Source organism: Artemia franciscana, chromosome 19 (genome assembly GCF_032884065.1).
Source record: "Artemia franciscana chromosome 19, ASM3288406v1, whole genome shotgun sequence".
NCBI lineage: Eukaryota > Metazoa > Arthropoda > Branchiopoda > Anostraca > Artemiidae > Artemia > Artemia franciscana.
This window is the reverse complement of record NC_088881.1, coordinates 16,737,504-16,798,451: the sequence shown is the minus strand read 5'-3', so window position 1 is coordinate 16,798,451 and position 60,948 is coordinate 16,737,504. Positions and strand designations below refer to the sequence as shown.

General features: G+C 34.7%; 1 protein-coding gene across 3 annotated transcripts; it reads right to left on the bottom strand.

Moving 5' to 3' along the window:
* Positions 1 to 1,239: 1,239 nt before the first annotated feature.
* Positions 1,240 to 52,434, bottom strand: LOC136039347 (cleavage and polyadenylation specificity factor subunit 6-like). Of its 3 annotated transcripts, none has more exons than XM_065723001.1 (12): positions 52,333 to 52,434; positions 43,815 to 43,988; positions 39,609 to 39,836; positions 35,063 to 35,286; positions 29,857 to 30,010; positions 23,776 to 23,881; positions 19,277 to 19,398; positions 17,568 to 17,688; positions 13,019 to 13,171; positions 10,620 to 10,701; positions 7,031 to 7,135; positions 1,240 to 1,426 (listed from the first exon to the last, which is right to left on the bottom strand). In XM_065723001.1, exons 1-12 carry the CDS (start codon positions 52,399 to 52,401, stop codon positions 1,345 to 1,347), a joined length of 1,620 nt encoding a protein of 539 aa, XP_065579073.1. In that variant the 5' UTR covers positions 52,402 to 52,434; the 3' UTR covers positions 1,240 to 1,344. The 3 variants fall into 3 exon arrangements, with proteins under 3 accessions (XP_065579073.1, XP_065579074.1, XP_065579075.1); XM_065723002.1 differs by having other exon boundaries at positions 19,304 to 19,398; XM_065723003.1 differs by lacking the exon at positions 39,609 to 39,836.
* Positions 52,435 to 60,948: the final 8,514 nt, after the last annotated feature.

Here is a 60,948-nt window from a genome sequence, read left to right as displayed (position 1 = left end):
CAACACTATTTCACATTAGTTGAGATCCCGAGGGTGGTGATCGACCCAATACCCAAATATCGTTTAGATCATTCTGAAGTAAATTTATTGAAGGGACCCATATAAACTAATTACTGTAATCCTTGATTTAGGTCACACCCGTCACAATTGCCACATACCTGGATCCACGTTTTAAGAAAATATACAGGCCTATTAGCACTGACAATCTTCTCCAAGTTGAGAATAAATTAGAAACAGAGATGAACTTGGCCTTGCTGACTGCTAAATCCCTATAAGTAGATAGAAGTACCGTGACAGTCCCTGTGATTCAGCCACAGCAAAATCAAGCGAGTTTGTGGGGTTCACAAGCGAAGTTTTAGTAGTCAATGTCAAACTTGCTTTATCAGCAGTTGAATCGTATCACGGCTCTGCAGATTTTTATTAGTCTATGTTTCCAAGAAAACTGATCCACGTAAGTCTCCTAATATGGGATCTCAGAAATACCTAAATGATACATTCATAATAGGGTCATCCTCTATATTTCCGGTTTATAGATCTAATTGACCCCAACCCCACCTGAAATTATTAGAATCGTCTCCAGACTGAAATTATTAGAATCCTCTGCAAAGTCAAATTCTGGCCAAGCCGACGGGAATGCATGCTAGTTTGTTGCTCCTGCCTCGCCTCTGTAGTGTGTGTAAAACACATAAAATTCACCCTTTTGTTTTAGATATAGTGATATAATGTTTAAATGCGAGCAACGTCAGGTGTCAGAAGTGGCCATTATTTTAAGAACTATCCGAGTCCTGCCATGTATTTTTTTGGATTAGAGGTTGAGTGTGAAACTTTAATTTGGCTTGCATATTTCCCAAACGAGCTCCAGTTTCAACAACAACCAACATTTCGAGGTTTCTGAAATTTTCTTCCTCCCCTTCTCCCTGTCTGAAGTTTGAATCCCTATCTTTAATTGTAACAAGAAAAACAATTTTTACTTGAATTCATTTTAAACGTAAAAAATTAACTTTTATTTTTATTTTTAGTCAACTTTAGCCTTGTAGATTACCCTTAATCCGTATTTATTCCTTGTTGTTAATGCATGTTCATAAAATAAACAATTTAATATATATATATATATATATATATATAAGGTAAAATATTGTTTAGATAAATAGATTCATTCAAAATTAATTTATTTCAGCAAGGGTGGGTGACTAACCGAGGTCGACCTAACACGAAACCTCTGATTAAAAAGAAGAAATATAATTGAGAAACAAATTTATTGAAAATCATAATTACAGCCATTGTAATCGCTATACAAAAAAGAAGATAGGAAAAAGAAATGCATGATACACATCAGAAGCACCATTAATGTCTACGATGTTCACTGTCTTCATCTCGGTCTCTTGTCCTTCCCCGTTCTTTCTCACGGTAGCGTTCTTCCTGATATCTAAAGTACAATTACAAAAAATGTTAATTTAAAAAAAGCAACAATTTGGCACGATGCACATTTATTGGGATGATAGTTATGTGTAGATACCAAAAGGAATAATCTTTATGAAGGCCAGAAGAAAAGAAATTTTACCAAAAGGATTACGATTTCTGGACTAAGTTTTCACATATATATATATATATATATATATATATATATATATATATATATATATATATATATATATATATATATATATAGTTCAGTATTGATTCAGAGTTCATAGGGAACATACCAGTATTAAACTGGATATTTCACTATCAAACCAGCAAGCAGTCTTCTACACCGAACCCTTCTAGAAACTCCTAACTAAAACTGACAAAATTAGAATCTGATCTATATTCTTTCGCTTTCCCAAGTATCTGCTTCATCTGCCTCCGTGGTAGAGACATTCGCTCGCTATTGAAAAATTCAAGGTTGCCGTCGCCAGATGAATAGCGAAACATAACAGAAAAAAAAATGGGAATTTAATTTGATTCTTGTAAGATTGTTTAACGTTATTTTTCTACAGCATATATAGTATATTGCGTTGTTTTGATTTTTTTTTTGCACATAAATTATGTACATTATACTCGTCTGTCTTATAAGTTTTTTCTTTATTATTCTGGTTTCTTTCGTATATTAAATAAAAAAAAAGTTTTTTTTTAACTGAAAGTAAGGAGCGATATTAAAACTTAGAACGAACAGAAATTACTTCGTATATGAAAGGGACTGCTTCTTTACGCTAAAGTTTGAGTCTTTCTCTCAACTCTTCTTTTTAAAACAGTAAAAAACTTTAGCGTAAAGAGCGGGGCGTTGATGAGGAAGCATCCACTTTCATATACGAAGTAATTTCTGTCCGTTTTAAGTTTTAATGTCGCTCCTTACTTTCAGTTAAAAAAACTTGTTTTTCTATTTAATTTCTGAACGTTTTTGAATCAATGCATGTTTAGAATTTGGCTCTCCGCAGAGGAATAATTAAAACGAAATTTGCATATTTTTTTTTTTTTGGCTAAATGGCTTTCTCATAGTTTTGATCGAATGATTTTGAGAAAAAGGAGCGGAGAGGAAGCCTAGTTGCCCTCCGATATTTTGGTTACTTAAAAAGGCAACTAAAACTTTTAATTTTTTACGAATGTTTTTACTAGAAAAAAGCTATACGTAACTTATAAATTAGCCTACGTAACTAACTTTTGTATTCTCATGCTTTTATTACATATATGAGGGGGTTCACCCCCTCGTTAGTACCTCGCTCTTTACACTAAAGCTTAAATTTTGTTCCAATTCATTAAGAATGACCCCTGAATCACAAAAGCCGTAGAATATAATAGTTGAAATTACTAAAAATACTTTAGCGTGAAGAGCAAGGTATTAGGAGGAGGTGAGCCCCTCATACACGTAATAATTTCTGTTCGTTTTAAGTTTTAATGCTGCTCCTTACTTCCAGCTGAAAAACTTTTTCATAATTATTTTTTCATTTTTTTTTAAATAATGCTAGAATATCCTGCGCTCCCTTCATGGAAATTTTCTTCCCCATGACAAATTCCTCGATGGAAAGTTCCCTCAACATATCCCCCTCTTCTCAACCCCTCCCCAAACCAAAAATCCCCCTGAAAACGTCTGTACAATTCCCAATAACTATTACTATATGTAAGCACTGGTCAAAGTTTGTAACTTGCAGCCTCTCCCACGGCGACTGTTGGGGAGTAAGTCGTCTCCAAAGACATAGTTATAAGGTATTTAGACTACGTTGAATAAAATGGCTATCTCATAATTTTGATCCGTTGACTTTGGGAAAATAATTAGCGTGGGAGGGGGCCTAGGTGCCCTGCAATTTTTTTGGTCACTTAAAAAGGCCACTAGAACTTTTCTTTTCCGTTAGAAAGAGCCCTCTCGCAACATTCTAGGACCACCGGCTCGACACGGTTACCCCTTGAAAAAAAAAAACAACCCAAACAAATAAACACGCATCCGTGATCTGCCTTCTGGCAAAAAATACAAAATTCCACATTTTTGAAGATAGGAGCTTGAAACTCATACAAAAAGGGTTCTCTGAACGCTGAATCTGATGGTATGATTTTCGTTACGATTCTATGACTTTTGGGGGGTGTTCCCCCCTGTTTTCTAAAATAAGGCAAATTTTCTCAGGCTCGTAACTTTTGATGGGTAAGACTAAACTGGATGGAACTTATATATTTAAAATCAGCATTAAAATGTGATTCTTTTGATGTAGCTATTGGTATCAAAATTCAATTTTTTAGAGTTTTGGTTACTATTGAGCCGGGTCGCTCCTTATTACAGTTCGTTACCACGAAGTGTTTAATTGTTGTCTTTATTGTTTTATTAATTTGTTTTCTTTTACTGCTCCATCTTCTTGCTTTTGTACGATGAAATTTTCAAATAAATAAATAAATAAATAATATATATATATATATATATATATATATATATATATATATATATATATATATATATATATATATATATACTAGCTGTTGGGGTGGCGCTTCGCGCCACCCCAACACCTAGTTGGTGGGGCGCTTCGCGCCCCCCCAAGCCCCCCGCGCGCGTAAGTCGTTACGCGCCATATTAGTTACGCGCCATTGTAGTTGTGTCCCTGTGTCCCACCTGTGAATATAGATAGATTTATACATGTGTTTCAAACTACGTAAAAATTGCGAATATACAACATTCTTGGCTTTCCCACTACTGGGAGCTTTTCGTTTCCAATTGCCAGCAATTGATCTGAAAATGTTTGACCAGAGCCATCGTTACACAGACAGACAATATATAGAAAATATATATATAAAATATAAATATATATATATTTTCTTTTTAGTTTTTTTGTAGTTTTTACCTTTTTTAGTTTTTTTCTTCTTTTGTATTAATGCTAAAGCCAAGGTTCAAACCTGGAGCCCCTCGGACCTAGAACCTGAAACATAACGCTTTACCAACTCAGCTACTTCGGCTTGAATACATTCGTTTTGAGCAGCTTCCTCAGGTGTTGCCATTGTAGGTTCTTCAGTCATTTTAAAATTAGAAATTTCTCTTTCAACGGTCTTTTTATAATTAAAAATTTGTGTTTGAACGATATTCTTAAATATCTGTGTCCTGGTCGTCATTTATATTCCCTGTGTCCCGGTCGTCATTTGTGTCCCGGTATCCCAGTCTGTAATTTCTCTTTGAGTGTCCCGGTCTGTAATTTCTCTTTGAGTGTTTTTTCTTTTTAGTATTTTTTAGTTTTTTACATTTTTTCTTTTTTCAGTTTTCTTTTTCTTTTTTATTTTTCAGCGTGTCCTGGTCGTCATTTATATTCCCTGTGTCCCTGTCGTCATGTTTTTTACATTTTTTCTTTTTTCAGTTTTCTTTTTCTTTTTTATTTTTCAGCTTCACTATGAAATACATATCGCCGAACCTTTGTTTTTTTTTTAACTAAAATCTGGTAGGCATTGATGACCTTATCCAAGTCAAAATCCCAAACCCAATCATCATCGCTATCATTTTCAGTTTTGATATGTTTTGACTCTCGCCGTCCAGGTGGATCTTCATCTAACTGCGCGGTTTTTCCTTTTTTTTCTTTTTAGTTTTTAATTGGTTTTTACCTTTTTTTTTAGCTTTTTTAATTTTTTTTCGTTTTTTCTTCTTACTTTTTTTTAGTTTTTATCTTTTTTATTTTTTTTTTATTTTTATTCTTAATTTTATTAGTTTTCTTTTTCTCTTCTATTTTTCAGTTTTTTCCTTTTTTTTAAGTTTTTTTTTAGTTTTTAGTTTTTTTAGTTTTTTAGTTTTTTTAGTTTTTTAGCTTTTTTATTTTTTTTATTAGTTTTTAGTTTTTTTGTAGTTTTTGACGTCATGACGTCAACCTGATCCACAGATCCACAGACAGACAGACAACTTATTTTTATATATATAGATAGATAGAAGATATATTCCCTGTGTCCCGGTCGTCATTTGTGTCCCGGTATCCCAGTCTGTAATTTCTCTTTGAGTGTCCCGGTCTGTAATTTCTCTTTGAGTGTTTTTTCTTTTTAGTATTTTTTAGTTTTTTACATTTTTTCTTTTTTCAGTTTTCTTTTTTTAGTTTTTATCTTTTTTATTTTTTTTTATTTTTATTCTTAATTTTATTAGTTTTCTTTTTCTCTTCTATTTTTCAGTTTTTTCCTTTTTTTTAAGTTTTTTTTTTTAGTTTTTAGTTTTTTTAGTTTTTTAGTTTTTTTAGTTTTTTTAGTTTTTTAGTTTTTTTAGTTTTTTAGCTTTTTTATTTTTTTTATTAGTTTTTAGTTTTTTTGTAGTTTTTGACGTCATGACGTCAACCTGATCCACAGATCCACAGACAACTTATTTTTATATATATAGATCTATATATATATATATATATATATATATATACATATATATTACAATGGTTTTTTAAGCGTACACGTGTTAACAACAAACTGGCTTTTTTCACACAAAAACACAGCTTTTTCTTGAAAATTATACAAAACTCGTGGAACATGGAAACTCAAGGAAGAAATCTGGTTAGACAAGTCAATAATCTAAATAAGATTGGACGAACTTCAATCAGCATAACAACTGCTAAGGAGTTAGTTTATAGAGAATTGTTCCTCTCAATTAGAAAATTACAATTTTTTGTTAATATCTCTATTTGTTTATTGTTTAGTGGTGATGCTGATATTTTGAAAAATATTGTCAACTTCAAATCTTACGATGGTACTTGAGCATGTGTTTCAAGTTTAATTTTCCTTATTAATGAATAAATTCAATTTGGGTCCTAAAATGGTTTTTTTTTTACTAATTCTTTTCTTTCTCAAGCAAATAAACTTTCCCCATTTTCAAGCAATTGCGTAATTTCTGCCAAATGCCAGCGTAAATCTTAGAAAATTATAGTCACAAACAGTTATTATTGTAGGACACAGACAGTGGATATCTTCCAAATCTCATTGCTTAAAAATGTTATTCGTACATATTCTTGGCAACTTCAAGTAACAAAACTAATATTTTTCTGAAGTTGTGTAAGAACAGAAGGCACCGAAAGATCTTGAATATTTCAATGCTTAGACAGATTGTAAACCGTCATTCCAGTGAAAGAATTCATTAAAATGAAATAACATAAGGTTTATCTGATAAAAATTGGAAATCAGCAGGCTGGAAAAAGTAGCCATTTGTAAATACCAATCAAATCATGATGATCGAAAAAGAAAAAGTGATATAGCATAACACCTTATTAGGGTATAATTACGCTAGGTAAATGTATGAAAATATAATTCAGAAACGTTATATTACTTTGTTCACTACAATAACTCCAGCAGTTTGCAGATGCGAATCAAAATAGCCAAAAATTATATTATTTTAAAATCTTGAGGCTTTGGGGGGTAGAGACCCGGTTGAAAAATACCATCCAGTTTGCATATGCCCGATTAGCAGCATTTTACAATTCTGTTTTAAAACTAGCTTGTGTCTTGAAATTAAAACAATAACGCCTTAAAACTAAAAACTTTTTTTTTAAAATAACTAAATAGAAATGAAACGGAAGAGTGAAAGATATAAAAAAGGAGAAAAACAACAAAAACAAGCAATTACCTGTATCTGTCTTCACGATCCCTGTCACGAGTGCGATCATAGTCTCTCGATCTTTCTCTTTTCTCTCTCTCATAGCGGTCACGATCCCGATCTGGAGTCCTAGAACTACACACAACACAATTAAACAAAAATTACTTTTTAGACGGTAAATATAGCGCTAATAGCATAGTAAAGTTGCTCAACTTATGTCAAAACTCAAGAAAAACATTTCTTTTCAATTCACTAGACCAAATTAAAACATTTTTTTAGGTAAAATTTCTCGAACAACTCAATAAACATAATGCATTTTCCTCCTCTCTGTAACACGTATTGTTTTTAACAAAAAAAGGTTCCTATTCCAAAAGAAAAGAAACACTTTTTTGCTTCTTAATTAAAAGTTAAATACCAGTTTTAAAAAATGATAAAAATGATGAAATCTCAAAAGAAGATTCAGAGTGGAATATTGCTTTTCCGGAGACATAGAAGTGGAAAGAAGGAAAGTGTATTCTCTAATAATGGCAAAAATATATTTTTCGACAGGTTGAATACGTAAGAGAAACACTAGGCTTAAAAAGGTAACCCTCGGAAGCCTTCAGTTCAACCTTTAGTTATTCAATGTAGTTAAAGTGTACCCAAGATCACGGAAAAATTATCGCAACATCGCAGATAGAAAATTTTGCTATAAGTATTCAAAAGCCCACTCTCAACCTCGTCATTTATCATTGTTGTCACCAGCTACAGTTCAGCATCGTCTGATCTTTCCAACCTCTTCTATCCAGTGTTGCCATCATACACTCAAAATAACACTCCAAAATAATTTGGGCCGGTTTTTCCGCCCCATTTTAATACGTATTATATTTTTCTATAGTCTAAAACGTGAGATCATACCATCTCCAGAGTAATAAGCCTTTTAGAAAGTTCTGCTCAATATAATGATCCCCTAAGGACAAATACCAAAACTACGGAGTCGCATGGATGGTATGACTGCTAGGGGTTTGGGGCATGCAAAGTAACTCGTCTGTGGGTCTTCATTATCTGTACATTCATAGGCTGCTCCGCCAACTCTGTATATCAGTTGCAACGATTGGCACTTAAAGGAAAAGGACTAAACGACGCTATTGGAGCATTGGCCCTTACTAATCATCATGACAACTAGGTGCCCACGCTTATAACGGCTACACTATCTTTGTCCTAATTGGTCTAAGCAATAGCTAACGAAATTTGTTAATGGAAAGTGATTGATATTTATTGTTTCCCCCCTAAAGCAAATACTAGTTTGCCAGATATCTTAATTACCATACATACCTAGATAATTATCAGGACTCAGTCGTCACTGGTTTTCGTTCTTCAAACAAGATCAAAACCTAGTTATATTAAATTAAGCTAGCAGTTCTAAAAAGTCATCTGGACTTGTATCAGAGTTCCAGGGGAAGCGCTAAATGCAGCTATACTGCATATCTCAACAGATAATTTTTAGTATATCATTGAAGTTTACTGTATATAATAGGTATTAACAGTCAATTAACTACGGTTAAATACCGTTGAAAATTTAAATGCACTAATTGGTAGGCAAAGCAAATAACAGGATTTTCACTTGAAACATAACAGGTTCGACAGTAACATGTCGACATCGCTGCTTCTACCGTTGCGCAATAGCTACTAGTTTATCGTTTCGAACTACTTTGGAATTTACAACCAAATGAGTAGTATTCACAACCGAATGATTAGAAATTAGCGTCACATTGCTTGATCTGGTAAAATATTTCATCCTTGGTTTCGGTTTGAGTTTACAACTCTTATGTCTTGAAAATAATATTTCAGTCATTTGAATAAGATTTAAACCATATTAGGATTTCACGCTACAAACCAGTATAACTAAATGTTTCTTTCAAAATTTATTGTCATAACTGAGGTCACCATGGTCCGGTCTACTTACAACGGACGTTTCATCTTAGTTGAAGAAAAATGAGCTTCGGCCCATTTTGGGTGTCATAGTTTGATACAACGAGAAATTTTCGAATATTTTCACATCTTTTGTTTCTATTACCCAGTGAATATGCTTAGTAAGTTAAAAGCCAATCACGGATAAAACAAATATAGGCCTATTTTGGGCGTCACGAATCAGTACAACCTTATTATTATTATTTTTTTTTTAATAGCTTTCGTCTTCATCGAGGGCCCCTTGTCCCTGTCTATTTATCCTGAAAGTTTGAGCGATCAGAGAAACGAAATTTTTGTTCCAGCTCCAGGTTTCACATATAATTGCACCAAACTCCGAAATGTTGTGTCCTCACTGAAATATTATGCCGAATTTCTGCCGTCAAACATCAATACAACCTATGTATCCAACCATTTTTGTCTCAATCAAGGTCGTCTTGGTATATCTACACATAACTTTAAAACCTATAGGAAAAATTATCTATTCCCTGTTTTCCCAATCTGCGTAAAACAAACTGGCCCTATTTGGCTCAACTTTTTTTTATTTGCATGAATGTCTCTTTGGCCAAGGGACTTACGGCTGTGAGTTTCAAACTAATAAAGAACAACACAATTTTCATTGTCTAATCCCCTTAGACAATTGAGGGGGGATTGTCTAATCCCCCCTCAACACAATTATTGAAAATGTCTAATTCCCTTAGCCCAGACAAACATCCTTGAAAGTTTCAAGCCAATCGGTAAAAGCGTATTTTGGCCCCTTTTCAGGCCCATTTCCAGAGGGAAGGGGGGGGCATACCCTGAAACAAAAATACTTATTTGTATATTAGGATCGAAATTGAGCAAGAGACTTGCGGCTTCATAATTCAATCTGTTCAGAAAAAAAGAGTTTGTTGTTACTTTTCCAGAACAAGCAATGTTATTTCTTTTACTTTGTCATACACATTAGAGTCCTCTTGGCCCAAGGACTTGAGATACAAGTTCTGAGCTGATCATGAAAAGTTTTGTCACTTTTCAGGCCCCATTGTCGGTGAGACCATACCTACAAACAAAATCATTTATTATTAGGTTCAACTTGGCCTGGGAACCTGCGGCGAAAGTTTCCAACTAGTCAGGAACAAACAGTTTTTCGGCTATTACCAGCCCTCCCCCAATACCACCATTCTCCAAACAAAAGATGAAGTCCCCTTGGCCCAGGCAACGATCCTTGAAAACTTTAAGTCAATTGAGAAAATTTTTTGCCTTCTTCTCTGGGCTCTATTCTAGGAGGAGGGGGGCTGCTACCATACTAAAATTTTCTTGTCCAGTAGGACCTCCTTTGCAATGGAACTATGATTTAAAGTTTCAAGCCGTTCAGAAAGTTTCTTGGCCCCTTGCAAGTGCGGTTAGCAAGAACAGCCACGGGAGCGAAACTGTCTGCCCTATTATTACTTTCCACCTTGGCAAATGGCTCTTTTTTACTTAAGCAGCACTAGAGCCTGGCTTCTAGTCAATGTCAACAATTGGAGTCTCTTGAACAAATTTTTTACATTTTGTTACTTGGCGAACCTCAAATATTCCAGTCAACACAATGGCCTCCTCTTCTTACGACATTTTTCCCGTTTTCATCATTGCAAACTTTTTAACAAGGAAGCATCCAAATTTTCGACTCATACCAAACTGAATAAACACTCACCGATATTCTCTGTCTCTACTTCGGGACCTTGTGCGGTCTCTGTGTCTTCTTCTGCGGTCACGATCCCGGGATCTTGAGCGCTCTGCAAAAACAAATCACTCGGCGTATTAAAGGGAAGAAATATTCTTTGCCAAGCTTTGCATAAACAATCCTATATTATCCAAATGCTTGTTTGAAGCTGCTAGGAATCACAGAGGACAGATTTTAGGTAAATTAAAACACATCTTAATTGCATACAATTTGCTTAATTTAAAAACAAGATTGGAAAATGATGATCTTTTACTCAAAGTGATTAAGAAAACGAGAAGTTAAAACCATCTTCAATAGGACAATAATAATAATAATAATAATAATAATAATAAAAAAAAAAAAAAAAAAAAAAAAAAAAAAAAAAAAAAACTACGAGAAAAACATTCGTAAGTTCAACAGTCAACTCTTAAATACAAATTGTAGTACAAAATAAGCAAAATGTAAAAAAAAGGGAAAATTTAAAAGTAAAACAAACTGTAATAAAATGTGAAGAACAGCATACACAATATCAACTAAAAGAATAAAACAACTGCTTATGATGTGATGATATTAAATTCGCAGAAAAGTGGCAAAAAGACTGACAACTTTACAATAAATAATCCAGATGAAAATACCCACATGCTGTAAAAGAAATATATATCACAACTTCATAGGATTGACTGCCCTTTTAAAATAACATATGGACACCCCCCTTCCTTGGTTAGGTGCTGCTTATTTTTGTAGTTTTTACTTATGCAGTTTCTATTTTGGTGTAGTTACTTGAACCTGCTGAATAAAAAAGGGAAGAAAAAGACCATTGATACTCAATTCTAGCCACTTCGGGCAATTTATTGAGCAAAACAAAAAGAGCAATCAAAATACCTGCCAATAAGCCAAGTGGAAAAAAAAAATGTGTCATTTTACAATAGCATAACGTAATTGGAGGTCGCCAATGTCTTTAATCTGAAAATTGTCAGCTTCTTCCCCCTAAAGTTGATTTTCCTATTTTTCAGTCAACAGAAGCTCAAAATACACATCGTTTTAATAAAACGCACCTGACGCTCTTGACTTTAAGCGGCTTAAGGAGGCAGCACTATCTCTATTGTTTCTATTCGTTCTAAGTTTGGATTTGTTATTTATTTCCATTTCTGTTCGTCTGTTCCATTTATTCATTCAGAGTACACTATGTTTGTCTTAACTTTGACTTATTATAGGAATTTATTTATGGACTTGCAAGGTTTTAATATCGCTCTTTATTTTGCTTTAAATTTGGTTTTATTGGAAAATATTTTAAAACTAGTTTTTTTTTTGTGCGCTTTTTTAATTACCATAGAATTTTACCATGCGCCAGCTGCAGGTGATGTTTGTTAAGTTTTTCTGCTTATGAACTAAAATGTTATTTACAATTCAAACTTCAGGGAAATTTCGAATATTCATTCTAAAATTTCAGCCATGGTAGCGACAATTTTCAATAGCCTTTTTACTACAAAATTTAGGATGATTAAGGAAGGGATTTTCGATCATAGATTGAAAATCTTAGCTTAGTTCTTGGCGTTCTATGGGGCTAAGCCCCTCCTAACCCCGATATTGTTGGGCACCATTGAACAAACACATATCTCATTCCATCTTATATCATTAATAGAATGGTTAACACGTCCGAACATCACACACGCTAAATATGATGTAGAAGAAAAACAAAACAAAAAAACAAAAAAATGCCAAGCTAAAATAATGAAAACATTTCCATTATCTATATAGTTCAAGACCCATCGCTCAGCCATTCTCAGTGAAAAAGAAGAGAAAGGTGAAATAATAATAAAAAAAATGTACCAAAAAGGAAAAGAAATCCATCAATCGCACCAATTACATCAGTCAGTATGCACCTTGAACTTAGCTGGGTTTTTCTCTGTCAGGACCAAACCCATTACAGGACCCATTCCTGGGTCTGGACTTAACTAGCTTTCACACAAAGTTAGTCTACATGTTCATCTAAGCGGCTTTTTTTGCATCGAGCCAGTCTTAAACTTTGACACAGCTCGCTCTAGCACTGATAATAATAATCACTGCTCGATTCCAGTTTAAAGGGGACTGGTCGAAACTTTCTTAAGTTTTTCTATCGGGAGTCCATCCAATGAAAAACAGGTTATAAGCAATTAGTCAGACAAAAAAGTTGGTCTTCATTGTCATGCTTCCATTGCGATTTTGCTTAATTTTTTTTTTTCAAATCACTTTTCTATAATTATAACAGCTAGACAATGTGATCTTAATATTTACATTAGAATTACTGGCTTTAACTGTACATAATTTTTTTTTTGACAGTGAAACCAGAAATAAACTTAATATTATACACAAAATATAGAATATACTGAACATAAGTTAGAAAGACCTACCTCTTCTTGATCCATAGCTCTTGGCTTCAATTCCACTAAGAGTGTCTTTCAAGGCAGTTATTAATATTTTACATCTATCATCACCAGCAACCTTTGACTGCTTTATCAAGCTAATGGCTGTGGCCAGAGTCTCAATAGCGCTTGCATAATCACCTTAAAATAGGAGGTTGATAGATTCTTTTATATGCACCGGTTGTCATTTTTGAAATCACATACAAACTTATAATTTTATATTCCTTCCAAACTAGATATACGGATTCGTAAGATCATATAATCTCAAAAAAGGGAACAATGTCTTAATAATTAAGCTAAAATATATTTGGCATAAATAATAAATGAATGTAGATTGAACTTCGAGGAAGAGGTGGATATGCTAAGAATTTTTTCTTTATCTCTAAATATCTATAATAATGATCTCCCTCAAATATGAAAACTACTGATCTTTACTAAAGGCAGGAAATCATTATTTATTCCAGGGTGATGGGCCTTCGAGGGGCGGGGAGTAGATTCGAGATTACAGGTGCTATCACAATGAAGAGCCTCCACCTCCTCCCTCCTTGTGCGTGCCGAAATCCTTATGTGCATTGATAAAGAAGCACTTGCTTCTTTTTTTTTTTCAATCTCGGATCAATGATGTCAATACTTCTGTAAAAACAAGTCAAACAGCCACTGTTTTGTTTTATGTCAGGCGTAAATTCTGACATTTTCAACCGAGAGGTAAAAAGGGTGGCCGTCATTTACCCCCCCCCCCCCGCAGAGTATATCGAAAAAAAAAATTCAAATGAAGGAGTCTAATAGAAAAAAAATCCACGAAAAAGGGTATCATAGGCAGCACACTAGCACTACCTAATTAAAGAATGATGTTGGCACAACGTATTACAATTATTATTATTATTATTTTGTTTGTTTTAGACCAGGGCCTTTTATAAAGAAGAAGTTTCTTAGAAACTCGAAGAGGGGCTCATTCGATTGTAAATTGAGAGGACTGGTGCGCTTTTTAATAGTCAAAAGTGATTGAGGGTAAATAGCTCCCCCCCCCCCACGTTCATCATTTCCCCAAGTACTTCCGATAAAAATTTTGAGATAGCCATTTTGTTCAGCGTAGTTCAAAGGTCTGGAAGTCAGGTCCTTAAGGATGATAACCCACTTCCCCCCCCACAGTCCTCAGGGCGAAGGTTGTAAGTTATGCCCTGGGCATATAGGGTTTTTGACATTTGAGATAGCCATTTCATTCAAATAGTCCATATATAAAATAATAAAGCTTTTGGGGATGAAATAAACCCCCAAAGCCTGGGGGAAGGGGTTGTAAATTATGCACCAGAAGCATTTAAGGTTTTTTTTATGGAGGGGATGGTTTTTTAACTTTAGAGGAGGCTCATTTGGCTGAAAATTAGAAGTTCTAGTTCCCTTTTAAGAGTCAAAAAAGATTGAGGTCCATTAGCCCCCCCCCACTGCCCCCCTTTTCACCAAACGTGAATATCACAACAACGGCTTACATTATTAAGTTAGACCTTTCAAGGTAAGTTGTGGCAGATCTTGACCTAGCCAGAAGACACTATGTGTATATATATAATAATACGTCTACGGTTACTATAACTAATGACACTAAGGGCATTAAGTTGAAACGTTTAGGGGGAGTTACAATTAAACGAAAAAATTATACGCATGCAAGTATCAAAAGGTCATATAAGCAATAACATAGGCACCGCTGCTCTATCATAGCTAATTATATCATTTATATTTTAAAGGAGCTAATCTGATTGGAAATTCAAAGTTCTAGTACCCTTTTTCAGAGTGAAAAGTATTTGAAGTGCAATCAGCTCTTCTCTTTAGCTCATAATTTTTCGAACAGTTTTAATCAAAATTTTAAGACAGCCATTTTGTTCAGGATAGCTGAACGGTCTTGTAACTATATCTCTAGGGCTATTGTGAAGGTTAACTCCCAACAGTTATGCAATTTACTCATTGTGCTTAAAAACCCAATGGTGCTTTAAGATTAAATCAAAACGCATTGTGTGTACGCTGGTTGCAATTAAGACATCTCTGCAACGTCCCAAGACTGGGGGTATTAAGTTCAAACTTTCGAAGCTACTTCTATTACTATTTTTGCTCTTAAAATTAACAAAGTCAAAAGTGTGTAAGTGTATCCAATCTGTTAAAGAGCAAAGATATAATTTTTGGGACATTATTAAGTTTTTTTTCGGGACAACTAGAGGAGGCATAAAACTAAATTAAACACTACTATTAGTGTTCAGATTTTCAAAAGGGAATCTGTTGTTAAAAAATTTTCTCCTGCATACACATAGAAGGCCGAACTATGAATTCTTAAAGGAAAAACCAAAAAGGTTTAAAATATTATTTTCTTTTTCCCTGAAAAAGACTATGTCAATATAAAACGAACAAGAATTAATTAAAAAAAAACTTTTTCTACAAAATAAATTTTTCAAAGGAAAGTAGAAAACTCCATTAAACTAAAAATGAGCAAAAATAGAATCAAATAATCTACCAAGCATAACCTACCACAAATCAGCATCGATAAATAAATGAAAGCAAAAAAGAACAGAGATTAAAATAAATAGCCGAGTCAAATTCAAAACGAGCAGAAATTAACATGAGTAAGGATCAAAACCCCTTTCTTCCCAAGGTCAGACAATAATTCCCACTTTACTAAAAAAAAATGAATGTTTTCACTTTTATGACTTAAATAAATCAAATATTATAAAGATTTTAAGGAACAAATATCAGCATATGTATATTAAACTGACAATGCATATACAATCGTGTTTTTTTTTTCAGTAAAGTGCAAATTATGTTCTTGCTTTGGAAGGCATAGGGGTTTTGAGCCATTTTCATGTAAGTTTCTGCTCGCTTTGAGTTTGATTCGGTTATTTATTGCAATTTCTGTTCGTTTTGCGTTTCACATACTTAATGACGATGATTAGTGGTAATTTTATGCTTGGTAGATCAATTGATTCTACTTTTGCTCATTTTTAGTTTAATGGAGTATTTTACTTTTCTTTGAAAGACATATTTTTGGGATTTTTAAAAATTGATTTTAATAAAAAACGAACAAAAATTAATTAAAAAAAAAACTTTTTGCATAAAACAAGTTTGTCAAAGAAAAGTAAAGAGCTGCATTAAGTGGCAAAATTAATTTGCCACTTTTCGTCTGATCTGAAATTTTAATAAAAGGTAACCTTTACTTAGGAGATCCCATTAAATGGCGTAACTTCATCAAAATCCTGGGGAGGGGGCAAAGTAGGGGGCCAATTTTCCCAAATCAGGTGAAAATGACACAAAAAACTCAAAAAATGAACCGTATAGTACCAAAAATGTAAAAATATACTAAAGAAAACTGACCTGTTTCTGGGAATGCTTGAATCATAAAGGCCCATCTTAGTTTTGGCAATATTTTAAAAAAAACTAAATTTCAGCAACCTGGGGTGGGGCAAATTGAAGCCCGACCGGGGCAGTTGCTCCCCTCCCCTGCCCCATAGCAAACTACTCCCCTGATCCCAATACACAGGAAAAGAATCTAACGAAGAGGCTGTCCCAAAACGTGAAGTCATCACAACAAGCGTGGGCCAAAAGCCCAAGCTGCCGACCATGGCGAGCGGAGGAAGATGACATAAGCAAGCTCTTTTGCTATTAGAATCCAATTATTCATAACCCCGAGTTAAGATAACCAAAATTTTAAATTAATTTTGTAATTATTATGCACATCACAAGAAAAGAAAAAAAAAGTAAAAGTCAGGAGATTCATCGTTTTGGGGACCCCGTGAAGACATACCAAGAAACAAAATAAGGGGAAATCTTAGACCGATATGCTTAAACTGACCGAAGTGTAATTTTTACTGAAGTTTACAATTTGAAATTACGTACTCAAACAAGGGGAATAAGACCCAGTAATTCCCGTCCCCCTTAAAACCGTGGTATATTTGGAAAAAATGTGACTCAGATGTGAATAAAAGAATTAAATGCGAAAACAGTGAAATTAAGTTTTATTCTATTAGTAGTATGATTAAAATTAAAAGTAACATTTTAATTACATATATCTGCAAGACATCCCAGTGCAAAAATCAATTCCCCAGTCTTCTTTTTAGCAGTTTGACCTTATTTTTAAATTATTACTACTTATTTGGAACTGAAAATATAACTGCAATTAAGAGAATGTGAAAACTGAAGATCATGTGAAATTAGCAGAAGGGAGTTCCAATTGCATCAAATATCGGCAGTAAACTGGGCAAAAATAATGACCAGCTAGATAAATATTAGCGTTGTTTTTGTTATATGGGTTATAAAAGCAAATAATTTTCAGTTGTACAACAAACAATTCTCGGTAATAAGTTAAAAGGCACCAGAGCGATAAGGTAGTTTAATTTTTTTTTTTGAAAATTTAATTTTTTTTCGGGGGATCCTTTTTGAATACATAATTATCTTGTAAAATAAAATCAAGCTAAATTATAGTTGACTTTTGTATTAAGTATAAGACGAATCATCGGTTTTAGTTGATGGTTTTAAATGACGGCAAATTATTTGAAAGGCTTACCAACTGCTGCATCAGCAACCGCTCTTGAAATGGCTGAACTCGAAACAGTTCTGTTCCGACTCATTATCTCTTCAAACTCAGCCTCAGATATAGTCGGTTGGTCAGCTATTCCAGCAGGGGGCTTAAGTAATAAGGGAAAATTATGAAAATAGTCATAAGAATGAAATAATTTTAATGGGCTGAAGAAACAAATAGGCGACATACAATAGAGTCAAATCTAATATATAGATCGGGCAAAAATAATTTACTGAATTTATTATTACATTATTTTCAACCAGCCCTTGTAACGTAATGAAAATCCTTAGAAAGTGGAGCTTGTGATGGACTACATGATACACATAGAAAACAATAGGGTTCATAAAAGCGAAAGAAAAGGGGGAAAAGGAGACGGGGAAAGAGAGAAAGTATAAAAAATGAGAAAAAACGATAATAAAAATTTATTTATCTGCGATAATTAGCCTTTTAACGGTTGATAGGATTGGCAAATAAATATTGAAATTAGAAAAGTAGACAAGTCCCTGAAAAAGAAGAAAGGGCGGTAACAAAACCACTTTTTTAACCTATTCTAGGTGCTCAAAGTGGTTTGCTTCAGCTGGCTGTGGATGATTGGCGACCGCAAATATGAGGCAAAACGTTCTGAAGATACCAAGATACAGTAACGCATAAGATACGCCTAAAAATAGGATTACAAACTATAGTATACTCCTTGTACCTTCCCCTTCCAGGCAGTTTTTTTTAAAACAGTCGCTGATATATCTAATGTTCTTCAGAAAATCCTTGTTTCTTTGCCATTCTTAAAGTTCTCCTCCCCCCCCCCCCAGAAATTCCAGTCTCTCCAATTTCTCTTGAAATTATTTTTTTTTCAAAATCAAATGACTTACAGAGCGGGCATAACCGTAAAAAATCATTCTGAGTTACTGTTCATGTTACCTGGTTATACCACGTGATCTTTGTGTTTGGAGTTCAACACGGTTGCATAACACATGCGCAAGTTGAAAATTAGAATCAGGGTCATAACTCTATTATTCATTTATTTCTGTTATTCTTATTTTTACAATGATCTTTATCATTAAAAATTACAAAATAGCAAAATCCCAGAAACATATTTTTTCAATTGAATCTTGTGCTTTCTTTCTTTTTTTACTTTTCTGTGATTATTTTTTCAAAAAATGCTAAACCACACTTATGTGGGTCACATTTTCATATCACTTGCGAATCACATTTTCATATCATCCATGTATAACACGTTAGAAGCCTTTGAGATAAATCCTCGGCTGGTTAAATATAGAAAAGGTGACAAGGATTACCAATCTCGCTTAAAACCGTGAATCTGAAAACGAGACAGCGAATCAACATTCATAAGATATGTTTCCACAGCTGTTTGGGAATTGTTTTAAAAACTGTTCAGTCTTTATTTTTACTATGAAGAAGTCTTCGTTTGGTTACTATTGAATTGAATTAACAATGCCTCAATATATAATACAGTTTAATGTTGCGATATTAAATTGTATTATCTATCTTATTTTATATTGAAAAACTGAAAAAATGGTAAGTTCTCTTTTTATCATTCCATTGTAAAATAACATCGTTACAAAAATGAAATAAGTTGTTTAGATCTGTAAAAGATATAAAATTGGGATTTTAACTGACTAATTCATAGATAAGATCAGGCTACAGAGAAAAACAAAATTATGAAAAAAATAACTTACTGGAGCGCTTGCTGTTGGGAAACTTACTGGTGGAGGATGATGAGGAGGTGGAAAGAATGCTGGATTCACATGAGGGGCTGGTCCACCAGGAATAGGAGGGGGAACACCAGGCGGCGGCAAAGCTAAAGCAAAGAAATGTTGTAAACATTCAGTAATCCTAACGCACTTAATGTGACGCAAAATAAAGTAATGCTCAAGAGATACTTTGCACAAAAAAGAAGGGTGGCTGAAAAGAGGCCCAATTAAGGCTTTATCATAAAGCTAGCACTAAGAAGGACCCAAGTCTTGGGTTTGATGGGACATCCCCGACAACAACTTTGCAACGAAATATTAGCATAACTGTAATTAAAGCATTATCTCACCAAAGTTATGAAAACCGAATACAACAACGGAAATGTCATTCTAATAGAGAAAATTAGGCTATTCTTTAGAAAAATAGAATTTTATTTTTTAGTTTTATATCAAATCGATTCTGATAGTATCTCTATATAAAATTAGTGTCACTAAAAAGAACACACAACAGCAAATCAGTAAGTCGACCATTTAATTCCTCATTATAAAAGTCTCCTCCTGTAAAACTCCTCACTACATACCTCCAAGACCCACACGATGCTCCACCCAAAATAGCTACTGTACGTTTCGTAGTCAAACAGTTAGTGGTAACTGTAGTAAGGAGCGACCCAGCTCAATAGTAAACGAAACTCTAAAAAACGGAATTTCGATGCTAAAAGATATATCAAAAGAATCGGATTTTTATGCTGATTTCAAATATATAAGTTTTATCAAATTTAGTCTTTGTCATCAAAAGTTACGAGCCTGAGAAAATTTGCCTTATTTTGGAAAATAGGGGGAAACACCCCCTAAAAGTCATAGGATCGTAACGAAAATCACACCATCGCATTCAGCGTATCAGAGAACCCTATAGAAAAAATTTCAAGGTCCAATCTACAAAAATGTGGGATTTCGTATTTTTGCCAGAAGACTAATCACGGGTGCGTGTTTATTTCTTTGTTTGTTTTTTTTTTCTTTCTTTTCCCCAGGGGTCATCGTATCGACCAAGTGGTCCTAGAGTGTTGCAAGAGGGCTCATTCTAACGGAAATGAAAAGTTCTAGTGCCCTTTTTAAGTGACCGAAAAAATTGGAGGGCACCTAGGCCCCCTCCCACGCTCACTTTTTTCCCAAAGTCAACGGATCAAAATTTTGAGATAGCCATTTTGTTCCGCATAGTCGAAAACCATAATAACTATGTCTTTGGGGATGACTTACCCCCCACAGTCCCTGGAGGAGGGGCTGCAAGATACTAACTTTAACCAATGTTTACATACAGTAATGGTTATTGGGAAGTGTACCGACGTTTTCAGGGAGATTTTTTTGTTTGGGCGTGGGATTCAGGGGAGGGGGCTATATTGGAGGATCTTTCCTTGGAGGAATATTTCATGGGGGAAGAGAAATTCAATGAAAAAGTTTTTTTCAATTGAAAGTAAGGAGAAGCATTAAAACTTAAAACGAACAGAGATTATTACGCATATGAGGGGTTCTAAAAATACTTTAGCATAAAGAGCGAGGTATTTAGAAGGAGATGAATACTTCGCTCTTTATGCTAAATTATTTTTAGTAATTTCAACTATTTATTCTACGGCCTTTCTGATTCAGGGGTCATTCTTAAAGAATTGGGACAAAACTTAAGATTTAGTGTGAAGAGCGAGGTATTAACGAGGGGACAAACTCCCTCATATATATATATATATATAATCAAATATATAAGAATATAAAAGTTTGTTACGTAAGTTGATTCTTAAATTACGTCTATTTTTTACTAATAAAAAACGTTCGTTAAAAATTGAAAGTTCTAGTTGCCTTTATAAGTAACCGAAAAAGTTGGAGGGCAACTAGGCCTCCTTCCCCACCCCTTATTTCTTAAAATCGTCTGATCAAAACTAAGAGAAAGCCATTTAGCCAAAAAGAATTAATAGCAAATTTCATTTTAATAATTTATGTACGGAGAGCCAAAATCAGACATGCATTAATTCAAAAACTTTCAGAAATTAAATAAAAAAAACAAGTTTTTTGAAATGAAAATAAGGAGCGACATTAAAACTTAAAACGAACAGAAATTACTCCTTATATGAAAGGGGCTTTTCCTCCTCGACACCCCGCTCCTTGTGCTAAAGTTTGACTCTTTCTCGCAACTCTACTTTTTAAAACAATAAAAAACTTTAGCGTAAAGAGTGGGGTGTCGAGGAGGAAAAGCCCCTTTCATATAATTGTATAATGAATCACCAGAGCTAATTTTGAGACTTATCCAAATGGCATGTCTCCTCTTGGAAAAGGATCAATCTTCTTATTCTTGCTGGACACGGGAATGGCCAAATAGACATAGTATTGTAATACTAGAGTGACAAGTTTCTTTCAAAAATTTCAAATAAAACATGCAAGGGGGCATTAACGAAAAGTAGAGTTATAGCAGAGGCATGGGCTATTTCTTACAATTTTATTGCAAGAAAAGTAATATTGAATGCAAACTAGGGTTAACTTAATACAAAATTTCAACAAATTCTACGGCATTAAATTGCTGAATAACAAGATTTACTGTTAAGGTAGCATACTTAGTTTTATTTGTGCTTGCAGTAGGACCAGGCGTTTTCCGTCTCACCTGACATCTCAAATTCAGATGTTTCCTGGGTATTTGTTGAACCATAATTCACACCACTGACCCTCATCCCAATGTAAAGGAGTACCGATACCAGGATTCAAATCCTCGTCCCAAAGGATATGGGATAGTAAGTCTAGTGTGCTACCCTCATTTCGACTAAATTGGCATACACCATACATTTATTAATTTTACAATGGACTAGATCAAAGAGTGTGAGTAACTTAAAGAGTGGAAACTGGCGCTGGTGTAAAAAAAAACACCAGCGCTATGGAGTGTCTGTCTTTTTACATTTTTTTTTTCAAATTTCACAAGTGTTTTTTTAGCTATCATTAGATGGTACTAGTGATTTTTTCTAAGACGCTAGTTCTGGTTTCCACTCTTAGAAGTTACTCATACTCTTTATTAAAGACAGCATGTTTTATCACAAGCTTCCTACGACAAGCAAAAATTCCCTAATATGATTGATGAGGACAAATTACATTATTTAGGCCTCCTCTATTTAACATTGACTGCCACAATTCTCGTTAGTTGTGTACCTGCTTGGGTATTCCAATGATTTTTCCACAATATCTGGCGCAGTATCATAGATAAAAATCAAAGGCCTACGCCTATCACCTATCTTCAAAGACACTAAGATGACCCAACGCTTTACTACAATTTTTTAATATTCCATTCCTCAGCCGTTTCTTTCTTCATACACTAGTAAGTCATCAAATCAAGAATTCAATCACACCAAGTGCATGGACAGCCGTAAATGTAACGAATAAAGTAGTCATCTCAAACTAGCATGTTCCAAACTAAAACTCACAAATAATCTAAATTTTTTGAAAACATCAAACTGGCGGGAATAGTTTCAGGATATTTACATCAGCAGAAATATTACGTCTTTATAACAAAGTTCAGCACTTCCAAAGTTTCGTAAGAGCTATCATTCCTAGTGATTATTCTAGTCGAGTTGCTAGCACTCCGGACTTGGAACTCTTTGTCTGTGAAGATGGAGTTCGGATCCTGGAGTCACTGGTTATTTGGTTTGCAACGGGGGTCAGTAACCTAACTCCGTAAACTCAGCCAGAGGCGACCCAGCTCAAAAAAGACTGTCTGGAGAAATCTGGGGAAGGTAAATAGGAATGGTGTACGAAACCACAGGGTGGCTGGTCCCCAGCCCCCGCATAGTACTTCCTGGTTGAAGGGCCATGAAACAGAGATCAGCACCACCAGCCGGGACTGTAAAGTCCAATGTTGCATTTTTTTTCTATTTTTTTATCACTCCTTGGCTAAATTTACATTTTCATCATCATTTTTTTTTGGGGAATTTTATCATAGAAAACAGGTCTATTAAGCTTTTTTGGTTAATTTTCACTTTTTTCGACTTTGGCTTTAATTTTGGTGTTGCTTTATTTTCTTGTACTGCTAGCTGTTAGCACTTTGGCTATTTGACACACAACATAAATTCGGGCATTTGGTTGATTCGTAGTTGTCCTTCTTCCCAAATCTGATACACCATGAGGATTCAGAGGGAAAAAGATCTTCTGACGTTTATTATGGAGCCGATCGACACACTTAGAAGATTTTACGGATAAACTACGTCGACCAATCGTCCATGCATGGGTGGGGGGCGAAGAGGATAGGTAGTCTCCCTAGCAAAAATTTGGAAACCTACAAGCAAGTAAATAAGTTCCTTGAAGAAATTTTGCAATTCCCCACTTTTGTTTTCCTTTTTTGCAACCCTCAGTTTTTTTTTCAAAAAAAGAAGTAAAAGGGAGCTAGTTTTGGGCAGTAACAGCCAAAAATAAAAACTTTTTTGCAATAAATATGAGAAAAGGGTGGTAAAAATATTCACACATACCTGTTGGTGGTCTATTAACAGGAGGTGGAACGCCCGGTGGGGCACCCATGGGAGGTGGACCTGGCGGTGGAGCTCCATGGGCTGCAGGAGGCGAAACACCAGGAGGCTACCAAAAAAATTGATCATTATAATGATAACTTATAATTTAGTCTTTTTTGGAAATTTAAAAGTACAAATACATGCATGAAGAACCATAGCTAGAAATGGTGAAAATATTGTACAAGATTTAAGGAAGAAATACTAGCTATAAAAAAAAGTGCTCATTATTTAGAGTCTACAAGTTTATTTTCTTCTTACGGCTCCTATCAGAAAACAGCATAATATGCTGTTTTCTCGATCTAGTTCTCAGAAAACAGAACAGTTTTTTCTTTATCTAAATGATAGGGTACTAAAACGTATTGATCAATTTAATATCTTGGAATTATTTGGGATGAAAATCTGTCTTTCCGTGAACATGTGAAAACAATGTCTCTAAAAATCTCGCAAAATATCGGCATTCTTTCTCGTTATTGCCTCTTTTTCCTAAGGGATGTTTTTTCCCTTCAACATTTAAACCTCTTCAAATTCTACAAAATGAAGCCCTTAGATTAATTTTTAATGTTAATAATAGATCCTCAGTTAGCCATCTTTATGGATCTTCTGGTTTCTTCTCTTTTCATCAACATCATTTTATTGCTATTTCTAATATTTGCCACAATTATATTTTTGGACAACTTTCACTAAATTTCCCAAGATTATTCCCGACAAATTCACAATTTCCCAATTACCCAACATGTCATAGTTCTGATTTCTCTTTTGAAATTAGGCCAACGGTGCGAGGGGCATTTAGTTTGCGTCACACTGGTCCGAAAGTTTGGAATTTAATCCCAATAACTGTGAGAAATTGTAATGATAGAAACCAATTTCTGAAGTGGTTAAGAAATCATGTTGCTGATCTCCCGTAATATTTTCCTTTGTGAGTGTTTAAGTTTGGATTCCGTAAGAAGTGTACATTAGTTTAAGCTTAAGTGATGACGGTTTTTCTTTTGTTTTTTGGCGATATACCATGCGCTTAAGTATGCCACTAGCCATTTGCGCTGTTTGTTTATATGGTTTAATTCTTGTTGTAAATAAACATGTATCTATCTATTTATCTATCTATCAAAAGTTATAGGTATTAACAGGATAAACGAACTACTTTGATAATATTATATGTATAAAAAAGAACAACTTAAAGCATATGAGAAAATCCTAAATAAATAGATGTACAGAGAGACAGGGGGGGGGGGGGGGAATTGGCATAACTTATTGGCAGCCCGTCTGTTCTTTAGGGGAAACGTTGTAAATTGGAAATTATGCATGGCAACTTCTTCAAAAGAAGACGTCTTTGCAAAAAACCGCTTTACTTTAATCAGTTATGCCATTTAATAAATCAGCCATTACGAAGCTTAAAAAAAAAACAAGGAAAAAAACGTTTAGCTATATCTGCTCCTCTAATTAGACGATATCAAACACGTATTGAACGCAAATGACTATACCACTAAGTCGTATAAGTCCAACTAATCCATCTTTTGATCAACATCATTACTGTTTTCGAAATCTTCATAATCAATTTATTTGATAGAAGATAAATTTTAAACGCAGGACTTAAAATATAGGACTAATATAATATAAACTAGACCTACGTTGCCTGGGCAACGTGAAGTGTTGCGGCAACCTTTGTCCGGCTTCGCCGATAAAAGTGTTGCGAGAGCAACACTTTGGTTTTGTTTCTTCGTTATCGGTTAAATTCTGAAGTTGTCAAAACTATCAAAGCATTCAAAACGGCATATTCAAAGCAGAACACAATCAGTAATCACATGATCAAGTTCTTCAGCGTTGAAAAAACAACAGCAAAAGAATATCGGAAGAAGGGACTAAATTGAGTTTGCAGCCAGTTGAACTTTATCCTTTTCAATCGTAGACATCGTGACCGATGGAAACTTGGAACATTATCTTACATAATCTAGTTGGTATTATAAAGCTATTCGTGACTTTTCAGGATCAAATACCAAAGATGTGCACCAATTTGCACAAATTTTTAGCCTCTGATGAACCTCCTCTAGCAACCGATTCTTACTTACAAGTCCCTCTCCCGTGATATACATCCAAGTTCACCGGAAACAAATAATGGGTACACCAACTAGCAAAAATTGCAAACCCCTTGTCGCTGAAGTCATTGTAGCCTAACAGCCGATTATTACTTACAACTCCCCTACATGTCTTACAATCGGGAACCAAGTTGTTCTTACCATCAATTACACCAGAAACAGATAACAGGTACACCAATCAGCAAAAGTTGCAAACCCCTCATTGCCAAAGATGATTATAAGCTAATAATCGACTGTTACTTGGAAGTCCCCTACATATCTCACAATTGGTATCGGCCTATTTTTGGTTCAAGTGTGTACCTTACCACTGAAGTTGTCAACCCCTTGAAACTTTCAAACTGGTGTATGTCATGAAGGAATTTTTGTAACAAAAAATGGATGACATATACTTTGATCAGCTCATCAAGGTCTATCGATTGTCATTGAAAAAAAATTCTATCTGTCTTAGTTCAAAAGTTGACTTTTTTTTCGGAGGCCAACTTTCTAACACCACCACTTAGAAAGGAGCAAAGGATAAGCTCTAATTTCTTTAGCAATGACAGAACTTTTAAAGTTTAAGAGGTATATCTGATACCATTTCTCTATTGCAATCCCAAGTAGAAAAAAAAGAATGGTAAAGTCAGCTGAAATCACGAACAGAAATGGCTAGAAACAATAGATGGCAGTACTTTCGGACCCGTGGGAAAATCGCACTTTTTTGTTTCTGTAAATTTTTCTATTTATCACTCAAAGAAGATATATTGGCTGTGGGGTCGGGGAACTACCGCATATATTTAACACTTATAGATTTTAGTCCATCTTCAATTTGAAACTGGTGCCTGCCTGCTTGCCTGCTAGAACGGAGCTTTCCACTCGAAAGCAGAAACATGGTTTGATGAAACGAAAGCTTGGCTGCACAACTTCAGATACTCCTCTCTGACATAGGCTATATAACTCCACTTCACTTCGCACACCATAGGCTCTGGCTCGAGGACAAGCAAAAACCATCCTTTTTGGCCCCAGGCAAGAGTTCTACAGAGCTTTCCAAAAATGTAATGTCATATTCATCAATCCGGCCTGAGGTCCACACTTTCCGTAAAAACCGCACAGGTTAAACCCTTACCAGTTTCCAGGAATAAGCTGAGATCGGCGGCATAGGAAAAAAAAAAAAAAAAAAAAAAAAAAAAAAAAAAAAAACCGGGACAAAATCAAAGTGTTGCTCTCGCAACACAATAAAAAATATAGCTCCCTTTACAGAGGAATGTATTTTGCTCTAATTCATTGCCAACGAATTTTTTTTAGTCATGGAACCGACGATGCAGGCAAAGAAAATGAAAGATTAATACAAACCGCTTTTTAATGAGCTTTCATCTCGTCCACAGAAAAAAAGATTTCAGCAGATTACCGTTTTTTTTTTGTTTTTTTTTTACTAACAAGCATTTGAACATTCCACGCAAGCAAAATGCAGGAAAACCAACTCATATATGTTACGTAGCTAATGTAACTTAGCCTTCGTTGAATTTAAATTCAAGCTAACTTTAACATTTGTCTCGATCGAAATATTTAACTGATTATTACTAGCGACGCGTCACAGCACTATTCCCCCTGGGTTCAAGACGGCTACACATGCTGATTCTCCTTTCAATTCTGTCTAGAGCTTCACTCTTTATTACCTCCCAATAAATGGCTATTCGTTTAAATTTTTTTCTTATGACGTCTTCACATCCCAATCGAAGACGTCCCGCTTTCACATATCGAAGCTGGATTGAAAAAGGATCAATTTTTGGCAATATAATCTTAATTATCTTTAAAAGAATAGAATAGGATCTAATTAAAAAATTTCTTCCACAGAATGGTTTCCAAATTTCAACTTCGCGTCAAAAAATAGCACTAGTAAATATATATACCGCAACGAGAAGTTTTGTCATCACTGGAAATAAGTCAGGCGAATTTGACCTTCACGCAAACATAATCAATTGCACAAAATAAATAAACAAAATGAATCAAAATTTAAAATAAATAAAAAATTAATGAATAGTGTTCTCAGCTATTGCACAAAACTCAGAACACAACTCTTGCAATATGGGACGGGTGTCAACTTGGGGACATTTTGGGACTCTGTACGGGACAGTCTGTTGCGGGCGGGAAGATAGGGTTCGAGATGATGGAACGCAATCGCGGAACAGACAGGGTCTTGGTACCGAAACGGAGGCACAGGAGATTCGTTCTCGCAGCCAACATAGTGAGTTCAAACGTACCTAGTAGATAATAATAAGGAACCTTGCCATCACCATTTATGATTCTAACTGCTCGTTTTTGAACAATCTTATAAAATCTACTGCTCGTTTTGTCAATCTTACAAATATGCTCTCAAGAAAGACCGAAATGCCACAGTGAACAAGCATACCCCAGTATTGGCCGGATGAAAGAACAATAAAGTTGGAGAAGATCCTAAGGGGAACAAGAAAATTTCATCAGAAGTTTTAATAGGGAAGCTGGAGGGGAAGCTTGTTCTAGGATGTTTTGAACATGGGTATCCCACTTCAAGTCAGCAGTAATTGTCAACCCAAGTAGTTTAATGCATGTGAAAAAGATTCCGGGAGGAATGGGGTTTATAAAAGAAGAAGGTGATTTTAATAATAATAATATACTGCAATAAAAAGGCTTTCTCTTCTATAAAAATTTCCTTTCACTAAAAAACTTTTCAATACTATTCTTGAAAGAGTCAGCCATAACCACCTCTTGGGAAAGGTCGTTCATTCCTTGACTACTCGGTTTGAGAAGGCCCACCTTCCAACTTCTTTATCGAAAGTGTTTTGTTTTAGCTTAAAAAGTTGTGTCCTCGCTGATTGTATGTGTTGAAGAAGAGCATTTCCTTTGGTCCAATGTTATTGTAGTACTTGTGACATAGTTTGGAGGTTTCAATAAGATCACCTCGGAGGAGTCTATAGGAGGTGGAAGAAAGTGACAGTTTTTACAATCGTTCAGAGTAGGCGAGGCCTCTTAGTGTTGGTACAGATTTTGTTGCTCTTCGCTGAATGTTGTCAAGTCGTCGTATGTCGTATGACCATATCGTCAGTGATAGGCCAAACAATGTCGTATGACCATAGTCAGTGATAGGCCGAACAACAGACTTCAAAAAAGCTGAGGATCGTTTAGGGTGAAGTTTCTACAAAAAAGTATAAAATTTCAGAGGACAACATGAAAAAAAAAAAACTCTCAATGTAAACACTGAAACTAAAAGGACCCTTTCCAAGCAACGATGAAAGGGTAACTCAAGTTACCCTTTCCCCTTTCATCTGAAACTTACCCTTTCTATTTTCCCTTCCATCGTTGCTTGGAAGGAGTCCTTATCTTAGTTTAAGTGTTTATTTGAGGTTTGGTTTTTATATTGTCTTTTGGACCTTTATCTGCATTTTTTCTTTCATGTTACACTGAGGACGGTTGAGCAGAGATCTCAACCGAAATATTTGCAGTCTGTTCTTCTGTTTTTCACTGGCTGTTATTGTCGTCGTTTCTCTCTCCTTTGTGATTTTTTCTTTTGTCATGATTCTCCAATGTGGTCAGAAATTATTTGAGAGAGAAAATCCTTTGCGACCTTAAAAGGTGACTGATTTAACCACCTTGAAATTTCTTTCATTATGGTCAGATCCTCTCCTATAAAGAAAATTCAAATTTCGATTCGTTTCCTTATCTGCTTACAAAAGCAACCTTCGGCTATTCAACTTTATGGTACGTGGATCCAAAGTTACCTTTTGGATATTATTCCTGACAAAATTAAACCTTGTTTCACTTCTTTTTATAATGATTTTTCACACAAACCGAATATAAAATTTGAAATAACATAGGTCAAACTGAGCTTCCATGTCATTTCAAAAGCAAAGAAACCCGATGTATTTTTGTTTCCTTTTTTTTTACTAACTTATTTTATATGCTTAAAACATAATTTAGATCAGGTGTAACGACTACTTACGACACCAGGAGGCATCATTCCTCTTGGAGGAGGACCTGGAGGTGGAGCGACTGGTCCTAATGGAAGCATTCCAGGCCTTTGATGTGGAGGTGGACCATTTACAGCAAATCCTGGAGGAGGTCGGTCAGGTCTATGCATTGAAGGATGCATTCCTCTATAATATAAAAATTCGAATCATTACTTTTGGCACTGCAACTCAATCTTCAAGCACTTCCTAGTTAATCATATATTTGGCAACCGATTTCCTTGCAGTATGTACCTGCCTAACATACTCGCACGGCATTAAGATTTCATTTAAGATCCGATCACTCCTTCGTAAGTTGAAAATACTTAATTTTTTGTAATTCTTCAGAATTAATCCTCCCCCTCAAACTCCTCCAAAGAAAGCGGATCCGTTCCGGTTATGTCAATCACGCATATAGGACTTCTGCTAATTTTTTCCACCAAGTTTCATCCCCATTCCTCCACTCTTAGCGTTTTCCAAGATTTTGATTCCCCCCAACTCCCCCAAATGTCACCGGATCCGGCCGGGATTGAGCTTTGAGACACGATAGCCTTCTAAATATCAAATTTCACTAAGATCCGATGACCCGTTCGTAAGTTAAAAATACCTCATTTTTTCTAATTTTTCCGATTTGGCCTGGTTCCTGATACGCCTGCCAAATTTCTTCGTCCTAGCTTACCTGGAAGTGCTTAAACTAGCAAAACCGGGACAGACAGGCCGACCGACCGACAGAATTTGGGATCGCTATATGTCACTTGGTAGATACCAAGTGCCCTAAAAAGCTGGACCAGCCTTCTCCATGGGATTTTGACTCTAACTTCAGCAGCAGCAATTACAATTTGCTCGACAACCACTCTCAGCTAGAAATTAGACTTTTATATAAAACAAGAGCTAAGAGCTCATAGGGCACTTCTGATGAGGTCAGAAGAGCCAAGAGCTAATATGTTTTGAGCTCTATCAAAATCCCAAGAATCAGTAGATCGATTTAAAAGCAAAATCAGAGGCTTAATGCCGGTCGGGTTTTAAAATAAGAGCTCTGAGACACGAGGTCCTTCTAAATATCAAAATTTATTAAGATCTGATCACCCACTCGTAAGTTAAAAATACCTCATTTTTCAGATTTTTCCTATCCCTTCAGCCCCCAAGATGGTCGAATCGAGGAAAACGACTTTATTAAGTCAATTTGTACAGGTCCCTGACACGCCTACCAATTTCCATCGTCCTAGCACGTCCAGAAGCACTCAACTCGCCAAAGCACTGGACCCTCCCCCCTAACTCCTGACAAGAGAGTGAATCTAGTTCGGTTACGTCAATCACGTATCTACGACATTTGCCTGTTCTACCCACCATGTTTCATCCCAATCTCTCCACTCTAACCGTTTTCCAAGATTTTCGGTTTCCCCATCCACCCCCCCCCCCCCAATGTCTCCAGATCTGGTCGGAATTTAAAGTAAGAGCTGTGAGACATAAGCTCCTTCTAAATATCAAATTTCATTCAGATCCGATCACTTGTTTTTAAGTTAAAAATACCTCAATTTTTCCGAATTAACCCCCCCCCCAACTTCCCCAAAGGGAGCGGATTCAGTCCAGTTATGTCAATCACGTATCTAAGACTTGTGCTTATTCTTCCCCACCAAATTTTATCCCGATCTCCCCACTCTTAAGTGTTTTCTAAGATTTCCCGTTTCCCCCTCCAATTCCCCCAATATCACCGGATACGGCCTGGATTTAACATAAGAACTCTGAGACACGAGGTCCTTCTAAATATCAAATTTTATTAAGACCCGATCACCCATTTGTAAGTTAAAAATACCTCGTTTTTTCAATTTTTCCTCTCCCTCCAGCCCCTCAGATGGTCGAATCGGGGAAACGACTATTATCAAGTCAATTTGTGCAGGTCCCTGACACGCCTACAAGTTTCATCCCGATCTCTCCACTCTAAGTGTTTTCCAAGATTTCCGGTTTCCAAAATTTCTGTTTCCCCCCTCCAACCCCCTATGTCCCCGGATCCGATCCGAATTGAAAATGTAGCATTTGAGACATAAGATATTTCAACATATCAAGTTTCATTAAGATGTGATCACCCATTCGTAAGATAAAGATACCTGAATTTTTACGTTTTCTGAGATTTCCGGTTTCCCCCTCCAACTCCACCGGATCTGGTCGGAATTTAAAATAAGAGTGCTGAAGCACAAGATCCTTCTAAATATCAAATTTCATGAAGATCTTATCACCTGTTCGTAAGTTACAAATACCTCATTTTTCTACTTCTTCCGAACTATCCCCCCTTAACCCCTTAGTGACATAGCGAATTTGCGATCGCTATGTCACTTGGCAAATACCAAGTGCCATAAAAAGCAGCGACTAAAAAAAAGCTAAAAAGACAGCAAAAGTATTATATGTTTACACAATTCAAAACTCTTTCTTTAAAATTATGAGAATTTTCAATTACAACCTTTACTGTCAACTTCATTTTTCTTGTTTGTTATATCACGTTCTTATTTATTGTATGTGCGAAATCCACGTTTTCAGACTTGCAAGATCAAATAGCTGAGCTTGTATTCATACCAAATAAATACAGACTGAAAATAACACAGTCAATAGCTACGTACAATATTGGCATACTACATTTTCATTAGTCTAAAATAAAGTAATAACTAAAACTAGACTAACATGTAATTCAAGAAGTTTACTTCCCAGAATAAGGCAGCTAAAAATATATGTTAAAATTAATGGCATATCACGGGATGCTCTTCCTAAGCCAGGTGCCCCCAAGTACTTTTTAAACGTGAAACAAAAAAAACATTTAACTATCTATTTCCCCGAAAAAACTCTATTTGTGATACATATATGATATATTTGTGTATAGTCTGGAAGTGACATAAAACATTATTTTCATATACTTTAGCAGTACTTTATTACTAAACGACACCGATATTTTGCTTACTCAAAACACTATTCACGATGTGCTTCTTTGAAACAACTCAATAAAGAATACCAAGAGATATTCAGAAAATAAGCTACTGGAATACAATAATTTCTACAATATTTGAAATACAAGTTCCGTACAACAAACAAATCATCGAAACACACGATTTACACATTTTGTCCCAAAATATTTTCCAAAGAGCAAAAACACAAGAGATGCATATTAAAACGAATAGAAACGGAAGCTTAAAAACTGAACAACAAATAAATAAAAAACTACGTAAATATTGTAACTGAAGTTATTGAATCTAATTCGAAAATACATTAGCTTTTAGGATTGAATAAAAAGACAAACTAAGAAAAAAGAAAAGGAAAGCTCATAATACTTTCAAGAATTGAGCTTTTATGTCTCTGATATATATATATATATATATATATATATATATATATATATATATATATATATATATATATATATATATATATATATATATATATATATATATATATATACATATATATATATATATATATATATATATATATATATATATATATATAAATAAGAATTATTAACAAGCACATACCATTAAAATCATATTAAATAATAACAATTCAGAGAAATGGTCATAAAAAAATTAGAAGATTTCAAAACTAAAGTGACATCCTAATTAAACCTAACAAATACTCTGCCCAGACTTTAAGCAGTTCATCTCTAACATTAAAAATTAAAGTCAAAATGAAAAATTAAAAAAGAAACTACATAACAAGAAACTCATACTAGTCAACATCTTTGGTGGAAAAACCATGTACTAGATATTTTAGTAAAATCAAGGCGCTTTATATCGGATTTCATCGAACCTAGCTTGTTCCTAACTGGTTAGAAACATTATTGGACATGCACCCCCCCCCCTCCGCACAACGCCAATGCCTAGAAACAAATCTTTTTCTTTGAAGAATCCAAAACTAAAATATCGACACATAATAAAACAACAAGAAAGCCACGCACGTATTTGAAAAATATACTAAGATCCACACAACTTCGAGTTACATAAAAACAACAGGGGAAACTACTTATTTTACACAAGGTATTACTAGACGTTTTCTTTTCAATATCTTACAAGCTCCGGGTTTCCTTTATTGTACGATTGGATATTATACTACCCACAATGTTTCAATATCCCCAAAGGATGTGTTCTGGGAAACCCCAACACATCAAACGCGTAAACAATATAAATTTCGACCAGCCACAACTAAGTCTCGAACAAAATAGCAGGCACAAAAAACGCTCAAAAAAAAAAAAAAAATCAATACGAGAACATACAGCAAACCAACACTTGGGTGACGGAGAAGTTTTTTTTCAGAAAATTTCCCAAGCGCCAAGTCTACCCAACCCAAGGACCTAAATTGACCTAAACCAAATTGACCCAACCCAAGGAGGAAAAGGAGAGAGGGAAATTGAAATCTCGAAATAAAATCTAAAACAAATTTTCAAACAATTTCAGGAAAGTGTACAAATACGGCCGTTTTTTTCACATGCATGATTCTTATATCAAATTCATAACCAGTAATTTAATTTCATGTCAGTTTTCTCAAGTGTTCGCTGAAAAGAAGAGGCTAATTCTAAGTCGTTTCCATGGCGGCGATGCCCACATATAGCTAAAGCTCAGTATTTTTCAGCCAATTTTTTGGCTAAATTCTAATTCAGATATTGAGATACTACGTCGCTTACTGTACCTCTCCATAAGTTTATCACGGCCCAAAAAAAAGAAAAACACATCGACTTAGCCGAAGTTTCACTTATTGATTTCAGCTATTTCACGGATATTATTATACTCCTTGCCCCAAATCAGTTTTACATTTATCTAGTGGCCTTAAAGATGACAAAGGAAGCAAGTGATTTGACATTAGTCACTTAACTTCCAGAATCTAAACGTCAAAAGCTACTTTTTCCTAGGCTTAGATCACCACAGTGCTTAGTCAGCAACGTACATATTTCACAAGATCAACGTTATGCACAGCAGATGAACAGCGCTACGTCCCTAGATATTCCAATGGAACTGATCTGACTCTATTGCGAGGTAGGTCCAGAGTATTTTCCAGGGTGGGTATTTTGAAGAAAAAAGGCCTACAAATCTTTGTTGTTTTCAATCCCCCATCCACCGGGAAAACCTATTAAAATTGATATTAGCTCATAGAATAACTTTAAGTCATACAAGCCACATTTCCATTTCATGATCTTTTACATGAAAAAGAGAAGATTGAAAGCCTTACCTAGGAGGCATACCCATTGGAGGTCCTCCGTGCATTCCCGGAGGAGGCGGTCCTAAAGGCATTCCTGGTCTTGGACCTACTGAGAGGTGTGGTGGCAAGAAAGGAGGCCTTTGATTTGGTGGTCCATTATGTGGAGGCCTCATACCGAGAGGAGGACCTAGTTGTGGAGGAGGTTGTTGAGGAGATGGACCAGGTTCAGGACGAGTCTTTGATGCAGCTTCAAGCTTAAGGAAAAGAAAACATTCATGACAATCAAAATTATATAACACCACTTGTGGATAGTATAGAAAATACATTAAACCACTTTATTTTGATACCAATTTATTGAAAAAGAACACAGCTATTACAACTGAAAGTGGAGATAACAATTCAATAGCACTAACAAATGAAGGGATTTAGAATAGACAGACATAAAACCCGATTTCAATGTAGCTTATTGCAATCAGGTATATTTAGTTTTCATAACTGAAAGGTAATGAAAACCAAAGAATAGATTTCATTACTTTCATTGACAGTTGGTGATGAAATCCTATTGCAATAAGCTATACTGATCAAGAGGAAAGACTCTGAGGAAGGATACCTTTAAATAGCAACAAAAATTAGTCACAAGACTATGAAAACATATTAAAATTGGTATAAACAATACATCGTTTTTCATATAAACAATTTCATTTCCCAAAACGAAAAACTTACAAATCAATCTATATTCACTGATAAACCATTGTCTCAACTACAAAGTTTATATATGAACAGAATAAGGACAATTTTAAACCCCAATCAATAAGATTAAACGATATAGCACGAGCATTGACATGTTTGAAACACAACTATTTTTACACTAGAGTTCAAAATAGCAAATAATTAGCAAAAAGACATTATTTGCCTTAATGTACATTTGCTAGTGGATCCATTATTGTACATAAATAAAATGGTATGAATTAACATAAATAATATATATGTATATATATATATGGAAGCTTAGGAAGAAGCCTTTTCATATGCTTGCTTCCTTTTTTCTGAAGTAATTCTGAAACCCTGTGGGTACTAAACAAGAACACCTTACTTTGATGGTGGTCAAATCCACTCTAAATAAAGATACCAACGGGGCTAAGAGCATTTATTTCCACTTTTTTCATCATAGCATAACAGCAAAGGTCTCTGAACTGATAGTACTAGTTTAACCACTAACTCCATTGGGTTCTCCAGTGAATGGGATCATCTCATCTTTTTTTTTTCTATGCGGATACATCTTCGTTTGAGAAAAAAGTCTATATGGACAAAATATTCCCCGTAAGAAAACTTGCTTATCACCTAGGGTTTAGGGAATATTAGAAAAAAAAAAAGCTTCTTTCAACTGAAAGTAAAGAGCAACATTAAAACTAAAAAAAAAAAAAAATTATTACGTGTATGAGGAGGTCACTCCAAAACACTTCACTCTTTCCGCTAAAGCTGTTTAGTACTTAAAAAAAAAAAAAATTTATTGTTCTGATTAAACTAAGATAGTCTTTCAGGAGTCGTTCTTAAAAGATTGGGACAGAGTTTAAACTTTAGCGCAGGAGCGAGGTGTTGCAGAGGAGTAACCCCCTCATTTACGTAATAATTTCTGTTCGTTTTAAGTTTTAATGTTGCTCCTTACTTTCAGTTGGAAAAACTTGTTTTATATTTAATTTTTGATCGTTATTTAAATAATGCCAGGAAATATGGCTGCTCCTCCACGGAAAGATCCCTCCTCCCCAAGGATTTATCATCTAGACAATTCAATCCTGGTGAAATTTACATCGGACACTTAATATCTCCTTGCGTAAAATTGAGACAGAAAAGAGAAAGCAAGACATAAAAAGAATTTCGTACAGGAATTCTGACAAATTCCCCCAGTGTAAAATGTCCACTGAACAATTCGCCCCTTCGAAACTTCCTACCCCATAAAAAACTATTCCCGAGGAAAATCCTACCAGCAGACCCCCCCCCCCCGAAAATTTATGCATACTTCTTAAAAAACAGATACTATTCGAAAATAATAGGCGAATTTTTTAACTTAAAGACCTATCCTCAGGGGCTATGGTAGGGTCATGATATCCCCAAAGGCATAGTTAATCGGGCTTTCAACTATGCTTAAAAAAATGGCTATCTCAAAATTTTGATCGGACGATTTTGAGAAAAAGGAGTGTGGGAGGGGGTATAGTTCCCCTCCAGTTTTTTCGACTAAAAAAGGCACAAAATTTAATTTCTGTTCGAATGAGCCCTCTCACGATATTCTAGGACCACTGGGTCCATTCGATCACCCGAGTAAAAAAAATAAAATAAAAATGCATCCGTGACCTTTCTTCTGGCAGGAAATGCAAAATTTCAAATTTTTTCAGACAGGATCTTAAAACTTCTACTGTAGGGTTATCTGATGCGCTGAATCTGATGGTGTGATTTTTATTTAGATTCTATGACTTTTATGGGGCGTTTCCCCCTTTTTTCCAAAATCCGGCAAGTTTTCTCAGGCTCATAACCTTTGATGGGTACGATTAAACTTATTGAAATTTATATATTTGAAACCAGCATAAAACCCCGGTTCTTTTGATATATCTATTGATATCAAAATTCAGTTTTTTTTTCAAGTTTCGGTTACAAATGAGCTGGGTCACTCTTTACTTTCAGTTCGTTGCCACGAACTATTTGAAACGAACACATGATGAAGCCGGTGTTCAAAGAAAGTTAGTACTACCCCAATCATAAATTAAACGGAAATGCTTTTACATATTCGGACCACAGGAATTTTTTCAAGCACAAATTCTTTGATCATAAATGACTTGTAAGAGATCCAAAGGTATCACAAAACGTGGTATCTATAAGGAGACCGACCTAATCGTTCTAGCTACAATGAAGCATAGGACTAGACGTCAAACATGATGCCCCCCCCCCGTCCTCCCTGTCTATTTTTACCGTGTTCCTTCCTAAAGTCCAATTTTCAATTACGGCTACTGAATTCTGTTTTTCGAAAAAAGGAACCGAAGGTTTATTTTACAAAATGGATTCTTTCCTTAATAAAAATATACCAGAGTATGCCGAACATTCTTTCAACATACCAATAGCCTTCTAAAATAATATGACAATATATCGGACATTATATGGACTGTAACCATTCAAACAACTTGGACAAAATTTATAACCTTTTTTTTTAATTCAAATCTTATGTTACAAGAAGCTTAAGTCAGTAGAAAAAAAAGGGAAATAAATTACTGTTTTATCACTTAAAAAACGACTGATACGGTTTTCAAATTCCGATTTGACAAATTTCAGACAGCAAATTTGTCAATATTTGGAGCTTTTTTTGTTATGATAAAATAAATAGTTTTACCCGATTTCTTAAGGATGTTCAAGGTGTTAGAAACACAAGCGAGGAATCATGGTTGCAGCAGTAGCTGCATAAGAACAAACGACACCCATTATAGTCGAAGTTAAAATAAAAATGGATTTTGAAAGGAATTGTCCAGTGAAAAATATTCATCTTTTTTTCAAGGAAGGCTCACTTGAACGAAAATGAACACATAGTGACCGCTTCAACCAACAAAAGAAAATTTCACCCCATGAAGGTGCTGCCTTCTGACACAAAACATCAATCACAGCCAAAATAGGGTGAAAACGCCTGAGGGTGTAAATTTCACCCGAGATTGTATTTTCACCCGATAGGTGGAAAAGCCTCAGTTAGTTACGTCCGCTGCCTCATGAGTGGGCAATGACCTTTTTTTTAACAGGGTGACCATATCTAACCAAAAGCCATGGATTTCCATAATAGTTCATTTGAACAAAAATTATATATTCAAGTGCCTTTTCAAAATTACAGAAGAAACCAAGTGTTTTTCTGTATAAAAAAAAAAAAAAAAAAAAAAAAAAAAAAAAAAAAAAAAAAAAAAAAAAAAAAAAATGTCCAAACAATAAAAAAGGTTAGCTAGTGAAAATTCTGAGATAGTCAGTGAATTTCTCACGATAAAATACGCTTAACAAGGAGTCTTCTATTCACGATCTTCCAAATTTCTGTTCCACCACCACATCGATAATAAAGACTTCTTGTGGTTGAAACCATTGGTGAAATACGATCTAAAAAAAACAAAGTGTGTGCCTTCCTGATGCTGAGGCTTAGGGTGTCGGTCGTGAATACAATTAATAAAAAACAAAGATTATCTGATGGCGACAAAGACCGAAGAAAATTAGTTTGTTGCAGCCTAAAAAACATGTATTTACAGAAGTCGTAGTACTCTTAAAGCGCTTTATGCTTAACTGTTCAATAAATCCTCTTTATTTGTTTTTTCAGTTAAGTGCTACTTTTGCATAATTCCACGAACATACAGGGACATCATCTGCCCGGTCTTTTGCACTAGCTTTACAGATATATGCTACATACGCAGCAAAGCAATAGTTTTTGCCTGTTTTAAGATTCAATTTAGGTCTTTACTTTCATCAATTTTTTTTTAAATTGAAAATCAGCGATAAGAACGTTTCTAAAAACAGCAATAATACTACGAAACAAAACAATAACAAGTGTAACATCAAAACTTACTGCAAATAGGGCTTGCTTTGAAGCATACGTCACTTCCGGCATCATATTGTAAATTGGGCGCTTCCCAAGATTTTCAAGACAATTTCTTAAACTTTGTTCCGACCCAACAGTAACCATACAAAATCCTTTTGACTGCCCATTGGCCCGATTTTCGTAGAACTTAACCTCTATAAAATCAGCAATCCCCAACTGTTTTACAGCATTAACAATGTCTTGATCAGTTGTCCACTAGATTATCAAAACACAAAATTAGACCATAAGCCTCAAATGTCTATTAATTGCTAAAAATTAAAAACATGCTGTTAAAAAGAAATTAAAAACCATTTAAGCAAAACCTACATTACCTGCTAGAAATGACGAGTTCTTCCATTAAAGTGGTTCCTAAGGATCTAAAAAGGGACACCTTGAGGCCTTTAGTCTACAGCTACTACCATCAGTTATTTGTTATAAGTTCTAGGGGATTATTTTTTACTCGAAAATTTTTCGCAATAACAACAACGTTCATTTTTGGTATCTTGTTAGACAGCTTTTAAGGTACTAAATTTTTGATTTACTTTTTAGGTTCAAAAGTAAAAACGTCTATATATTAAAAAAAAAAAAAAACATTCCAACCAAAGAGTATGGGTAACTTATAAAAGTGGAAAACGTGACTAATGTCGACCCAAAACTCATCAGCGCCTTCTGGCGTTTGGCAACACTTGCCATTTTTTTCAAGCTTGGTAGTTTAGTCTACAAATAAACATATTGCGAAATTAACAATGAGTTATTGTCAATAAATATAAAAGTTGTGTTGCGTAAACTGTTTTAACAATCACGCCATTTTAGAAATTGCAATAGATAGTTTAAGGAGCAAACCTTGGCAAAAAGATATCAAATGCGACTCTTCATGAACAAAATACTCCGACCCCACTCGGTGTATATACATTACGAAAGCTGCTATGGGCAGTATGTGGCTGAATCCAAATTTTTTATTTGCATTCAAATTAAATGCCAGACTACATAAATCAACCGCAGTTCTTCGGAAGAGTTCTTAGCACTTTTCATATGTATAACTTCAATATAAATTAATATAAATCATGCTCAATGTAAATTTAAGCAGATACTTTATTTATGTACTTTTCATCAATTTTGGTATCACAAAAAAGTTCAGCACAAAAAAAATTCTCATTCTTGTTGTGAATGTGATAAGCTCTGCAGGCGCCCATCGTCTGATGGGTTCCATTTAAGGCGATGTTATTTTATTTGAGTTATAATTTGATATATTCACTTTTCAATAGAAGCCTAAAAAAGATTAAACAGTTACAGTGAAAACTAGCAGAAAAGTCAGTATTTTTATCAACCAACGCCCCTCAAACCATATACCAATAAATTTAATTGATAACCAAGGATGTTTATTTCCATTAAATTATAATAAGCTAAATTCAATAACGAATGTATTCACCCTACAATGAACCTAATTTACAAATTACCTCTTGTGAATCTCCAGAGTACTCAGGCATCCATATGAGCAGTCTCCATCGAAATTTCACACAGTTTATAAATAACAATAAATATAACCCCATATAGGTTTCATCATAACATAATTTAGTTATTGTATATAAACCAAGCAGTAAAATATAAGAAATTACACTGGCAACACTCTAGCAAATAACTCTAGCTATATTCAAATAAATAGTACAGAATGTCGAACTGGCTAGACTGGGCAAAAAACAAAAAACGTTTGTTACTGGGCAATATCCCTGATTTTTTCTTCAATAATAGAAAATTCTGATACAAATTATCAGATATACCCTTGAAAAACGAATTTTCTTGAAAATATTTCAATTTTTGAACATATTCAAAGAAATCCTACAGATTGTCAAACTGGCTAGACTGGGCAAAAAACCAAAAACGCTTGTTACTGGGCAACACCCCTGATTTTTTCTTTAATAATAGAAAATTCTGATAAAATTATCAGATAGACCCTTGAAAAACATGTTTAACATAGTTAACATACTCAAAGAAATCCTACAGAAAGTCAAACTGGCTAGACTGGGCAAGAAACCAAAAATGTTTGTTACTCGGCTACATCCTTGATTTTTTCTTTAATAATAAAAAATTCTGATACGAATTACTTGATAGAGCCTTGAATAAGAGTTTAATATAGGTAAGGTATTCAAAGAAATCTTACAGAATGTCGAACTGGCTAGACTGGGCAAAAAAAAAAAAAAAAAAAAAATGTTTGTTACTGGGCGACATCCCTGATTTTATCTTTAATAATAGAAAATTCTGATACAAATTATCTGATAGACCCTTGAAAACAAGTTTAACAGTTTAAATGATTCGACTAAACTAACTTATAATTCCGTAGTTGACAGTTAACAAATAACAATTTAACAACAATAATAATAAAATAACATAAACATAGATGAGTTAAAAAGATGAACACTTTTCAGAATACAAGAGCTTTGTGATTTGTTAGAGCTTTAACTTGCATTTCATTCTGCCTTATCACATGATACAATGCCTTATAAAATTCTTTGAAAAATACAATTTCTATTAGGTAGGTCAAAATTACTGGAACAATAATCTATCTTTAAAGTAGAACTGTATGACAATAACGCTCTAAATCCAAATATTAAGTCAACCTAGTACAACCTAGAGAAGACTGAAACTAGGTAAAGCATAAAACATAAACAATGTAAAAAAAAAGACAAGTTCAAACATTCTATACCAAAAAGTCAAGATTCATGTCACTGGTATCAACCAACAGCTTCCTATTACATCTGTATATAAAAAATGATAGCTTGGTGTATTAATAAATAAACGAACAAATTAATTAACAAGATGAACTTATTAATGTATCAAATACATATGTTTTTGGAAGGTATTTAGCATATCAATGCTGAACTATCAGGAACTTATGAACTCTATTGGTTCTGGACAAAATAATGTGAAATTTGAATGTTCTAGGTTTAGGTAAGGGTCATCAAGTAGAAACTACGTTTAGAAGTCACACTAAAAAACTAGAGTGTAAGGATTTGTTACTTATTTTTCAAATAGTGAAGACAATTTTACCTAAGGTAACACAGATTATTGCTTTTACAATACAAAATTTTACAGGCTAATAAAACACAGACACAATAAAAATAACAATAATAATATTGCAAGTGCTTGCCTCCACACATAAAAGAAACACAAGAACACATATTAGATAGATTCTTTGAGAAAATAGTATCTTGTGCATAATTATGTTAAGGTTTACAGCCTTCTTTGGGTGTGAGAGCAATGAGCCTGAAAAAACATATACAGTAAGAAGATTTAAGCTGCATATTAAACAACAATTTCTAGTATATTTAAAGTATTTTGCCCACCCCTAGCTTTGAAAAAACCTAATTGGTCATTAATGAGGGGATGAAATAGCTATAAATAAGCTGCAGACACTTATTACTGATACAATCAAAAGCAAAACTGTAGTAATACCTGTACACATGAAAAGTCAGGACCCCTAAAATTTATTTTATGGCCCCCTGAAACACTGTCATTCATCATCTGATATGTGCATTAGTCTTAAACCCATACCAAGCCTTGTTGAAAATTTTCATACAGTTCAAAAAATAGCTAATAAAGCGTCTTTAAAGACCTAAATAAATAGATCTCAAAATATTGGCCTGAAGCTCATTTTTTCACTAATATCATCATTCTTTCCTAAGGAAAGTAGAATCTCCCCCATCCCTTTTTTTTTAATCTGTGTGCATGACAGGTTGGTGGAATTATCAAATTTAGACAAAAATTGGATTCTCAGAATTTAGACATTAAGTTATTAAACAAAACCATTTAAACTTTATACAGTTTTTCAATCTTCTAAGTGTTGTGTGTTTTTAACACTTACCCAATATCCTCATACACTCAGGTCTTAACCTTAAACTTTTCCCAATATCACTTAACCAAGGAGCAACATTTTGCAAGAGCCTTGAACAAAGGTAATTTCTTAGATCTAAATATTAATTTTCTTTAAATTGATTCTCTTTTAGCTCAAAAATTTTGGATAATTTCACATAGCTTACACTTTGCAATGTCACACATAATTTGGCATTTGTTCTTTTAAAAATACCATCAACATTGGCTTTGGTCTGCATCAAATTATGATGCTTCAAAAATTAATTTTTCTCTGCTTCAGGAGCCCAAGTAGGCCTGGTTGCTGAGTTCTTATGATGGTTCCCTTACCCAGGTCAAGTTCCCAACATACAGCTGGTACCTCTTTCCACCCTGACTATGACCATAACCACCTTCAAACTTTTCTTCACTTCTTCCATCCTGTTTCACATGTTTCCCTTTAAGTCCATTTTTGTCTACACCAGATGTTATAACATCATTATAAAGATCCACAGCATCCGTTTCCTAAAAGTGTAAAGTAAAGAATAAACAACAAGTAAACATTCTATCCCAACATCTTGAAAAAAGGAGGTATTTGGGGAGGAAGCTGCTTTGTCTATATCCCAAACCTAGATCAATATTCCTCAGCCTTTGCCAAATGTCCATAAAATTGTAACAAAAGCTTACATAGTCCACACAATAAAATTGATTTAGTGCACTAGGATGCATCTCTAGTGAATTATCATTAGTTAGACAACAATTATACTTAGTCAGTACATAAAGACATCTTAGAACTTATTAAATACAAGATTGTACCTAGATTTGGTTCAACAAAATTGCGAGACCATAAGATCTCAGCACTTTCACCTACAGCTTCATACATACTACATCTCTCTTGACTCAATAATGTTCAAGCACCAGTCATTAGCTTTTCTTAAGTGACAAGACAACTCTGTCCCAAATGAAAACGGATAGTCACAGTTTTCCCCTAGGAGATCTGATTCCTATCAAAGGGAAAATTAAAAGTTTTTCAGTCACCTTTTATAAGTATGGGACTAAAATCTAAACATTAGCTTGGTTAACTGCCATTTTTTTTCTGCTTCTTACACCTATTTGTTAGGAAAAAATTAATCTCATAAGCTATATTATGCTAGAAATAAGTAATTTTTAAATTGTATATTATGTTTTTCTCCCTTTGATTTTTCTTCTATCATTTCATTTGTTTGAGCAAATAAGATGGATTCCAGACAATAAGCTGCTTCTTAGCATTAGCCTATGTGTATGATTATGCAACTAAATTTAAAAGTCAAATGATTGTCTTATCTGTATTATTAGTCCCTAAATTAGATTCCTTGAGCCTCTCCTCTCCTTACCACAATCTTACAAGTATAGACATGTCATATCTCTTCAGCTTATGATTGCTCAAGGAGTTAAACTTGAGGGCCCAAAGTAGGGCACTAGGACTTGTTAATATATTCACATTACAGCTTATTTCATCTGTTATTTATAGGGAAAGTTCTGCAAAATAAAAGCATATTAACTGGATAACCAGATATATCACTATAGCTATCATTAAAAATTCGCAAAGGCTGTCCAATGTAAATAAGAGGCTATATTTGTAATACAGGAGTCCAGAACTAGAATACAGCAAGTGCAAATTTAAAAAAAAAATGATTTTTGACAGTTTAGACTTCAGGAGTAATTTAGAATGCTATGATTTAAGCAGTCCAATCAGTGCTTCCACTCCTCCCAATTTATCAGGAAATCTCCCAACTGAAATTTTCTCCCAATAGTCTCCCAGTTTCTGTTGAATTGAGCTCTGTTAAACTTGAAGTTTCTAATCTTTTGCGATTGTCTGGCAAAATGCAAAATATGTCTTTGTTGTCCAAAGGGGAATTTCAAAGCCATCAGCTGCATTTGATTCACAGAAGTCAACTGCAGACCCTAATTAATGACCTTGTTGGCAGTTTGTCCTGTTAGAGACCATTGTTGTGTTTGCAAAGGGTTGATTTGATTCTCAGTTCATAACTTCATCTGATGTGATCAATCAGCTCAGATAGTTCATTTCCATTGGATAATTTGTGTACAATAAGGACGTGGCTTATCTTATGTAAGCTTTAGGGTAACCTTTTTTTAGGGTAAGTACCAGATTTATTGGAACTGGACAATTATGTATCCCTGCACATCTGCAAGCCAAGAGGTAGGCTACTTACCTGTCCTAGGGGGTAGGCGGCTTTTCTGCTTCTATGATCTGTTTCTTTACCAAAATAACATATCTTAACTTGAAAACAATTCTTAACCTGTTGCCAGTTCAAGGATTCTATAGTACAAATTTGAAAACACTATTCTTATGGGTCTTATAAATCTATATATATAAAAATAAGTTGTCTGTGTGTCTGTTGAGTGACGTCATGTTTGTGTGTTGACTGACATCATGTTTGTTGACTGACGAAATTACAGACCAGGACATCAGGACACAAATGACAACTGGGACACCGGGACATAGGGAATATAAATGACAACCGGGACACTCAAAGAGAAAGCGACTGGGACACAAGGAATGTTCAATTAGCAATCACCATCAACAAATCACCAGGACACAGGGAATATAAATGATGACCAGGACACTCAAAGAGAAATTACAGACCGGGACACTGGAACACAAATGATGACTGGGACACTGGGAATATAAATGACAACCACAACACTCAAAGAGAAATTACAGACTGGGACACCAGTAAACCTGACAATCTATTTATATGCACAGCCAATGGGACAGCCAAGAATGTTGTATATTTGCAAGTTTTACGATATATATATATATATATATATATATATATATATATATATATATATATATATATATATATATATATATATATATTCACAGGTGGGACACAGGGACACAACTACAATGGCGCGTAACTAATATGGCGCGTAACGACTTACGCGCGCGGGGAGGGGGGCTTGGGGGCGCGAAACGCCCCCACCAACTAGGTGTTGAGGTGGCGCGAAGCGCCACCCCAACAGCTAGTATTAAATAAAAAAAACAAGTTTTTTTTCAACTGAAAGTAAGGAGCAACATTAAAACTTAAAATAAACGGAAAATTACTCAGTATATTAAAGGGGCTGTTCACTGTTCAATGCCCTGTTCTTTACACTAAAGTTTGACCCATTCTCACAACTCTACTTTTTAAAACAATAAAAAAAAACTTTAGTGTAAAGAGTGGGGCGTTGAGGAGGAAACAGTTTTGGCTAAATGGCTTTCTCACAATTTTGATAGGATGATTTGAGGAAAAAAGGGTGGGGGGAACGATTTCCCCCCATCCATTTATTACTAACAAAACGATTTTTATGAACGTTTTGTTAGTAATAAATATATGCAAATTACGAATTAACATATATAACGAGCTTCTATATTTGTATATTTTTACTATGTATATGAGAGGGTTCACCCCCTCGTCAATACCTTGCTCTTTACACTAAAGCTTAAAGTTTATCCCAATTTGCTTAGCTGAATTAATCTGTATATGAAAGAAGCTGTTCCCTCGTCAATGCCCTGCTCTTTATGATAAAATTGTTTGAAGTTTTAATGTCACTCCTTACTTTTAGTTGGAATCTTTTTTCTTATTTAATTTCTGAACATTTTTGAACTAATGCATGTTTTGATTTTGGCTCTCCAAACATGAATAATTAAAACAAAATTTGCTTATTAATTTTGTTTTGGCTAAATGGCTTTCTCATAGTTTTGATAGGACAATTTTGAGAAAAGGGGGTGGGGAAGGAGGCCTAGTTGCCACCCAATCTTTTGGTTACTTAAGAAGGCAACTAAACTTTTAATTTTTTACTAACGTTTTTGCTAGTAATAAAGACACGCAACTTACAAATTAACATATGTAACGAGCTTCTATATTTGTATATTTGTAAAGCACCAAAACCGCCAAAGCACTTAACCCCACCCCCTAACTCCCCCAAAGAGATTAAATCAAGTCCAGTTATGTCAATCATGTATCAATAACATTAATAAGCATTTTCCAAGATTTCGGGTTTACCCCTCCAACTCCCCCAATCTCAACAGATCTGGTCAGGATTTGAAATAAGAACTCTGAGACATGAGTTCCTACCCAATATCAAATTTCATTAAGATCAGGTCACCCATTCTTAAGTTAAAAATACTTCAATTTTTCTAATTTTTCCAAATTAACGGCCCCCAGCTCCCCCCAAGAGAATGGATCTATTCCAATTATGTCAATCATGTATCTATAACTTGTGCTTATTCTTCCCATCAAGTTTCATCCTGATCTCTCCACTCTAGGCATTTTCCAAGATTTCTGTTTTCCCCCTACAACCCTCTATGTCCCCACATCCAATTCAAAAACAGAGCATCTGAGACATAAGATTATTCTATATATCAAGTTTCATTAAGATCCAATCACCCATTCATAAGATACCTTGATTTTCACATTTTACAAGAATTCCAGTTTCCCCCTCCAACTCCCCCCAACGTCACCAGATTTGGTCAGGATTTAAAATTAGAGTTCTAATGCACAAGATCCTTCTAAATATCAAATTTCATTTAGATCTGATCACCTGTTTGTAAGTTACAAATAACTCATTTTTTCCAATTTTTCCAAATCACTCCCCCCCCCCAACTCGTCCAAAGAGAGGGGATCCTGTCTGGTTATGTCAGTCATGTATCTTGGACTTGTGCTTATTCTTCCCACCAAGTTTCATCCTGATCTCTCCACTTTAAGTTTTTCCAAGATTTCCAGTTCCCCCTAGCTCCCCTAAATGACACTAGATCTGGTCGGGATTTAAAATAAGAGATCTGAGTTACAAGGTCCTTCTAAATATGAAACTTCATTAACATTCAATTGCTCCATTCTAATTTTCTAGAATTAAACCCCCCCAACTCCCCCAAAGAGAGCAGATCTGTTCCAGTTATGTCAATCATGTATCTAGGGCTTGTGATTATTCCCCCCCCCCCAAGTTTCATTCCAGTCCCTCCACTCTAAGCATTTTCCAAGATTTTAAATTCCCCCTCCAGCCCCCCTAATGTCACCAGATCTGGTCAGGACTTGAAATAAGAGCTCTGAGACACAACATCCTTCTAAACATCAGATTTCATTAAGATCTGATCACTCCTTTGTAAGTTGAAAATACCTCATTATTTCTGATTTTTCAGAATTAGCTCTCCCTCCCCCCAACTCCCCAAAAGAGAGCGGATCTGTTCTGGTTATGTCAATCATGTATCTAGAACTTGCGCTTATTTTTCCCACCAAGTTTCATCCTGATCCCTCCACTCTGAGCATTTTCCAAGATTTTAGGCCCCCCCTCCAACTCCCCCCAATGTCACCAGATCTGGTCGTGATTTAAAATAAGAGCTCTGAGACATAATATCCTTCCAAACATCAAATTTCATTAAGATCCAATCACCTATTTGTAAGGTAAAAATACCTTGTTTTTTCTAATTTTTCTGATTTAACCATCCCTCCACTCCCCCACAGATGGTTAAATTGGGGAAATGACAATTTCTAATTTAATCTGGTCTGGTTCCTCATACACCTGCCAAATTTCATTGTCCAAGCTTACCTGAAAGTGCCTAAAGCAGCAAAACCAGCACAGACAGACAGAATTTGCAATTGCTATATGTCACTTGGGAGATACCACATGCCATAAAAACTAGTGTTTGTCCCATTGGTCTACCCCCCTGTAAGTATTTTTAATGATATTAGTAATTCTAGATGTTACCCTTCATGATCTAGGCAATATTACTCCAACCAAAAGAATGGAGGCCTGAAAGGTTTCACTAGAGTATGACCAGTTTTGGTGGGGTCACCTTAACCCCCAAAATATATGAGTTTTTTAGCTAATTGGTTAAAGGCAGAGATTCTTGAACTTATTGATTTACAACAGTTTGGAAACCTGAAGGAGACATCTGCTTCACACTACCTTGTCAGTCTTCTTGACACCATTCTTAAAAACCTTGAAAACCCTGATACTTGGTTGAATCTTTTATCAATTGATCTCCAGAGAGCATTCAACTTAATTGACCACAATACTGTTGTAAATAAACTGTTATATGAGTTTAGAGTGAGTCCCACTCCTCCTCCCTCTAGAGTGCCCTGAAATTTGCCTACACAATAGGTCAATACCTATTGAAATTTGACAAACAACATTTTACCTTAATTTTCAGTTACCAGTTGCTTTTTCTCTGTCTTTAGTTCTGAAAATGCAATTCCTGTTATTTGAGTAGAATTCTGAGTCATGTTACTGTTTTTTTTTTCAAAATTTAGGAAATGTATTTGCATATGCATATATTGCATATGCTTGCAACAAGCTTGAAAGCTTACCATATTTGGTATTAATAAATAAATAAATAACAAATATCTTTCAACCCCTATAAATTGGGATTGAGCAAAGTTGTGAAGCTGAAAATAATTTTGTTGTGCTTCATTCAAGCAGAAGATCTATTTTGCAAGGTTTCATGGTAAAATTCTAGTTGATTGACTTCATGCTATCTCAGGAAGGGGTTAGGTTAGGAAAACAAAGCTTTTGGGGATGGGTCTACAGGCTAAAGTATGTCCCAGGAAGGTATTTTGAAGTACCTACCTCTACTCCTTCTCCCTCTTAAGGGTCCTGACTTTTAAAAATATGTGTGTTACAAAAGTGAAATCTTGCAAAATAGATCTTCTGCTTGAATGAAATACAACAAAATTGTTTCCAGCTTCACAACTTTGCTCAATCCCAATTTATAAGGTTTTAAAGATATGCAAATACATTTCCTAAATTTAAAAAAAAAACATTGATATGACTCAGAATTCTACTCAAATAACAGGAATTGCATTTCCAGAATTAAAGGCATTTAAGTGACTTCTTGCTATCTCAGAAAGGGGTTAGGTTAGGAAAATGAAACTTTTGGGGATGGGTCTACAGGCTAAAGTATATCCTGGGAAGGTGCTTTAAAGTACCCACCTCTACTCCTCCCTCTAGAGGGCCCTGAAATTTGCCTACATGACAGGTAGGCCTGTCAGGTAGACCTATTGAAATATTGACAAAACAACATTCTACCTAAATTTTCAGTTACCAGTTGCTTTTTCTCTGTCTTTAGTTCTGAAAATGCATTTCCTGTTATTTGAACAGAATTTTGACCCATATCAATGTTTTTTTTTTTTCAAAATTTAGGAAATGTATTTGCATATCTTTAAAATCTTATAAATTGGGATTGAGCAAAGTTGTGAAGCTGAAAATAATTTTGTTGTACTTCATTCAAGCAGAAGATCTATTTTGCAAGGTTTCACTTTTATAACACAGATATTTTGAAAGGTCATCAAAGGTCAGGGCCTTTAAGAGGGAGGAGTGGAGGTAGATACTTCAAAATTCCTTCCTGGGACATACTTTAGCCTGTAGACCCATCCCTGGAAGTTTCATTTTCCTAACCTAACCCCTTTCCCAGATAGCAAGAAGTCACTTAACTAGAATTTTGTTTCATTTTCCTAACCTAACCCCTTTCTGAGATAGCAAGAAGTCACTCAACTATCATTTTACCTGTTTCACTTTTATAACACACATATTTTAAAGGTCATCAAAGGTCAGGACCCTCTAGAAGGAGAGGGAGTGGAGGTAGGTACTTAAAAATACCTTCCCAGGACATACTTGAGCCTGTAGACCCATCCCTGAAAGTTTCATTTTCCTGTCATAACACCTTTCTAAGATAGCAAGAAGTCACTAAACTAGAATTTCACTAATTCTGTCTTTAGTTCTGAAAATGCATTTCCTGTTATTTGAACAGAATTTTGACCCATATCAATGTTTTTTTTTCAAAATTTAGGAAATGTATTTGCATATCTTTAAAATCTTATAAATTGGGATTGAGCAAAGTTGTGAAGCTGAAAATAATTTTGTTGTTTCATTCAAGCAGAAGATCAATTTTGCAAGGTTTCACTTTTATAACACAGATATTTTGAAAGGTCATCATAGGTCAGGGCCCTTAAGAGGGAGGAGTGGAGGTAGGTACTTCAAAATACTTTCCTGGGACATACTTTAGCCTTTAGACCCATCCCTGAAAGTTTCATTTTCCTAACCTAACCCCTTTCCCAGATAGCAAGAAGTCACTTAACTAGAATTTTACTGTTTCATTTTCCTAACCTAACCCCTTTCTGAGATAGCAAGAAGTCACTCAACTATAATTTTACCTGTTTCACTTTTATAACACACATATTTTAAAGGTCTTCAAAGATCAGAACCCTCTAGAAGGAGAGGGAGTGGAGCTAGGTACTTAAAAATACCTTCCCAGGACATACTTGAGCCTGTAGACCCATCCCTGAAAGTTTCATTTTCCTGTCATAACACCTTTCTAAGATAGCAAGAAGTCACTAAACTAGGATTTCACCAATTCTATTCTATGGTGCCATTTAAGAGGTGTTTCTAGCTTTTTTTTAAAATTTCTATGAATTTGTTTTCAAAATAGGCTATCATTTTACAATTCAGACATATGGAAAATAATAATTACTATTCCTGAATCAGCTATAAACAGCAATTTTACTCAATAGCCAGTTTTTATTAGAAATATACTTTCAAACTATTAGTGACAATTGGCTGTTTCAAGTTCTTTATAGGCTATCTCAAAATGGAATTTACCACAGATGCAATTATTGAATTATGAAAGAGAATAAAAAGCATCAAGCAATATATTCACTTTCTTCCTAACTAAAATAGGTAAAAATCTACTTTCTGCTATCTTGGAAAGGGAAATAGGCTACCCTGAGTTTCGCACTATTATTACGCTAAAACTATTATTCAGCAAAGCAAAATCCCCCATCCAATATTTTCCCTACTAATGTTATTAAAAAATGGGTTGAAAAAATACTTCGGGGAAGTCATCTCCAATATCTTCAGCATACAAATCAATATCATTCTCCTCCCTCGATCCAGCCATTTTTGTTTAATGCCCCGAAATGATAATGATGAAAAAAGGACCTCAAAGATACTAGGGAGCGCTGCAATGCTTCATAAAGAGCAAACAGTTTCTAGGACCAAAACAGTTTTTTGCATCTTTTAGGGCTAATAAAATACGGAGTACCACGGGGGCAGCCACATGAAAAAGTTATAAGTCATAAACAATTAAGCTAATAAAACATTTCTAAGTTAAAAAAACAGCGACGAATATCACACTGCCTTTCCATAACAAACAAACACAAAGTAGAAACAACAGGGAAATTCTTTTCAAGACAGTGGAAATCGATTCAGTGGATATCTCGGCCCTATGTCCAAGAGAAACCTTCAGCACAACACTAGAAAGAAAAAACAATATCTGTATATACATAAACTTACATTAAAATTTGGGAATTGGAACTATTTGTATCGGAATAAAGACGCTTCTTGACTACTAAGGTCCCTGCGTCGGCCCTGCAGTGCATTCCTGCAGCATGATTCGATCTCTGGGTCTCGTATTACCAAGCTAAGGTCAAACCCACTGCGCCACCACAGGACAATTGGAACTAATAATATTTTTCAAAAACTTTTTAAAAATAGCCCTAGCCTCTTTACTTTAACTAAGTTCAACTAGGACTGATAAATAGAATGAAGTGAGACGATCAATTCAATCAAACAAAGACAAAATAAAATGAATAAATGCAAGTTTTCAAAGCTTACCTTGTGTTTTTTGCAGCTTGCCTCAAAGGTCTTTTTGTAACTGGTGCCCTTTATGCAACAAAGTTTTGAGCAATGACTATGAAACCATTGAAACTCGAAGATCATCTAAGAAGTGTCATTCTGGTAAAATAAATAAAGATTTGGAATATTTTCTGACGTTTGAAAGAAACGATGATGACTTGCGAGCATCATAAAATATATCATTATTTATAGCGAAATTTGGAAAACCGCACACCATTGGAGAACAGTTAATTTTACCCGCTGTTGAAGAGGTTTTAAAAATTGTTCTGCACAAATCTCCAATCTCCATTGAGTATTAGCACTGTATAAAAATGTGATAATTATCTGCAAAGACTGCAAACAACCCTTTTTTCTATTTAACTGGAGGAGTAAACCTTAACCGGTATTGAAGCATTATTATTGGCATATGTTTGACTTGTTATGGACCAAGAAATTCACGAAGAGTTACTTTAAAGACAGACACGAAAGGTGAATCAATATTTATTGCTATTTTAAAGAAAGTGATTTATTTCCGGAAAAATCGATTCCATTCACAAACGATATTTCGGTGGCGACAGATGGAGCTCCTACCATGGTCGGGCAATATCGTGGGTTTATAAGCCATCTTAAAAACAAAAAGAATGTCTTGATTAGGATATTTATACATACGTTCAACATTTAATTACCCTGCATGATAACTTCAAAATCAGATTTGAAGATTTTGAAGAGTGTTAGTGTTGTTACAAACCTTTTAATGGAATAAAAGGAACAGAATTAATATCACAGAACAGGAAGGTCTGCTTTTATTCCTAACCAAATTAAACCCTAATACTGATAATTTGCTATCAATTCATCAAGTACATCCTTTTCATCAACATATGACTATTTTATGATTGCTATTGTAGAACTGTAGAACTTACTTTATGTTATTAACTAAAAGCGTAATATTTACATATTTGAATAAATCCAACACAGAAAAGTATACTCTTGTTTATTTTTTTCTTTCTGATTGTCTCTAAATAAAATAAGGGAGAACTTTTTGGTTTCTTGTGCTGTGCGTAAATGTAAAAAAAATTAAGTTGAATGCACACAAATTTTTGATTGGTCAATATTACATTTCGACATCCGTCATTGCACAATCAGTTTAGTAATCAACCAATCGATTATCACCCTTTTTTCTCTAAAACTGTCATTTCGTGGTTGGAACTCAGCCACGAAGCAAATTTCCATAAGAAGATCTGATCTTCAGATTTTTGTCGAATTTCGGGATATGGTAGAAGTGCAGCTGAAGAAGGTCCACCGGAACCAGTAAAATTGTTCAAGTGGCATATGAGAAAAAAAAAGTTCGGGAGTAATGTTAAGTGACTTGTTATGGTGTTGGTGGACCGTTAAAATAAAAAAAATGGTTTTAAAGGTGAACGAAAGTAACAGGTTCGATCTTATGGTTCACTCATCTTAGAATTGAAATGGAGTTCAGTGTGTCCACATGGAGGATATTGTTCTCGGCATATTCCTTTGTAATGGATGCTTTTACTCAAATGAATATTAAAGGTGCTAACAATAGTGAAATGAAACCTAGAGTGCCTAACATAGATTATCGGCTAACCCTAGAATAGGACCAGATGTTTGCACGATGTGTAATATCATTGAACAAATTCAAATTGTAAAAATAGTTTTGTTTTGCAGAAAAAGTGAATATAATGCATATACAAAGATTACAAGACCGATTAAATGCATCAACAAAATATATTGGAGACAACAATCTGAATCAATCTGTAAAAAAGGAGCAAGTTTGTTAAGTTTTTGTTAGATATTTTAATAGCGAGATAAAGTCTTCATTCTTTGGTTGGTGTCCAATCGGTAATGAGAGTGTCAAGATTAAAAATGCTTGGATATGAAAAACAAAAAATCATACGGAATCTAGTGACTTTGAAAAATTTTTTTACTGTAGATGATGATTTTCAAGATTTATCTCTTCAAAGGAAAATATTTTCTCAAAGAATTCTTAACGATATAATGAAAAATGATTCTTTGTCTTTGAACTATGGCATGGAACTTGTATGACGTTGCCAAGATGCATTTACTCAACTTATTGACATATTAATTGAAAGAAAATAAAATAATATTTTGGCTCTACTTTTGAGCACTACCTAGAAATTCGTTTAAGACGGTCATTTTATCTGCCAACAACAAATAAGTTAACATTAAAAAAAAATCCACTCTAAACAGGTTTAATTAATTTGATGTGTGATGTCACTCGATTGCTCCTCCTCCTAGAAGACATTCATAGTATTGATCGCAAGTAAGTTTCTTTTTGGGAGTGAGACAGTCAAAATTAAAAAAAAATGTTTTACACATGTCCATCATGTTTGTAGGAATTGGGCAGCTGGTCAATCTGTGAAAATTGTACTTTTGTTAATGACTGTAATGAAAAGTGTATATTATGTAATTCATGTCAGTTGCATAGAGGATACGCTGAGCAAATCAAAGATTGTAATCCCTGTCTTTAACATGTTTGTGACTCTTGCGCTAGAGTTCTCCTATGCTCCAACTGTCAATATGATAAATGTGATCAATAAAAAAAATACTTACCCTAGTATGATTACAAACAACCCTAAACGGGATTTCCTTTTATTTTTAAGATATTGGTACCATCATGATTTTAAATTGTCTTGAGAGGACAAACCGGGTCAATGCTTCAATTGCTGGAATAATAAGAGTGTCTGGTTCTTATGAGATTATTCTGGAGATACTGGCTACTATGATTATAAGCCTACTGATTTGAATTTAGCTGTTACAAACAGTTTTCTTCATATGAGAATATCGTATATGATATTGCTTCAAATAAGGAAATTGAAACATATGAATTATTTAATACGATTCAAAATAGTATTATTGACTTTACAAAGAGATATAATAAAAATAAAGTCACATTACATGGTAAAAAGCAACCCTGATATTGCATGCCAAGATGAGTAAATGTTGAATACTGACGAGTTGCCACCACTTATCATTACCGATGGTTACCTATACGGAAAGAAGAAAACTAAAGGATTAAGGTTCTTTTATGCGTAAAAGTTTTATTATATAACAAATTCACAAACATTTTAAAAGCATTTCCCTCTTAGGGAACTGGAATTTATATTATACAGGTAGGAAAGTATATTTTCAACTAGAAAGTTGTTCAATCAAGGATATTCTACATAAATGCTACGAGATTCACTGTAGGTATATCAGCGACATCAAAAATGAAATTTTGTACTTCATAAAAACCACAGCTTTTGTCTGATGATTCTTGTACTCGTATCCAATTTTGAATAATAGATTTTCCACTTTGTTCGAGAAAGTTTTTGATGTGAGGCGTGTAGAAAGCATACGGTAGGCAAAGAGGATCAAAAAATTCAATGTTCTGGTGTTCGAAGGTGTTTGAAAGATGAACAGCCAATGTTCCGTCTTCGCAGTTGATGAGATACTATTAACAATGATAAGGGTATTGTCAACATTTTGAGTATTTTTGAGGAAATCCGAGGATATAAAATAGGATTTCTATTTGGACATGTAGGGATTCAAATTGATTACAAACATTATTTGATTTTTGTTCATGCTGCTAAGTCTAATAGAACACTGCCATCAGGGGTAATTTCCAAATAGGTTTCAAACTGATTGCGCGAGATTTATGCTATACTCTTTTCCAACGATTCAGCAACAGTACAATCTAAACTTACGGTGGCCTTTTGTACAACACTCATATCTTGGGTACCATAAAAATCCAACACAATGACACCATGAGTTTTTGCTAACAATTCATAGGTTATATCATTTTCAAATAATTGTGAATCTCTATCTAGTGATTTTATTTTCAATTAATATAGGGTCCTATAGGATTTATCCTAGGATAAATTGCCGAGTGGAATTCCATTTGCCATAAATAACTTCGAAGACCACGCAGCCTTTCCATGACGAAAATATAGCAGTTCAAAGTAGGCATGAAACCTTTTAATTGACAGTGAAACAAATATAGAAAACAGTGTCCATCATCAGCAGTAAAAATAAAAGGCATTAGTAAAAACAAACAAAATTTATACCCAATAAACTAACTACATATAGTTTATTGCTCTTGTTTTTTTCAATTCAACAGCGGAAGTAACTCTCCTTGACCTTTCGGTTCCAGTTCATTAGATGTATCTAACAAATCAGGTGAACATAGGTCAAAGCTCTTAGGTGGAATGAGGTTTACTTTATTGTACCTCAGTAAATTATCATAAATTGAATTCAATCCAAATTCACCTGCATCTCTGTTTGTGGAACTTTTAATGTTTATGGAATCATTGTTCATAAAATTTGATTTAAACATTGGTCCCTAGAAATCAAAGAAACATTCTAAAACAAAATAAAATGATTTGGATAATTATAAATATGTCCCGATAGAGCCGACGTGAAATCTGCAGGTTTGGAATTTTGCTTTAAGGACGATGAAATAGTATTATGATGTTGTAGTATGTTGTAGAATTATGAAAATTGGTTGTAATGGCAGGTTTGGCTTATGTATCTTTGGAAGTCCGTATAATTTAGGGCACAAAGAAACATCTCAATTTTAGTATAAATGCTTACCAAGAAATTCTTTGTGCCCTAAATTATATGGACTTCCAAAGATACATAAGCCAAACCTGCCATTACGACCAATTGTTGCAAGTACAAAGTCACCAACAAGGGCTCTTAGCAAGTGGTTATTGTCGTTATGTAAACCACTCATGTCAACCCAAATTTCTTACATTAAGAATTCGTCAGAACTTGTGAAAAACCCAAAAGAAGTGGAAATTTCTACAAATTCTATAATCGTAAGTTTCGACATAGTATCAATGTATGCGAATATTAATGTAAAAGCCGCAGAAATTCTTCTTGAATTCCTTCAAGATATTGAGAAATTCAGACATAATTAGTCGTAAAACAGTCTTGGCAGTCGGTGTAATTACGAATTTAGTTAGGTTGTGCAATATGTTCTCTTATTTTTTTTTAATTCAGAGGGACTTTTTCGAACAAGTCAATTGTTTACCCATAGGGGCCCCTTCAGCAAAAATAAGTCCCTTATTAGCAAATAATTTTGTAGAAAGTATTTACAAAACAATGGTTTAAGGGTAGCTTTAAGAGGTAGTAATACTTTGTCTAATTTTTTAAATTCTAGAAAGGATGGAACTTCCGTAGAGCAAAAAAGTGGGATTTATAGAATCCCGTGTACTTGTGGAAGCTCTTATATGGAACGTACTAACTAAAATTTAAAAATGAGATTACTGCAACTTCATAATTCTATTCCATCGCCCTTAAAGCAAAATTACAAACCTGAAGATTTCACGTCGGCTCTATCGGAACATAATTATAATTATCCAAATCATTTTATTTTGTCTGAGAGTGTTGCTTTGATTTTTAGGGATCAAAGTTTAAAGCAAATTTTCAGGGAAACAATCGAGATTAAAAAACAAAAAAAATTATTCAAGAATAATTTCAAAAACAGAGATACAGGTGAATTTGGATTGAGTTCAATTTATGATAATTTACTGAGGTCAAATAAAGTAAATCTCGTTTCGCCTAAGAGCTTTGACCTTTGTCCATCTGATATGTTAGATAAATCTAATGAGCCGGAGCCGAAAAGGTCAAGGAGATTTGCTTCCGCTGTTGCATTGAAAACAAGAGCTAAGAGCTCATATGACACTTTTGACGAGGCCGGAAGAGCCAAGAGCCAAGAGCTCATATGGTATGAGCTCTACCAAAATTCTAAGAATCAATAGATTGATTTAAAAGGAAAATCAGAGGAATAATGCCGGTCGGGGTTTAAAATAAGAGCTCTGAGTGACGATCTTCTAAATATCAAAATTCATTCAGATCCGATCACCCACTCGAAAGTTATAAATATTTCATTTTTTTCTAATTTTTCCTCTCCCTTCAGTCCCCAGATGGTCGAATCGGGGAAAACGACTTTATCAAGTCGATTTGTGCAGCTACCTGACCCGCCTACCAATGTTCATTGCCCTAGCACGTCCAGAAGCACCAAACTCGTCAAAGCACTGAACCCAACCCCCTAACTCCCCCAAAAGAGAGAGAATCCAGCACGGTTATGTCAATCACGTATCTACGACATTTTATCATTCTACCCACCAAGTTTCATCCCTATTGCTCCACTAAACGCGTTTTCCAAGATTTCCAATTTCCCCCTCCAACTCCCCCTAATGTCAACAGATCTGGTCAAGATTTGAAATAGGAGCTCTGAGATATCAGTTCCTTCTAAATATCAAATTTCATTAAGATCCGTCACCCATTCTTAAGTTAAAACTACCTCAAGTTTCTAATTTTTCCAAATTAACACCCCCCCCCAGCTCCTCCAAAGAGAACGGATCTGTTCCAATTATTTCAATAATGTATCTAGAACTTGTGCTTATTCTTCCCATCAAGTTTCATCCCAATCTCTCCGCTCTAAGCGTTTTCCAAATTTTTGTTTCCCCCCCCTCCAACCCCATATATCCCCGGATCCAATTCGAATCAGAAATGGAGCATCTGAGACATAAGATCCTTCTATATATCAAGTTTCATTAAGATCCGTTCACCTATTCGTAAGATAAAGATACCCCGTTTTCACGTTTTCAGAGAATTCCAGTTTGCCCCTTCAACTCCCCCCAATGTCACAGGATCTGGTCGGAATTTTAAATAAGGGCTCTAAAGCACAAGATGCTTCTAAATATCAAATTTCATTAAGATCTGATCAACCGTTCGTAAGCTATAAATACCTCATTTTTTCTAATTTTTCTGCATTATCCCCCCCCCCCCGACTCCACCAAAGAGGGCAGATCCGGTCCGATTATGTCTTCCGGATACTTGTACTTGTTTTTATTCTTCTCACACAGTTTCATCTTGATATCTCCGCTTTAAGTATTTTCCTAGATTTCCGGTCCCTCCAACTGCCCCCTACAATGATGCTGGATCCGGTCGAGATTTAAAATAAGAGATCTGGATTACGATGTCCTTCTAAATATGAAGTTTCATCTAAGATCAAATCACTCCTTCGTAAGTTAAAAATATGTCATTTTTCTAATTTTTCAGAATTAACCCTTCCCTCCCCAACTCCCCAAATAGACCGGATCCGTTCCCATTATGTCAATCACGTATACAGGACTTCTGATTATTTTTCCCACCAAGTTTCATCCCGATCCCTCCACTCTAAACATTTTCCAAGATTTTAGGTTCTCCCCCAAACTCCCCACATTGTCACTGAATTCGGTCAGGATTTAAAATAAGAGCTCTGAGACACTATATCCTTCTAAATATCAAATTTCACTGAGATCCGATCACCTGTTCGTGAGTTAAAAATATCTCATTTTTTCTAATTTTTCAGAATTAAAGCCTCCCCCCAACTACCCCAAATTGAGCGGATTCGCTCCGCTTATGGCAATCATGTATCTATGACTTGTGTTCGTTTTTTCCACCAAGTTTCATCTCAATCCCTCCACTCTAAGCGTTTTCCATCATTTCAGGTCCCCCCCCAATGTCACCAGATCCGGCAGGGATTTAAAATAAGAGCTTTGAGAAACGATATTTTTCCAAACATAAAATTTCATAGAGATCTGATCACCTGTTCATAAGTTAAAATATCTCATGTTTTTCTAATTTTTCCGATTTAATCGTCTTCCACTCCTCCCCACCACCTCAGATGGTCGAACCGGGTAAATGACAATTTCTACTTTATTCTGGTCTGGTTCCTGATACGCCTGCCAAATTTCAACGTCCTAGCTTACCTGGAAGTGTCTAAAGTTGCAAAACCGGGACAGACCGATAGACCGACGGA

Excerpts from the sequence above, each read along its gene's own strand:
- LOC136039347 (XM_065723001.1), bottom strand. The coding sequence starts at position 52,401 with ATGGCTGGATCGAGGGAGGAGAATGATATTGATTTGTATGCTGAAGAT. Across the intron at positions 19,399-23,775 it reads TGTTAATAGACCACCAACAG|CTTTGCCGCCGCCTGGTGTT; the intron begins GTATGTGTGAAT and ends TCTTTGCTTTAG. Across the intron at positions 17,689-19,276 it reads TCCCAACAGCAAGCGCTCCA|CCCCCTGCTGGAATAGCTGA; the intron begins GTAAGTTATTTT and ends TTATTACTTAAG.